The following is a 72,089-nucleotide window of genomic DNA, read 5'->3' on the forward strand; positions in this document are numbered from 1 at the left end:
GCTTGTTAGAAATCCTTACCATGCACACCAACCCACAATGTTTTTCAGAAACCTATCCTACATTGCCACTGCATGTTTCCTGACGTCCCTATGTTGACCACCCCATGGTGCTTTTCTCCAATCTTTATTGCCACGCACTGCCTGTCCTAATTCAGGCCCTCCGATTCACACCACCCCGTGATGTTTTTCTCATTCCTACTAGTGAATGGCCTGCTACAAACCCTTACAATGCGTACCACCACGCGTTGTTTTTCAGAATCCTATCATACATTGCCATTGCATGTTTCCTGACCTCCCCATGCTCACCAACCCGTGGTGCTTTTCTCCATCCCACATTGCCACTCACTGTCTATCATGATTCAGGACCTCTGATTCACACCAGCCCGTGATGTTTTTCTCACTCCTACTACTGTAAAGCCTGTTAGAACCCCTTACAATGCGCAGCACCCGGCAATGTTTTTCAGAAACCTATCCTACATTGCCAATGCATGTTTCCTGATCTCCCCATACTGACCACCCCTAGTGCTTTTCTCCATCCTACATTTCCACTCAATGCCTCCGCTGATTCAGGCCCTCCGATTCACACCACCCCGTTTTATTTTTCTCACTGCTAGTTATGAATGGCCTGTAAGAAACCCTTAAAATGCGCACAACCCCGCGATGTTTTTCAGAATCCTATCCTACATTGCCACTGCATGTTTCCTGACCTCCCCATGCTGACCACCCTGTGGGGCTTTTCTCCATCCTGCATTGCAACTCAATGCCTATCCTAATTCAGGCCCTCCAATTCACACAACTACGTCACGTTTTTTTCACTCCTACTTCTGAATGGCTTGTTAGAAAGCCTTACAAAGTGCACCAACCCACGTTGTTTTTTAGAAACCTATCCTACATTGCCATTGCATGTTTCCTGAGCTCCCCATGCTCACCAACACGTGGTGCTTTTCTCCATTCTACATTGTCAATCACTGTCTATCTTGATTCAGGCCTTCCAATTCACAACACCCCGTGATGTTTTTCTCAGTTCTACTAGTGAATGGCCTGTTAGAAACTTTTACAAAGCGCACCAGCCCGCGTTGTTTTTCAGAAACGTATCCTACATTGCCATTGCATGTTACCTGACCTCCCCATGCTGACCACACCGTGGTGCTTTTCTCCATTTTACGTTGCCACTCACAGCCGATCCTAATTCAGGCCCTCCGATTCACAGCAATCCGTGAAGTTTTTCTCATTCCTACTAGTGAATGGCCTGTTAGAAAGCCTTACAATGCGCACCACCAGGCGATGTCTTTCAGAAACCTATCCTACATTGCCAATGCATGTTTCCTGACTCCCCATGCTGAGCACCCCGTTGGGCTTTTCTCCATCCTACATAGCCACTCACTGCCTATATTAATTCAGGCCCTACGATTCACAGCACCCAGTGATGTTTTTTTCACTCCTACTTGTGAATGGCTTGTTAGAAATCCTTACAATGCGCACCACCCCGTGATGTTTTTCAGAAAACTATCCTACATTGCCAATGCATGTTTCCTGACCTACCCATGATGACCACCCCGTAGTGCTTTTCTCCATCCTACATTGCCACTCACTGCCTATCATAATTCAGGCCCTCCGATTTACAGCACCCCGTGATGTTTTTCTCACTCCTACTAGTGAATGGCCTGTTAGAAACCTTTACAATGCACACCACCCAGCTTTTTTTTCAGAAACCTAACCTACATTGCCACTGCATGTTTCCTGAATCCCCAGGCCCTCCGATTCACACCACCCCGTGATGTTGTTCTCACTCCTACTAGTGAATGGATTGTTAGAAACCCTTACAATGCCCACCACCAGGTGATGTTTATCTGAAACCTATAATACATTGCCACTGCATGTTTCCTTGCCTCCCCATGCTGACAAACCGTGGCTTTTTTCCCCTTCCTACATTGCCACTCACAGCCTATCCTAATTATGCCCCTACAATTCACACCACACGGTGATGCTTTTTTCACTCCTACTTGTGAATGGCTTGTTAGAAATCCTTAAAATGTGCAACAACCCGCGAAGTTTTTTCAGAAAACTATCCTACATTGCCACTGAATGTTTCCTGAGCTCCCCATGCTGACCACCCTGTGGTGCTCTTCTCCATCCTACATTGCAACTCAATGCCTATCCTAATTAAGGCCCTCCGATTCACATCACCCCGTGACGTTTTTTTCACTCCTACTTCTGAATGGCCTGTTAGAAACCCTTACAATGAGCACCACCCCGCGATGTTTTTCAGAAACCTATCCTACATTTCCACTGCATGTTTCCTGACCTTCCCATGCTGAGCACACCGGGGTGCTTTTCTCCATCCTACATTGCCCCTCACTGCCTATCCTAAGTCAAGCCCTCCGATTCACACCACCCCGTGATGTTTTTCTCACTCCTACTAGTGAATGGCCTGCTACATACCCTTACAATGCGCACCACCCCCTGATGCTTTTCAGAAAATCTATCCTACATTGCCATTTCATGTTTCCCGACCTCCCCATGCTCACCAACCCGTGGTGCTTTTCTCCATCATAAATTGCAACTCACTGTCTATCTTGATTCAGGCCTTCCAATTCACACCACACCGTGATGTTTTTCTCACTTCTAATAGGGATAGGCCTGTTAGAAACCCTTACAATGCGCACCACCCCGCGATGTTTTTCAGAAACTTATCCTACATTTCTTTTTCTTTTTTTTTTTTTTTTTTTTGTCTTTTTCATTTTTATCGGTACTGGGGATCGAACTCATGACCGCCTGCTTGCAAGGCAGGTGCTTATGCCGCTGAGCTAAACCCCCAGCCCCTCTTATCCTACATTTCCACTGCATGTTTTCTGACCTCCCCATGCTGACCACCCCGTGGTTCTTTTCTCCATCCTACATTGCCACTCACTGCCTATCATAATTCAGGCCCTCGGATTCACACCACCCCGTGATGTTTTTCTCACTCCTACGAGTGAATGGCCTGTCAGAAACCCTTACAATGCGCACCACCCGGCGATGTTTTTCAGAAACCTATCCTACAATGCCAATGCATGTTTCCTGACCTCCCCATGCTGACCACCCCATAGTGCTTTTTTCCATCCTACATAGACACTCACTGCCTATATTACCCATGAAGATTTTCTCACTCCTATTAGTGAATGGCCTGCTACAAACCCTTACAATGCGTACCACCACGCGTTGTTTTTCAGAAACCTATCCTGCATTGCCACTCCATGTTTCCTGACCTACCCATGCTCATCAACCCATGGTACTTTTCTCCATCCTACATTGCCACTCACTGCCTATCATAATTCAGGCCCTCGGATTTACAGCACCCTGTGATGTTGTTCTCACTCCTACTAGTGAATGGATTGTTAGAAACACTTACAATGCCCACCACCAGGTGACGTTTATCTGAAACCTATTCTACATTGCCACTGCATGTTTCCTTGCCTCCCCAGGCTGACAAACCGTGGTTTTTTTCTCCATCCTACATTGCCACTCACAGCCTATCCTAATTATGCCCCTACAATTCACACCACACCATGATGCTTTTTTCACTCCTACTTGTGAATGGCTTGTTAGAAATCCTTAAAATGTGCAACAACCCGCGATGTTTTTTCAGAAAACTATCCTACATTGCCACTGCATGTTTCCTTAGCTCCCCATGCTGACCACCCTGTGGTGCTCTTCTCCATCCTACATTGCAACTCAATGCCTATCCTAATTCAGGCCCTCCGATTCACATCTCCCCGTGATGTTTTTTTACTCCTACTTCTGAATGGCCTGTTAGAAACCCTTACAATGCGCAATACCCCGCGATGTTTTTCAGAAACGTATCCTACATTTCCACTGCATGTTTCCTGACCTTCCCATGCTGAGCACACCGGGGTGCTTTTCTCCATCCTACATTGCCCCTCACAGCCTATTCTAAGTCAAGCCCTCCGATTCACACCAACACGTGATGTTTTTCTCACTCCTACTAGTGAATGGCCTGCTACATACCCTTACAATGCGCACCACCCCTGATGCTTTTCAAAAAAACTATCCTACATTGCCATTTCATGTTTCCCGACCTCCCCATGCTCACCAACCCGTGGTGCTTTTCTCCATCATAAATTGCCACTCACTGTCTATCTTGATTCAGGCCTTCCAATTCACACCACACCGTGATGTTTTTCTCACTTCTAATAGGGATAGGCCTGTTAGAAACCCTTACAATGCGCACCACCCGGCGATGTTTTTCAGAAACCTATCCTACAATGCCAATGCATGTTTCCTGACCTCCCCATGCGGACCACCCCGTAGTGCTTTTTTCCATCATACATAGACACTCACTGCCTATATTACCCATGAAGATTTTCTCACTCCTACTAGTGAATGGCCTGCTACAAACCCTTACAATGCGTACCACCACGCATTGTTTTTCAGAAACATATCCTACATTGCCACTGCATGTTTCCTGACCTCCCCATGCTCATCAACCCATGGTGCTTTTCTCCATCCCACATTGCCACTCACTGCCTATCATAATTCAGGCCCTCGGATTTACAGCACCCCGTGATGTTTTTCTCACTCCTACTAGTGAATGGCCTGTTAGAAACCCTTACAATGCGCACCACCCTGATTTTTTTTCAGAAACCTGTCCTACATTGCCACTGCATGTTTCCTGAATCCCCAGGCTGACCACCCCGTGGTGCTTTTCTGCATCCTACATAGCCATTCACTGCCTATATTAATTCAGACCCTACGATTCACACCACCCCGTGATGTTTTTTTCACTCCTACTTGTGAATGGCTTGTTAGAAACCCTTACAATGCGCACCACCCCCTTTTTTTTTTCAGAAACCTATCCTACATTGCCACTGGATGTTTCCTCACGTCCCCATGCTGAACACCTTGTGGTGCTTTTCTCCGTCCTACATTGCCACTCAATGCCTATCCTAATTCAGGCCCTCCCATTCACACGACCCCGTGATGATTTTCTCACACCTACTAGTGAATGGCGTGCTACAAACCTTAACAATGCGCACCATTCCGCGATGTTTTTCAGAAGCCTATCCTACATTTCCACAGCATGTTTCCTGACCTACCTATGCTCACCATGAGGTGGTGCTTTTCTGCATCCTACATTGCCACTCACTGCCTATCCTGATTCAGGTCTTCCAATTCACAACACCCCGTGATGTATTTCTCACTCCTACTAGTTAATGGCCTCTTAGAAACCCTTACAATGCGCACCACCCCACAAAGTTTTTCAGACACCGATACTACATTGCTACTACATGTTTCCTGACCTCCCCATGCTGACCACCCGGTGGTGCTTTTCTCCTTCCTACGTTGCCCCTCACTGCCTAACCTAATTGAGAACATCTGATTCACACCACCCCGTGATGTTTTTCTCACTCCTACTAGTGAATGGCGTATTAGAAATGCTTACAATGCGCACCACACCTTGATGTTTTTCAGAAACCTATCCTACTTTGCCACTGCATGTTTCCTGACCTCCCCATGCTGACCACCCTGTGGTGTTTTTCTCCATCCTACATGGGAACTCAATGCCTATCCTAATTCAGGCCCTCCTATACACACCCCCCCCGTGACGTTTTTTTTCATTTCTACTTCTGAATGCCTTGTTAGAAAGCCTTACAAAGCGCACCACCCCGCGATGTTTTCCAGAAACATATCCTACATTGCCACTTCATGTTTCCTGACCTCCCCATGTTGACAACCCCATGGTGCTTTTCTCCAATCTTTATTGTCACGCACTGCCCGTCCTAATTCAGGCCCTCCGATTCACACCACCCCGTGATGTTTTTCTCACTCCTACTAGTGAATGGCCTGCTACAAACCCTTACAATGCGCACCACACCGCATTGTTTTTCAGAAATCTGTCCTACATTGCCACTGCACGTTTCCAACTTCCCCATGTTGACCAATCTTTCGTGCTTTTCTCCATCCTACATTGCCACTCACTGCCGATCCTAATTCAGGCCCTCTGATTCATACAAACCCGTGATGTTTTTCTCACTCCTACAAGTGCATGGCCTATTAGATACACTTACAATGCGCACCCTGCTTTTATTTTAAGAAACCTATCCTACATTGCCACTGCATGTTTCCTCACCTCCCTATGCTGACCACCCTATGGTGTTTTCTCCATCCTACATTGCCACTCAATGCCGATCCTAATTCAGGCCCTCCGATTCACACCACCCCGTGAAGTTGTTCTCACTCCTACTAGTGAATGGATTGTTAGAAACACTTACAATGCGCACCATCCAGGGATGTTTATCAGAAACCTATTCTACATTGCCACTGCATGTTTCCTTGCCTACCCATGCTGACAAACCCATGGTTTTTTCTCCATCCTACATTGCCACTCACAGCCTATCCTAATTCAGCCCCTACGATTCACAACACCCCGTAATATTTTTCTCACTTCTACTAGTGAATGGTCTGTAAGAAACCCTTACAATGCGCACCACCCGCGATGTTTTTCAGAAACCTATCCTACATTGCCACTGCATGTTTCCTGACCTCCCCATGCTGACCACACCGTTGTGCTTTTCTCCATTTTACGTTGCCACTCACTGCCTATCCTAATTCAGGCCTTACGAATCACACCACTCCGTGAAATTTTTCTCATTCCTACTAGTGAATGGCCTGTTACAAAGCCTTACAATGCGCACCACCCCGCGATGTTTTTCAGAAACCCATCCTACATTGCCACTGCATGTTTCCTGACTCCCCATGCTCACCACCCCGTGGTGCTTTTCTCCATCCTACATAGCCACTCACTGCCTATATTAATTCAGGCCCTAGGATTCACACCACCCAGTGATTTTTTTTTCACTCCTACTTGTGAATGGCTTGTTAGAAATCCTTACAATGCGCACCACCCTGTGATGTTTTTCAGAAAACTATCCTACATTGCCAATGCATGTTTCCTGACCTCCCCATGATGACCTCCCCGTGGTGCTTTTCTCCATCCCACTTTGCTCCTCACTGCCTATTCTAATTCAGGCCCTCTGATTCACACCACCCCATGATGTTTTTCTCACTCCTACAAGTGAATGGCCTGTTAGAAACCCTTACAATGCCACCACGCCGCGCTATTTTTCAGAAACCTATCCTACATTGCCACTGCATGTTTCCTACCTCCCCATGCAGACCACCCCGTTGTGCTTTTCTCCATCCTACATTGCCACTCAATGCCTCTCCTGATTCAGGCCCTCTGATTCACACCACCTCGTTATATTTTTCTCACTCCTACTAGTGATTGGCCTGTTAGAAACCCTTACAATGCGCACCACCCCTCGATGTTTTTCAGAAACCTATCCTACATAGCCACTGCATGTTTCCTGACCTCCCCATGCTGACCACACCGTGGTGCTTTCCTCCATTTTACGTTGCCACACACTGCCTATCCTAATTCAGGTCCTCCAATTCACACCACCCCGTGATGTTTTTCTCATTCCTACTAGTGAAAGGCCTGTTAGACAGCCTTACAATGCGCACAACCCGGCGATGTTTTTCAGAAACCTATCCTACATTGCCAATGCATGTTTCCTGACTGCCCATGCTGACCACCCCGTGGTGCTTTTCTCCATCCTACATAGCCACTCACTTCCTATATTAATTCAGGCCCTAAGATTCACGCCACCCCGTGATGTTTTTTTCACTCCTACTTGTGAATGGCTTATTAGAAACCCTTACAATGTGCACCACCCCGCTTTTTTTTTCAGAAACCTATCCTACATTGCCACTTGATGTTTCCTCACCTCCCCATGATGAACACCTTGTGGTGCTTTTCTCTGTCCTACATTGCCACTCAATTCCTATATTAATTCAGACCCTCCGATTCACACCACCCCGTGATGTTGTTCTCACTCCTACTAGTGAATGGCCTGTTAGAAACACTTACAATGCGCACCACCCTGCGGTGTTTATCATTAACCTATTCTACATTGCCACTGCATGTTTCCTTGCCTCCCCATGCTGACATACCGTGGTGCTTTTCTCCAATCTTCATTGCCACGCACTGCCTATCCTAATTCAGGCCCTCGGATTCACACAACCCCGTGATGATTTTCTCACTCCTACTAGTGAATGGCCTGCTACAAACCCTTACAATACGTACCACCATGCGTTGTTTTTCAGAAACCTATCCTACATTGCCATTGCATGTTTCCTGACCTACACATGCTGACCACCCCTGGTGCTTTTCACCATCCTACATTGCCACTTACTGCCTATCCTGTTTCAGCCCCTCCGATTCACACCACACCATCATGTATTTCCCACTCCTACTAGTGAATGGCCTGTTAGAGAGCCTTACAATGTGCACCACCCAGCGATGTTTTTCAGAAACCTTTCCTACGTTGCCACTGCATGTTTCCTGAACTCCCCATGTTGACCACCCCGTGGTGCTTTTCTCCATTCTTCATTGCCACTCACTGCCTATCCTAATTCAGACACTCTGATTCACATCAGCCCCTGATGTTTTTCTCACTCCTACTAGTGCATGGCCTGTTAGATACCCTTACAATGCGCACCACCCTGTTTTTTTTTTCAGAAACCTATCCTACATTGCCATTGCATGTTTCCTCACCTCCCTATGCTCACCACCCTGTGGTGCTTTTCTCCATCTTACATTGCCACTCAATGTGTATCCTAACTCAGGCCCTCCGATTCACACCACCGCGGTGATGTTGTTCTCACTCCTACTAGTGAATGGATTGTTAGAAACCCTTACAATGCGCAACACCCAACGATGTTTATCAGAAACCTGTTCTACATTGCCACTGCATGTTTCCTTGCCTCCCCATGCTGACAAACCCGTGGTTTTTTTCTCCATCCTACATTGCCACTCACAGCCTATCCTAATTCAGCCACTACGATTCACACCACACGGTGATGTATTTTTAACTCCTACTTGTGAATGGCTTGTTAGAAATCCTTAAAAGGCGCACCACCCCGCGATGTTTTTCAGAAACCTATCCTACGTTGCCACTGAATGTTTCCTGACCTCCTCATGTTGACCACCCTGTGGTTCTTTTCTCCATTTTCATTGCCACGCACTGCCTATCCTAATTCAGGCCCTAGCATTCACACCACCCCGTGTTGTTTTTTTCACTCCTACTTGGGAATGGCTTGTTAGAAATTCTTATAATGCGCACCACCCCATTATGTTTTTCAGAAACCTATCCTACATTGCCACAGCATGTTTCCTGACCTCCCCATGCTCACCATGCGGTGGTGCTTTTCTCCATCCTACATTGCCACTCACTGCCTATCCTGATTCAGGTCTTCCAAATCACACCACCCCGTGATGTGTTTCTCACTCCTACTAGAGAATGGCCTGTTAGAAACCCTTACAATGCGCACCACACCGCGATGTTTTACTGACACCGATACAACAATGCCACTGCATGTTTCCTGACCTTCCCATGCTGACCATCCCGTGGTGCTTTTCTCCTTCCTACGTTGCCCCTCACTGCCTATCCTAATTCAGAACATCTGATTCACACCACCCCGTGATTTTTTTCTCACTCCTACTAGTGAATGTCGTGTTAGAAACCCTTACAATGCGCACCATCCCTTGTTGTTTTTCAGAAAACAATCCTACATTGCCACTGCATGTTTCCTGACCTCCCCATGCTGACCACCCTGTGGTGCTTTTCTCCATCCTACATTGCCACTCAATGCCTATCCTAATTCAGGCCCTCCGATTCACACCACCCCGTGATGTTGTTCTCACTCCTACTAGGGAATGGATTGTTAGAAACCCTTACAATGCGCACCATCCAGGGATGTTTATCAGAAACCTATTCTACATTGCCACTGCATGATTCCTTGCCTCCCTATGCTGACAAACCCATGGTTTTTTCTCCATCCTACATTGCCACTCACAGCCTATCCTAAATCAGCCCCTACGATTCACACCACCCCGTAATATTTTTCTCACTCCTACTAGTGAATGGTCTGTAAGAAACCCTTACAATGCGCACCACCCGCGATGTTTTTCAGAATCCTATCCTACATTGCCACTGCATGTTTCCTGACTTCCCCACGCTGACCACACCGTTGTGCTTTTCTCCATTTTACGTTGCCACTAACTGCCTATCCTAATTCAGGCCTTCCGAATCACACCACTCCGTGAAATTTTTCTCATTCCTACTAGTGAATTTCCTGTTAGAAAGCCTTCCAATGCGCACCACCCGGCGATGTCTTTAAGAAACCTATCCTACACTGCAAATGCATGTTTCCTGACTCCCCATGCTGACCACCCCGTGGTGCTTTTCTCCATCCTACATAGCCACTCACTGCCTATATTAATTCAGGCCCTAGGATTCACACCACCCAGTGATGTTTTTTTCACTCCTACTTGTGAATGGCTTGTTAGAAATCCTTACAATGCGCACCACCCCGTGATGTTTTTCAGAAAACTATCCTACATTGCCAATGCATGTTTCCTTACCTCCCCATGATGACCACCCCGTGGTGCTTTTCTCCATCCCACAATGCTCCTCACTGCCTATCCTAATTCAGGCCCTCTGATTCACACCACCCCGTGATGTTTTTCTCACTCCTACTAGTGAATGGCCTGTTAGAAACCCTTACAATGCCCACCAACCCAGCGATGTCTTTCAGAAACCTATCCTACATTGCCACTGCATGTTTCCTGACCTCCCCAAGCTCAACAACCCGTGGTGCTTTTCTCCATCCTACATTGCCACTCACTGTCTATCTTGATTCAGGCCCTAAGATTCACACCACACCGTGATGTATTTCTCACTCCTACTAGTGAATGGCCTGTTAGAAAGCCTTACAATGCGCACCACACCGCGTTGTTTTTCAGAAACCGGTCCTACATTGCCGCTGCATGTTTCCTGACCTCCCCATGTTGACCAATCCATCGTGCTTTTCTCCATCCTACATTGCCACTCACTGCCTATCCTAATTCATGCCCTCTGATTCACACCACCTCTTGATGTTTTTCTCACTTCTACTAGTGCATGGCCTGTTAGAAACCCTTACAATGCGCACCACCCTGCTTTTATTTTCAGAAACCTATCCTACATTGCCACTGCATGTTTCCTCACCTCCCTATGCTGACCACCCTGTGGTGCTTTACTCAATCCTACATTGCCACTCAATGCCTATCCTAATTCAGGCCCTCCGATTGACACCACCCCGTGATGTTGTTCTCACTCCTACTAGTGAATGGATTGTTAGAAACCCTTACAATGTGCACCACCAAGCGATGTTTATCTGAAACCTATTCTACATTGGCCCTGCATGTTTCCTTGCCTCCCCATGCTGACAAATCCGTGGTTTTGTGCTCCATCCTACATGCCACTCACAGCCTATCCTAATTCTGCCCCTGTAATTCACACTACACCGTGATGATTTTTTCACTCCTACTTGTGAATGGCTTGTTAGAAATCCTTAAAATGCGCACCACCCCGTGATGTTTTTGAGAAAACTATCCTACATTGCCACTGCATGTTTCCTGACCTCCCCATGTTGACCACCCCATGGTACTTTTCTCCAATCTTTATTGCCACGCACTGCCTGTCCTAATTCAGGCCCTCCGATTGACACCACCTCGTATTATTTTTCTCACTCCTACTAGTGTATGACATGTTAGAAACCCTTACAATGCACACCACCCAGCGATGTTTTTCAGAAACCTATCCTACGTTGCCACTGCATGTTTCCTGACCTCCCCATGCTGACCACCCTGTGGTGCTTTTCTCCATCCTGCATTGCAACTCAATGCCTATCCTAATTCAGGCCCTCCGATTTACACCACTCCGTGACGTTTTTTTCACTGCTATTTCTGAATGGCTTGTTAGAAAGCCTTACAAAGCGCACCAACCCATGATGCTTTTCAAAAACCTATCCTACATTTCCAATGCATGTTTCCTGACTCCCCATGCTGACCACCCCGTGGTGCTTTTCTCCATCCTACATAGCCACTCACTTCCTATATTAATTCAGGCCCTAAGATTCACGCCACCCCGTGATGTTTTTTTCACTCCTACTTGTGAATGGCTTATTAGAAACCCTTACAATGTGCACCACCCCGCTTTTTTTTTCAGAAACCTATCCTACATTGCCACTTGATGTTTCCTCACCTCCCCATGATGAACACCTTGTGGTGCTTTTCTCTGTCCTACATTGCCACTCAATGCCTATATTAATTCAGACCCTCCGATTCACACCACCCCGTGATGTTGTTCTCACTCCTACTAGTGAATGGCCTGTTAGAAACACTTACAATGCGCACCACCCTGCGGTGTTTATCATTAACCTATTCTACATTGCCACTGCATGTTTCCTTGCCTCCCCATGCTGACATATCGTAGTGCTTTTCTCCAATCTTCATTGCCACGCACTGCCTATCCTAATTCAGGCCCTCGGATTCACACAACCACGTGATGATTTTCTCACTCCTACTAGTGAATGGCCTGCTACAAACCCTTACAATACGTACCACCATGTGTTGTTTTTCAGAAACCTATCCTACATTGCCATTGCATGTTTCCTGACCTACACATGCTGACCACCCCTGGTGCTTTTCACCATCCTACATTGCCACTTACTGCCTATCCTGTTTCAGCCCCTCCGATTCACACCACACCATCATGTATTTCTCACTCCTACTAGTGAATGGCCTGTTAGAGAGCCTTACAATGTGCACCACCCAGCGATGTTTTTCAGAAACCTTTCCTACGTTGCCACTGCATGTTTCCTGAACTCCCCATGTTGACCACCCCGTGGTGCTTTTCTCCATTCTTCATTGCCACTCACTGCCTATCCTAATTCAGACACTCTGATTCACATCAGCCCCTGCTGTTTTTCTCACTCCTACTAGTGCATGGCCTGTTAGATACCCTTACAATGCGCACCACCCTGTTTTTTTTTTTCAGAAACCTATCCTACCTTGCCACTGCATGTTTCCTCACCTCCCTATGCTCACCACCCTGTGGTGCTTTTCTCCATCTTACATTGCCACTCAATGTGTATCCTAACTCAGGCCCTCCGATTCACACCACCGCGGTGATGTTGTTCTCACTCCTACTAGTGAATGGATTGTTAGAAACCCTTACAATGTGCAACACCCAACGATGTTTATCAGAAACCTGTTCTACATTGCCACTGCATGTTTCCTTGCCTCCCCATGCTGACAAACCCGTGGTTTTTTTCTCCATCCTACATTGCCACTCACAGCCTATCCTAATTCAGCCCCTACGATTCACACCACACGGTGATGTATTTTTAACTCCTACTTGTGAATGGCTTGTTAGAAATCCTTAAAAGGCGCACCACCCCGCGATGTTTTTCAGAAACCTATCCTACGTTGCCACTGAATGTTTCCTGACCTCCTCATGTTGACCACCCTGTGGTTCTTTTCTCCATTTTCATTGCCACGCACTGCCTATCCTAATTCAGGCCCTAGCATTCACACCACCCCGTGTTGTTTTTTTCACTCCTACTTGGGAATGGCTTGTTAGAAATTCTTATAATGCGCACCACCCCATTATGTTTTTCAGAAACCTATCCTACATTGCCACAGCATGTTTCCTGACCTCCCCATGCTCACCATGCGGTGGTGCTTTTCTCCATCCTACATTGCCACTCACTCCCTATCCTGATTCAGGTCTTCCAAATCACACCACCCCGTGATGTGTTTCTCACTCCTACTAAAGAATGGCCTGTTAGAAACCCTTACAATGCGCACCACACCGCGATGTTTTACTGACACCGATACAACAATGCCACTGCATGTTTCCTGACCTTCCCATGCTGACCATCCCGTGGTGCTTTTCTCCTTCCTACGTTGCCCGTCACTGCCTATCCTAATTCAGAACATCTGATTCACACCACCTCGTGATTTTTTTCTCACTCCTACTAGTGAATGTCGTGTTAGAAACCCTTACAATGCGCACCATCCCTTGATGTTTTTCAGAAAACAATCCTACATTGCCACTGCATGTTTCCTGACCTCCCCATGCTGACCACCCTGTGGTGCTTTTCTCCATCCTACATTGCCACTCAATGCCTATCCTAATTCAGGCCCTCCGATTCACACCACCCCGTGATGTTGTTCTCACTCCTACTAGGGAATGGATTGTTAGAAACCCTTACAATGCGCACCATCCAGGGATGTTTATCAGAAACCTATTCTACATTGCCACTGCATGATTCCTTGCCTCCCTATGCTGACAAACCCATGGTTTTTTCTCCATCCTACATTGCCACTCACAGCCTATCCTAAATCAGCCCCTACGATTCACACCACCCCGTAATATTTTTCTCACTCCTACTAGTGAATGGTCTGTAAGAAACCCTTACAATGCGCACCACCCGCGATGTTTTTCAGAATCCTATCCTACATTGCCACTGCATGTTTCCTGACTTCCCCATGCTGACCACACCGTTGTGCTTTTCTCCATTTTACGTTGCCACTAACTGCCTATCCTAATTCAGGCCTTCCGAATCACACCACTCCGTGAAATTTTTCTCATTCCTACTAGTGAATTTCCTGTTAGAAAGCCTTACAATGCGCACCACCCGGCGATGTCTTTAAGAAACCTATCCTACACTGCAAATGCATGTTTCCTGACTCCCCATGCTGACCACCCCGTGGTGCTTTTCTCCATCCTACATAGCCACTCACTGCCTATATTAATTCAGGCCCTAGGATTCACACCACCCAGTGATGTTTTTTTCACTTCTACTTGTGAATGGCTTGTTAGATATCCTTACAATGCGCACCACCCCGTGATGTTTTTCAGAAAACTATCCTACATTGCCAATGCATGTTTCCTTACCTCCCCATGATGACCACCCCGTGGTGCTTTTCTCCATCCCACAATGCTCCTCACTGCCTATCCTAATTCAGGCCCTCTGATTCACACCACCCCGTGATGTTTTTCTCACTCCTACTAGTGAATGGCCTGTTAGAAACCCTTACAATGCCCACCAACCCAGCGATGTCTTTCAGAAACCTATCCTACATTGCCACTGCATGTTTCCTGACCTCCCCAAGCTCAACAACCCGTGGTGCTTTTCTCCATCCTACATTGCCACTCACTGTCTATCTTGATTCAGGCCCTAAGATTCACACCACACCGTGATGTATTTCTCACTCCTACTAGTGAATGGCCTGTTAGAAAGCCTTACAATGCGCACCACGCCGCGTTGTTTTTCAGAAACCGGTCCTACATTGCCGCTGCATGTTTCCTGACCTCCCCATGTTGACCAATCCATCGTGCTTTTCTCCATCCTACATTGCCACTCACTGCCTATCCTAATTCATGCCCTCTGATTCACACCACCTCTTGATGTTTTTCTCACTTCTACTAGTGCATGGCCTGTTAGAAACCCTTACAATGCGCACCACCCTGCTTTTATTTTCAGAAACCTATCCTACATTGCCACTGCATGTTTCCTCACCTCCCTATGCTGACCACCCTGTGGTGCTTTTCTCAATCCTACATTGCCACTCAATGCCTATCCTAATTCAGGCCCTCCGATTGACACCACCCCGTGATGTTGTTCTCACTCCTACTAGTGAATGGATTGTTAGAAACCCTTACAATGTGCACCACCAAGCGATGTTTATCTGAAACCTATTCTACATTGGCCCTGCATGTTTCCTTGCCTCCCCATGCTGACAAATCCGTGGTTTTTTGCTCCATCCTACATGCCACTCACAGCCTATCCTAATTCTGCCCCTGTAATTCACACTACACCGTGATGATTTTTTCACTCCTACTTGTGAATGGCTTGTTAGAAATCCTTAAAATGCGCACCACCCCGTGATGTTTTTGAGAAAACTATCCTACATTGCCACTGCATGTTTCCTGACCTCCCCATGTTGACCACCCCATGGTACTTTTCTCCAATCTTTATTGCCACGCACTGCCTGTCCTAATTCAGGCCCTCCGATTGACACCACCTCGTATTATTTTTCTCACTCCTACTAGTGTATGACCTGTTAGAAACCCTTACAATGCACACCACCCAGCGATGTTTTTCAGAAACCTATCCTACGTTGCCACTGCATGTTTCCTGACCTCCCCATGCTGACCACCCTGTGGTGCTTTTCTCCATCCTGCATTGCAACTCAATGCCTATCCTAATTCAGGCCCTCCGATTTACACCACTCCGTGACGTTTTTTTCACTGCTATTTCTGAATGGCTTGTTAGAAAGCCTTACAAAGCGCACCAACCCATGATGCTTTTCAAAAACCTATCCTACATTTCCAATGCATGTTTCCTGACTCCCCATGCTGACCACCCCGTGGTGCTTTTCTCCATCCTACATAGCCACTCACTTCCTATATTAATTCAGGCCCTAAGATTCACGCCACCCCGTGATGTTTTTTTCACTCCTACTTGTGAATGGCTTATTAGAAACCCTTACAATTTGCACCACCTCGCTTTTTTTTTCAGAAACCTATCCTACATTGCCACTTGATGTTTCCTCACCTCCCCATGATGAACACCTTGTGGTGCTTTTCTCTGTCTAACATTGCCACTCAATGCCTATCCTAATTCAGACCCTCCGATTCACACCACCCCGTGATGTTGTTCTCATTCCTACTAGTGAATGGCCTGTTAGAAACACTTACAATGCGCACCACCCTGCGATGTTTATCATTAACCTATTCTACATTGCCACTGCATGTTTCCTTGCCTCGCCATGCTGACATACCATGGTGCTTTTCTCCAATCTTCATTGCCACGCACTGCCTATCCTAATTCAGGTGCTCTGATTCACACAACCCCGTGATAATTTTCTCACTCCTACTAGTGAATGGCCTGCTACAAACCCTTACAATGCGTACCACCCTGCGTTGTTTTTCAGAAACCTATCCTACATTGCCATTGCATGTTTCCTGACCTACCCATGCTGACCACCCCTGGTGCTTTTCACCATCCTACATTGCCGCACACTGTCTATCTTTATTCAGGCTTTCCAATTCACACCACCCCGTGATGTATTTCTCACTCCTACTAGTGAATGGCCTGTTAGAAAACCTTACAATGCGCACCACCCCGCGATATTTTTCAGAAAATTTTCCTACATTTCCACTGCATGTTTCCTGACCACCCCATGATGACCACCCCGCGGTGCTTTTCTCCATCCTACATAGCCACTCACTGCCTATTCTGATTCAGGCCCTACGACTCACACCACCCCGTGATGTTTTTTTCACTCGTACCTGTGAATGGCTTGTTAGAAATCCTTACAATGCGCACCACCCCGTGATGTTTTTCAGAAAACTATCCTACCTTGCCAATGCATGTTTGTGACCTCCCCATGATGACCACCCCGAGGTGCTTTTCTCCATCCTTCATTGCCACTCACTGCCTATCCTAATTCAGGCCCTCCGATTCACACCACCCCGTGATGTTTTTTTCACTCCTACTAGTGAATGGCCTGTTAGAAACACTTACAATGCACACCACCCCGCTTTTTTTTTTTCAGAAACCTATCCTACATTGCCACTGCATGATTCCTCACCTCCCCATGCTCACCACATTGTGGTGCTTTTCTCCATGCTACATTGCCAATCAATGCCTATCCTAATTCAGGCCCTCCAATTCACACCACCCTGTGATGTTGTTCTCACTCCTACTAGTGAATGGCCTGTTAGAAACCCTTACAATGCGCACCAACCATTGATGTTTATCACAAACCTATTCTACATTGCCACTGCATGTTTCCTTGCCTCCCCATGCTGACAAACCCGTGGTGCTTTTCTCCATCCTACATTGCAACACACAGCCTATCCTAATTCAGGCCCTCTGATTCACACCATCCCGTGATGTATTTTTCACTCCTACTTGTGAATGGCTTGTTAGAAATTCTCATAATGCGCACCACCCCGCGATGTTTTTCAGAAACCTATCCTACATTGCTAATGCATGTTTCCTGACCTCCCCATGTTGACCACCCCGTGGTGCTTTTCTCCAATCTTCATTGCCACGCACTGCCTATCCTAATTCAGGCCCTCCGATTCACAACACCCCGTGATGTTTTTTTCACTTCTACTAATGATGGCCTGTTAGAAACCCTTACAATGCTCACCACACGTGATGATTTTCAGAAACCTATCCTACATTTACACTGCATGTTTCCTGACCTCCCCGTGCTGACCACCCCGTGGTGCTTTTCTCCATCTTACATTGCCACTCACTGCCTATCATAATTTAGGCCCTCCAATAAACACCACCCCGTTATATTTTTCTCACTCTTACTAGTGAATGGCCTGTAGAAACCCTTACAATGCGCACCACCCCGTGATGTTTTTCAGAAACCTATTCTACATTGCCACTGCATGTTTCCTCACCTCCCCATGATGACCACCCCGTCGTGCTTTTCTCCATCTTACGTTGCCACTCACTGCCTATCCTAATTGAGGCCCTCCGATTCATACCACCCCGTGATGTTTTTCTCACTCCTACTAGTGAATGGCCTGTTAGTAATCCTTAAAATGCGCACCACCGGGGGATGTTTTTCAGAAACCTATCCTACATTGCCAATGCATGTTTCCTGTCCTCCACATGCTGACCACCCTGTGGTGCTTTTCTTCATCCTGCATTGCAACTCAATGCCTATCCTTATTCAGGCCCTCAGATTCACAACACACCATGATGTATTTTTCACTCCTGCTAGTGAATGGCCTGTTAGAAAGCCTTACAATGCACACCAGTCCGCGTTGTTTTTCAGAAACCTGTCCTACATTGCCACTGCATGTTTCCTGACCTCCCCATGTTGACCAATCCGTAGTGCTTTTCTCCATCCTACATTGCCACTCATTGCCTATCCTAATTCAGGCCCTCCGATTCACACCACCCCGTGATGTTTTTCTCACTCCTACTAGTGCATGAGCTGTTAGAAACCCTTACAATGCGCACCACCCTGCTTTTATATTCAGAAAGCTATCCTACATTGACACTGCATGTTTCCTTGCCTCCCCATGCTGACAAACCCGTGGTTTTTTTTTCTCCAACCTACATTGCCACTCTCCGCCTATCCTAATTCAGCCCCTACGATTAACAACACACCGTGATGTGTTTTTCACTCCTACTTGTGAATGGCTTGTTAGAAATCCTTAAAATGCGCACCACCCGGCGATGTTTTACAGAAAACTATCCTACATTGCCACTGCATGTTTCCTGACCTCCCCATGCTGACCACCCTTTGGTGCTGTTCTCCATCCTACATTGCAACTCAATGCCTATCCTAATTCAGGCCCTCCGATTCACACCAACCCGTGATGTTTTTTTCACTCCTACTCGTGAATGGCCTGCTAGACACCCTTACAATGCGCACCACCCTGCGATGTTTTTCAGAAAAACTATCCTACATTGCCATTGCATGTTTATTGACCTCCTCATGCTGACCACCCCGTGGTGCTTTTCTCCATCCTACATTGCCACTCACTGCCTTTCATAATTCAGGTCCTCCGATTCACACCACCCCGGGATGTTTTTCTCATTCCTACTAGTGAATGGATTGTTAGAAACCCTTACAATGCGCACCACCCAGCGATGTTTATCTGAAACCTATTCTACATTGCCACTGCATGTTTCCTTGCCTCCCCATGCTGACAAACCCGTGTGTTTTTTCTCCATCCTACATTGGCCCTCACAGCTTAACCAAATTTAGCCCCTACAATTCACACCACACCGTGATGTTTTTTTTCACTCCTACTTGTGAATGGCTTGTTACAAATCCTTAAAACGCGCACCACCCCGCGATGTTTTTCAGAAAACTATCCTACATTGCCACTGCATATTTCCATACCTCCCCATGCTGACCACCCTGTGGTGCTTTTCTCCATCCTGCATTGCAACTCAATGCCTGTCCTAATTCAGACACTCCGATTAACAACATCCCGTGACATTTTTTTACTCCTACTTCTGAAAGGCTTGTTAGAAAGCCTTACTATGCACACCAACCCACGATGTTTTTCAGAAACCTATCCTAAATTGCCACTGCATGTTACCTGACCCCCCATGTTGACCACACCGTGGTGCTTTTCTCCATTCTTCATTGCCACTCTTTCCCTATCCTAATTCACGATCTCCGATGCACACCACCCCGTGATGTTTTTCTCACTCCTACTGTTGAAAGGCCTGCTACAGACCCTTACAATGCGCACCACCCCGCGATGTTTTTCTGAAAAACTATCCTACATTGCCATTGCATGTTTCCAGACCTCCCCAATTCACCAACCCGTGGTGCTTTTCTCCATCCTACATTGCCACTCACTGCCTATAATAATTAAGGCCCTCCGATTCACACCACCCCGTGATGTTTTTCTCAATCCTACTAGTGAATGGCCTGTTAGAAACCCTTACAATGCCCACCAACCCAGCGATGTCTTTCAGAAACCTATCCTACATTGCCACTGCATGTTTCCTGACCTCCCCAAGCTCAACAACCCGTGGTGCTTTTCTCCATCCTACATTGCCACTCACTGCCTATCCTAATTCATGCCCTCCGATTCACACCATCTCTTGATGTTTTTCTCACTTCTACTAGTGCATGGCCTGTTAGAAACCCTTACAATGCGCACCACCCTGCTTTTATTTTCAGAAACCTATCCTACATTGCCACTGCATGTTTCCTCACCTCCGTATGCTGACCACCCTGTGGTGCTTTTCTCAATCCTACATTGCCACTCTATGCCTATCCTAATTCAGGCCCTCCGATTGACACCACCCCGTGATGTTGTTCTCACTCCTACTAGTGAATGGATTGTTAGAAACCCTTACAATGTGCACCACCAGGCGATGTTTATCTGAAACCTATTCTACATTGCCACTGCATGTTTCCTTGCCTCCCCATGCTGACAAATCCGTGGTTTTTTGCTCCATCCTACATGCCACTCACAGCCTATTCTAATTCTGCCCCTGAAATTCACACCACACCATGATGTTTTTTTCACTCCTACTTGTGAATGGCTTGTTAGAAATCCTTAAAATGCGCACCACCCCGTGATGTTTTTCAGAAAACTATCCTACATTGCCACTGCATGTTTCCTGACCTCCCCATGCTGACCACCCTGTGGTGCTTTTCTCCATCCTGCATTGCAACTCAACGCCTATCCTAATTCAGGCCCTCCGATTTACACCACCCCTTGACGTTTTTTTCACTCCTATTTCTGAATGGCTTGTTAGAAAGCCTTACAAAGCGCACCAACCCATGATGTTTTTCAAAAACCTATCCTACATTGCCACTGCATGTTTCCTGACCTCCCCATGTTTACCACCCTGTGGGGCTTTTCTCCATTCTTCATTGCCACTCACTGCCTATACTAATTCATGCCCTCTGATTCACACCACTCCGTGATGTTTTTCTCACTCCTACTAGTGAATGGCCTGCTACAAACCCTTACAATGGGCACCACCCCGCGATATTTTTCAGAAAATCTATCCTACATTGCCATTGCATCTTTCCTGACCTCCCGATGGTGACCACCCGGTGGTGCTTTTCTCCATCCTACATTGCCACTCAATGCCTTTATTGATTCAGGCCCTCTGATTCACACCACCCCGTTATATTTTTCTCACTCCTACTAGTGAATGGCCTGTTAGAAACCCTTACAATGCGCACCACTCTGTGATGTTTTTCAGAAACGTATCCTACATTGCCACTGCATGTTTCCTGACCTCCCCATGCTGACCACACCGTGATGCTTTTCTCCATTTTACGTTGCCACTCACAGCCGATCCTAATTCAGGCCCTCCGATTCACACCACCCCGTGATGTTTTTCTCATTCCTACTAGTGAATGGCCTGTTAGAAAGCCTTACAATGCGCACCACCTGGCGATGTTTTTCAGAAACGTATCCTACATTTCCAATGCATGTTTCCTGACTCCCCATGCTGACCACCCCGTGGTGCTTTTCTCCATCCTACATTGCAACTCACAGCCGATCCTAATTCAGGCCCTCCGATTCACACCACACCATGATGTATTTCTCACTCCTACTAGTGAATGGCCTGTTAGAAAGCCTTACAATGTGCACCACCCCGCGACGTTTTTCAGAAATGTATCTTACATTTCCACGGCATGTTTCCTGACCTCCCCATGCTGACCACCCCGTGGTGCTTTTCTCCATTCTACGTTGCCTCTCACAGCCTATGCTAATTCACGCCCTCCGATTCACACCACCCCGTGTTGTTTTTTTCACTCCTACTTGTGAATGGCTTGTTATAAACCCTTACAATGCTAACCACCATGCTTATATTTTCAGAAACATTTCCTACAGTGCCACTGCCTGTTTCCACCCCTCCCTATGCTGACCACACTGTGGTGCTTTTCTCCATCCAACATTGCCACTCAATGCCTATCCAAATTCAGGCCCTCCGATTCATACCACCCCGTGATGTTGTTCTCACTCCTACTAGTGAATGGATTGTTAGAAAGCCTTACAATGCGCACCACCCAGCGATGTTTATCAGAAACCTATTCTACATTGCCACTGCATGTTTCCTTGTCTCCCCATGCTGACAAACCCGTGGTTTTTTTATCCATCCTGCATTGCCACTCACAGCCTATACTAATTCAGCCCCTAAGATTCACACCACACCTTGATATTTTTTTCACTCATACTTGTGAATGGGTTGTTAGAAATGCTTAAAATGGGCACCACCCCACGATGTTTTTGAGAAAACTATCCTACATTGCCACTGCATGTTTCCTGACCTCCCCATGCTGACCACCCTGTGGTGGTTTTGTCCATCCTACATTGCAACTCAATGCCTATCCTAATTCAGTCCCTCCGATTCACACCACCCCGTGACGTTTTTTTCACTCCTACTTCTGAATGGCCTGTTAGAAACCCTTACAATGCGAACCACCCGCGATGTTTTTCAGAAACGTATCCTACATTTCCACTGCATGTTTCCTGACCTGCCCATGCTGACAACCCCGTGGTGCTTTTCTCCATCCTACATTGCCTCTCACAGCCTATCATAATTTAGGCCCTCGGATTCACACCACCTCGTGATGTTTTTCACACTACTATTAGTGAATGGCCTGTTAGAAACCCTTACAATGCCACCACGCAGCGATGTTTTTCAGAAACCTATCCTACATTGCCACTGCATGTTTCCTGACCTCCCCATGCTGACCACCCCGTTGTGCTTTTCTCCATCTTACATTGCCACTCAATGCCTCTCCTGATTCAGGCCCTCCGATTCACACCACCCTGTTATATTTTTCTCACTCCTACTAGCGATTGGCCCGTTAGAAACCCTTACAATGCGCACCACCCCTCGATGTTTTTCAGAAACCTATCCTACGTAGCCAGTGCATGTTTCCTGACCTCCCCATGCTGACCACACCGTGGTGCTTTCCTCCATTTTACGTTGCCACACACTGCCTATCCTAATTCAGATCCTCCAATTCACACCACCCCGTGATGTTTTCTCATTCCTACTAGTGAAAGGCCTGTTAGAAAGCCTTACAATGCGCACAACCCGGCGATGATTTTAAGAAACCTATCCTACATTGCCAACGCATGTTTCCTGACTGCCCATGCTGACCACCCCGTGGTGCTTTTCTCCATCCTACATAGCCACTCACTTCCTATATTAATTCAGGCCCTAAGATTCACGCCACCCCGTGATGTTTTTTTCACTCCTACTTGTGAATGGCTTATTAGAAACCCTTACAATGTGCACCACCACGCATTTTTTTTCAGAAACCTATCCTACATTGCCACTTGATGTTTCCTCACCTCCCCATGATGAACACCTTGTGGTGCTTTTCTCTGTCCTACATTGCCACTCAATGCCTATCCTAATTCAGACCCTCCGATTCACACCACCCCGTGATGTTGTTCTCACTCCTACTAGTGAATGGCCAGTTAGAAACACTTACAATGCGCACCACCCTGCGATGTTTATCATTAACCTATTCTACATTGCCACTGCATGTTTCCTTGCCTCCCCATGCTGACATACCGTGGTGCTTTTCTCCAATCTTCATTGCCACGCACTGCCTATCCTAATTCAGGCCCTCTGATTCACACAACCCCGTGATGATTTTCTCACTCCTACTAGTGAATGGCCTGCTACAAACCCTTACAATGCGTACCACCCTGCGTTGTTTTTCAGAATCCTATCCTACATTGCCATTGCATGTTTCCTGACCTACTCATGCTGACCACCCCTGGTGCTTTTCACCATCCTACATTGCCACTTACTGCCTATCCTGTTTCAGCCCCTCCGATTCACACCACACCATCATGTATTTCTCACTCCTACTAGTGAATGGCCTGTTAGAGAGCCTTACAATGTGCACCACCCAGCGATGTTTATCAGAAACCTGTCCTACGTTGCCACTGCATGTTTCCTGAACTCCCCATGTTGACCACCCCGTGGTGCTTTACTCCATTCTTCATTGCCACTCACTGCCTATCCTAATTCAGACACTCTGATTCACACCAGCCCCTGATGTTTTTCTCACTCCTACTAGTGCATGGCCTGTTAGATACCCTTACAATGCGCACCACCCTGGTTTTTTTTTTTCAGAATCCTATCCTACATTGCCACTGCATGTTTCCTCACCTCCCTATGCTGACCACCCTGTTGTGCTTTTCTCCATCTTACATTGCCACTCAATGTGTATCCTAACTCAGGCCCTCCGATTCACACCACCCTGTGATGTTGTTCTCACTCCTACTAGTGAATGGATTGTTAGAAACCCTTACAATGCGCAACACCCAACGATGTTTATCAGAAACCTGTTCGACATTGCCACTGCATGTTTCCTTTCCTTCCCATGCTGACAATCCCATGGTTTTTTTCTCCATCCTACATTGCCACTCACAGCCTACCCTAATTCAGCCCCTACGATTCACACCACACGGTGATGTATTTTTCACTCCTACTTGTGAATGGCTTGTTAGAAATCCTTAAAAGGTGCACCACCCCGCGATGTTTTTCAGAAACCTATCCTACGTTGCCACTGAATGTTTCCTGACCTCCTCATGTTGACCACCCTGTGGATCTTTTCTCCATTTTCATTGCCACGCACTGCCTATCTTAATTCAGGCCCTAGCATTCACACCACCCCGTGTTGTTTTTTTCACTCCTACTTGGGAATGGCTTGTTAGAAATTCTTATAATGCGCACCACCCCATTATGTTTTTCAGAAACCTATCCTACATTGCCACAGCATGTTTCCTGACCTCCCCATGCTCACCATGCGGTGGTGCTTTTCTCCATCCTACATTGCCACTCACTGCCTATCCTGATAAAGGTCTTCCAATTCACACCACCCCGTGATGTGTTTCTCACTCCTACTAGTGAATGGCCTGTTAGAATCCCTTACAATGCGCACCACCGCGCTTTTTTTTTTTTCAGAAACCTATCCTACATTGCCACTGCATGATACCTCACCTCCCCATGCTCACCACCTTGTGGTGCTTTTCTCCATCCTACATTGCCAATCAATGCCTATCCTAATTCAGGCCCTCCAACTCACACCACCCCGTGATGTTGTTCTCACTCCTACTAGTGAATAGCCTGTTAGAAACCCTTACAATGCGCACCAACCATTGATGTTTATCAGAAACCTATTCTACATTGCCACTGCATGTTTCCTTTCCTCCCCATGCTGACAAACCCGTGGTGCTTTTCTCCATCCTACATTGCCACACACAGCCTATGCTAATTCAGGCCCTCTGATTCACACCACCCCGTGATGTTTTTTTCACTCCTAGTTATGAATGGCCTGTTAGAAACCCTTACAATGCACACCACCGCGCGATGTTTTTCAGAAATCTATCCTACATTGCCACTTCATGTTTCATGACCTCCCAATGCTGACCACACCGTGGTGCTTTTCTCCATTTTACTTTGCCACTCACTGCCTATCCTAATTCAGGTCCTCCAATTCACAGCACCCCGTGATGTTTTCTCATTCCTACTAGTGAAAGGCCTGTTAGAAAGCCTTACAATGCACACAACCCGGCGATGATTTTCAGAAACCTATCCTACATTGCCAACGCATGTTTCCTGACTGCCCATGCTGACCACCCCGTGGTGCTTTTCTCCATCCTACATAGCCACTCACTTCCTATATTAATTCAGGCCCTAAGATTCAAGCCACCCCGTGATGTTTTTTTCACTCCTACTTGTGAATGTCTTATTAGAAACCCTTACAATGTGCACCACCACGCATTTTTTTTCAGAAACCTATCCTACATTGCCACTTGATGTTTCCTCACCTCCCCATGATGAACACCTTGTGGTGCTTTTCTCTGTCCTACATTGCCACTCAATGCCTATCCTAATTCAGACCCTCCGATTCACACCACCCCGTGATGTTGTTCTCACTCCTACTAGTGAATGGCCAGTTAGAAACACTTACAATGCGCACCACCCTGTGATGTTTATCATTAACCTATTCTACATTGCCACTGCATGTTTCCTTGCCTCCCCATGCTGACATACCGTGGTGCTTTTCTCCAATCTTCATTGCCACGCACTGCCTATCCTAATTCAGGCCCTCTGATTCACACAACCCCGTGATGATTTTCTCACTCCTACTAGTGAATGGCCTGCTACAAACCCTTACAATGCGTACCACCCTGCGTTGTTTTTCAGAAACCTATCCTACATTGCCATTGCATGTTTCCTGACCTACTCATGCTGACCACCCCTGGTGCTTTTCACCATCCTACATTGCCACTTACTGCCTATCCTGTTTCAGCCCCTCCGATTCACACCACACCATCATGTATTTCTCACTCCTACTATTGAATGGCCTGTTAGAGAGCCTTACAATGTGCACCACCCAGCGATGTTTTTCAGAAACCTGTCCTACGTTGCCACTGCATGTTTCCTGAACTCCGCATGTTGACCACCCCGTGGTGCTTTACTCCATTCTTCATTGCCACTCACTGCCTATCCTAATTCAGACACTCTGATTCACACCAGCCCCTGATGTTTTTCTCACTCCTACTAGTGCATGGCCTGTTAGATACCCTTACAATGCGCACCACCCTGGTTTTTTTTTTTCAGAAACCTATCCTACATTGCCACTGCATGTTTCCTCACCTCCCTATGCTGACCACCCTGTTGTGCTTTTCTCCATCTTACATTGCCACTCAATGTGTATCCTAACTCAGGCCCTCCGATTCACACCACCCTGTGATGTTGTTCTCACTCCTACTAGTGAATGGATTGTTAGAAACCCTTACAATGCGCAACACCCAACGATGTTTATCAGAAACCTGTTCTACATTGCCACTGCATGTTTCCTTTCCTTCCCATGCTGACAATCCCGTGGTTTTTTTCTCCATCCTACATTGCCACTCACAGCCTACCCTAATTCAGCCCCTACGATTCACACCACACGGTGATGTATTTTTCACTCCTACTTGTGAATGGCTTGTTAGAAATCCTTAAAAGGCGCACCACCCCGCGATGTTTTTCAGAAACCTATCCTACGTTGCCACTGAATGTTTCCTGACCTCCTCATGTTGACCACCCTGTGGTTCTTTTCTCCATTTTCATTGCCACGCACTGCCTATCTTAATTCAGGCCCTAGCATTCACACCACCCCGTGTTGTTTTTTTCACTCCTACTTGGGAATGGCTTGTTAGAAATTCTTATAATGCGCACCACCCCATTATGTTTTTCAGAAACCTATCCTACATTGCCACAGCATGTTTCCTGACCTCCCCATGCTCACCATGCGGTGGTGCTTTTCTCCATCCTACATTGCCACTCACTGCCTATCCTGATAAAGGTCTTCCAATTCAAACCACCCCGTGATGTGTTTCTCACTCCTACTAGTGAATGGCCTGTTAGAATCCCTTACAATGCGCACCACCGCGCTTTTTTTTTTTTTCAGAAACCTATCCTACATTGCCACTGCATGATTCCTCACCTCCCCATGCTCACCACCTTGTGGTGCTTTTCTCCATCCTACATTGCCAATCAATGCCTATCCTAATTCAGGCCCTCCAATTCACACCACCCCGTGATGTTGTTCTCACTCCTACTAGTGAATAGCCTGTTAGAAACCCTTACAATGCGCACCAACCATTGATGTTTATCAGAAACCTATTCTACATTGCCACTGCATGTTTCCTTTCCTCCCCATGCTGACAAACCCGTGGTGCTTTTCTCCATCCTACATTGCCACACACAGCCTATGCTAATTCAGGCCCTCTGATTCACACCACCCCGTGATGTTTTTTTCACTCCTAGTTATGAATGGCCTGTTAGAAACCCTTACAATGCACACCACCGCGCGATGTTTTTCAGAAATCTATCCTACATTGCCACTTCATGTTTCATGACCTCCCAATGCTGACCACACCGTGGTGCTTTTCTCCATTTTACTTTGCCACTCACTGCCTATCCTAATTCAGGTCCTCCAATTCACAGCACCCCGTGATGTTTTCTCATTCCTACTAGTGAAAGGCCTGTTAGAAAGCCTTACAATGCACACAACCCGGCGATGATTTTCAGAAACCTATCCTACATTGCCAACGCATGTTTCCTGACTGCCCATGCTGACCACCCCGTGGTGCTTTTCTCCATCCTACATAGCCACTCACTTCCTATATTAATTCAGGCCCTAAGATTCAAGCCACCCCGTGATGTTTTTTTCACTCCTACTTGTGAATGTCTTATTAGAAACCCTTACAATGTGCACCACCACGCATTTTTTTTCAGAAACCTATCCTACATTGACACTTGATGTTTCCTCACCTCCCCATGATGAACACCTTGTGGTGCTTTTCTGTGTCCTACATTGCCACTCAATGCCTATCCTAATTCAGACCCTCCGATTCACACCACCCCGTGATGTTGTTCTCACTCCTACTAGTGAATGGCCAGTTAGAAACACTTACAATGCGCACCACCCTGTGATGTTTATCATTAACCTATTCTACATTGCCACTGCATGTTTCCTTGCCTCCCCATGCTGACATACCGTGGTGCTTTTCTCCAATCTTCATTGCCACGCACTGCCTATCCTAATTCAGGCCCTCTGATTCACACAACCCCGTGATGATTTTCTCACTCCTACTAGTGAATGGCCTGCTACAAACCCTTACAATGCGTACCACCCTGCGTTGTTTTTCAGAAACCTATCCTACATTGCCATTGCATGTTTCCTGACCTACTCATGCTGACCACCCCTGGTGCTTTTCACCATCCTACATTGCCACTTACTGCCTATCCTGTTTCAGCCCCTCCGATTCACACCACACCATCATGTATTTCTCACTCCTACTATTGAATGGCCTGTTAGAGAGCCTTACAATGTGCACCACCCAGCGATGTTTTTCAGAAACCTGTCCTACGTTGCCACTGCATGTTTCCTGAACTCCGCATGTTGACCACCCCGTGGTGCTTTACTCCATTCTTCATTGCCACTCACTGCCTATCCTAATTCAGACACTCTGATTCACACCAGCCCCTGATGTTTTTCTCACTCCTACTAGTGCATGGCCTGTTAGATACCCTTACAATGCGCACCACCCTGGTTTTTTTTTTTCAGAAACCTATCCTACATTGCCACTGCATGTTTCCTCACCTCCCTATGCTGACCACCCTGTTGTGCTTTTCTCCATCTTACATTGCCACTCAATGTGTATCCTAACTCAGGCCCTCCGATTCACACCACCCTGTGATGTTGTTCTCACTCCTACTAGTGAATGGATTGTTAGAAACCCTTACAATGCGCAACACCCAACGATGTTTATCAGAAACCTGTTCGACATTGCCACTGCATGTTTCCTTTCCTTCCCATGCTGACAATCCCATGGTTTTTTTCTCCATCCTACATTGCCACTCACAGCCTACCCTAATTCAGCCCCTACGATTCACACCACACGGTGATGTATTTTTCACTCCTACTTGTGAATGGCTTGTTAGAAATCCTTAAAAGGTGCACCACCCCGCGATGTTTTTCAGAAACCTATCCTACGTTGCCACTGAATGTTTCCTGACCTCCTCATGTTGACCACCCTGTGGATCTTTTCTCCATTTTCATTGCCACGCACTGCCTATCTTAATTCAGGCCCTAGCATTCACACCACCCCGTGTTGTTTTTTTCACTCCTACTTGGGAATGGCTTGTTAGAAATTCTTATAATGCGCACCACCCCATTATGTTTTTCAGAAACCTATCCTACATTGCCACAGCATGTTTCCTGACCTCCCCATGCTCACCATGCGGTGGTGCTTTTCTCCATCCTACATTGCCACTCACTGCCTATCCTGATAAAGGTCTTCCAATTCACACCACCCCGTGATGTGTTTCTCACTCCTACTAGTGAATGGCCTGTTAGAATCCCTTACAATGCGCACCACCGCGCTTTTTTTTTTTTCAGAAACCTATCCTACATTGCCACTGCATGATACCTCACCTCCCCATGCTCACCACCTTGTGGTGCTTTTCTCCATCCTACATTGCCAATCAATGCCTATCCTAATTCAGGCCCTCCAACTCACACCACCCCGTGATGTTGTTCTCACTCCTACTAGTGAATAGCCTGTTAGAAACCCTTACAATGCGCACCAACCATTGATGTTTATCAGAAACCTATTCTACATTGCCACTGCATGTTTCCTTTCCTCCCCATGCTGACAAACCCGTGGTGCTTTTCTCCATCCTACATTGCCACACACAGCCTATGCTAATTCAGGCCCTCTGATTCACACCACCCCGTGATGTTTTTTTCACTCCTAGTTATGAATGGCCTGTTAGAAACCCTTACAATGCACACCACCGCGCGATGTTTTTCAGAAATCTATCCTACATTGCCACTTCATGTTTCATGACCTCCCAATGCTGACCACACCGTGGTGCTTTTCTCCATTTTACTTTGCCACTCACTGCCTATCCTAATTCAGGTCCTCCAATTCACAGCACCCCGTGATGTTTTCTCATTCCTACTAGTGAAAGGCCTGTTAGAAAGCCTTACAATGCACACAACCCGGCGATGATTTTCAGAAACCTATCCTACATTGCCAACGCATGTTTCCTGACTGCCCATGCTGACCACCCCGTGGTGCTTTTCTCCATCCTACATAGCCACTCACTTCCTATATTAATTCAGGCCCTAAGATTCAAGCCACCCCGTGATGTTTTTTTCACTCCTACTTGTGAATGTCTTATTAGAAACCCTTACAATGTGCACCACCACGCATTTTTTTTCAGAAACCTATCCTACATTGCCACTTGATGTTTCCTCACCTCCCCATGATGAACACCTTGTGGTGCTTTTCTCTGTCCTACATTGCCACTCAATGCCTATCCTAATTCAGACCCTCCGATTCACACCACCCCGTGATGTTGTTCTCACTCCTACTAGTGAATGGCCAGTTAGAAACACTTACAATGCGCACCACCCTGTGATGTTTATCATTAACCTATTCTACATTGCCACTGCATGTTTCCTTGCCTCCCCATGCTGACATACCGTGGTGCTTTTCTCCAATCTTCATTGCCACGCACTGCCTATCCTAATTCAGGCCCTCTGATTCACACAACCCCGTGATGATTTTCTCACTCCTACTAGTGAATGGCCTGCTACAAACCCTTACAATGCGTACCACCCTGCGTTGTTTTTCAGAAACCTATCCTACATTGCCATTGCATGTTTCCTGACCTACTCATGCTGACCACCCCTGGTGCTTTTCACCATCCTACATTGCCACTTACTGCCTATCCTGTTTCAGCCCCTCCGATTCACACCACACCATCATGTATTTCTCACTCCTACTATTGAATGGCCTGTTAGAGAGCCTTACAATGTGCACCACCCAGCGATGTTTTTCAGAAACCTGTCCTACGTTGCCACTGCATGTTTCCTGAACTCCGCATGTTGACCACCCCGTGGTGCTTTACTCCATTCTTCATTGCCACTCACTGCCTATCCTAATTCAGACACTCTGATTCACACCAGCCCCTGATGTTTTTCTCACTCCTACTAGTGCATGGCCTGTTAGATACCCTTACAATGCGCACCACCCTGGTTTTTTTTTTTCAGAAACCTATCCTACATTGCCACTGCATGTTTCCTCACCTCCCTATGCTGACCACCCTGTTGTGCTTTTCTCCATCTTACATTGCCACTCAATGTGTATCCTAACTCAGGCCCTCCGATTCACACCACCCTGTGATGTTGTTCTCACTCCTACTAGTGAATGGATTGTTAGAAACCCTTACAATGCGCAACACCCAACGATGTTTATCAGAAACCTGTTCTACATTGCCACTGCATGTTTCCTTTCCTTCCCATGCTGACAATCCCGTGGTTTTTTTCTCCATCCTACATTGCCACTCACAGCCTACCCTAATTCAGCCCCTACGATTCACACCACACGGTGATGTATTTTTCACTCCTACTTGTGAATGGCTTGTTAGAAATCCTTAAAAGGCGCACCACCCCGCGATGTTTTTCAGAAACCTATCCTACGTTGCCACTGAATGTTTCCTGACCTCCTCATGTTGACCACCCTGTGGTTCTTTTCTCCATTTTCATTGCCACGCACTGCCTATCTTAATTCAGGCCCTAGCATTCACACCACCCCGTGTTGTTTTTTTCACTCCTACTTGGGAATGGCTTGTTAGAAATTCTTATAATGCGCACCACCCCATTATGTTTTTCAGAAACCTATCCTACATTGCCACAGCATGTTTCCTGACCTCCCCATGCTCACCATGCGGTGGTGCTTTTCTCCATCCTACATTGCCACTCACTGCCTATCCTGATAAAGGTCTTCCAATTCAAACCACCCCGTGATGTGTTTCTCACTCCTACTAGTGAATGGCCTGTTAGAATCCCTTACAATGCGCACCACCGCGCTTTTTTTTTTTTTCAGAAACCTATCCTACATTGCCACTGCATGATTCCTCACCTCCCCATGCTCACCACCTTGTGGTGCTTTTCTCCATCCTACATTGCCAATCAATGCCTATCCTAATTCAGGCCCTCCAATTCACACCACCCCGTGATGTTGTTCTCACTCCTACTAGTGAATAGCCTGTTAGAAACCCTTACAATGCGCACCAACCATTGATGTTTATCAGAAACCTATTCTACATTGCCACTGCATGTTTCCTTTCCTCCCCATGCTGACAAACCCGTGGTGCTTTTCTCCATCCTACATTGCCACACACAGCCTATGCTAATTCAGGCCCTCTGATTCACACCACCCCGTGATGTTTTTTTCACTCCTAGTTATGAATGGCCTGTTAGAAACCCTTACAATGCACACCACCGCGCGATGTTTTTCAGAAATCTATCCTACATTGCCACTTCATGTTTCATGACCTCCCAATGCTGACCACACCGTGGTGCTTTTCTCCATTTTACTTTGCCACTCACTGCCTATCCTAATTCAGGTCCTCCAATTCACAGCACCCCGTGATGTTTTCTCATTCCTACTAGTGAAAGGCCTGTTAGAAAGCCTTACAATGCACACAACCCGGCGATGATTTTCAGAAACCTATCCTACATTGCCAACGCATGTTTCCTGACTGCCCATGCTGACCACCCCGTGGTGCTTTTCTCCATCCTACATAGCCACTCACTTCCTATATTAATTCAGGCCCTAAGATTCAAGCCACCCCGTGATGTTTTTTTCACTCCTACTTGTGAATGTCTTATTAGAAACCCTTACAATGTGCACCACCACGCATTTTTTTTCAGAAACCTATCCTACATTGACACTTGATGTTTCCTCACCTCCCCATGATGAACACCTTGTGGTGCTTTTCTGTGTCCTACATTGCCACTCAATGCCTATCCTAATTCAGACCCTCCGATTCACACCACCCCGTGATGTTGTTCTCACTCCTACTAGTGAATGGCCAGTTAGAAACACTTACAATGCGCACCACCCTGTGATGTTTATCATTAACCTATTCTACATTGCCACTGCATGTTTCCTTGCCTCCCCATGCTGACATACCGTGGTGCTTTTCTCCAATCTTCATTGCCACGCACTGCCTATCCTAATTCAGGCCCTCTGATTCACACAACCCCGTGATGATTTTCTCACTCCTACTAGTGAATGGCCTGCTACAAACCCTTACAATGCGTACCACCCTGCGTTGTTTTTCAGAAACCTATCCTACATTGCCATTGCATGTTTCCTGACCTACTCATGCTGACCACCCCTGGTGCTTTTCACCATCCTACATTGCCACTTACTGCCTATCCTGTTTCAGCCCCTCCGATTCACACCACACCATCATGTATTTCTCACTCCTACTATTGAATGGCCTGTTAGAGAGCCTTACAATGTGCACCACCCAGCGATGTTTTTCAGAAACCTGTCCTACGTTGCCACTGCATGTTTCCTGAACTCCGCATGTTGACCACCCCGTGGTGCTTTACTCCATTCTTCATTGCCACTCACTGCCTATCCTAATTCAGACACTCTGATTCACACCAGCCCCTGATGTTTTTCTCACTCCTACTAGTGCATGGCCTGTTAGATACCCTTACAATGCGCACCACCCTGGTTTTTTTTTTTCAGAAACCTATCCTACATTGCCACTGCATGTTTCCTCACCTCCCTATGCTGACCACCCTGTTGTGCTTTTCTCCATCTTACATTGCCACTCAATGTGTATCCTAACTCAGGCCCTCCGATTCACACCACCCTGTGATGTTGTTCTCACTCCTACTAGTGAATGGATTGTTAGAAACCCTTACAATGCGCAACACCCAACGATGTTTATCAGAAACCTGTTCTACATTGCCACTGCATGTTTCCTTTCCTTCCCATGCTGACAATCCCGTGGTTTTTTTCTCCATCCTACATTGCCACTCACAGCCTACCCTAATTCAGCCCCTACGATTCACACCACACGGTGATGTATTTTTCACTCCTACTTGTGAATGGCTTGTTAGAAATCCTTAAAAGGCGCACCACCCCGCGATGTTTTTCAGAAACCTATCCTACGTTGCCACTGAATGTTTCCTGACCTCCTCATGTTGACCACCCTGTGGTTCTTTTCTCCATTTTCATTGCCACGCACTGCCTATCTTAATTCAGGCCCTAGCATTCACACCACCCCGTGTTGTTTTTTTCACTCCTACTTGGGAATGGCTTGTTAGAAATTCTTATAATGCGCACCACCCCATTATGTTTTTCAGAAACCTATCCTACATTGCCACAGCATGTTTCCTGACCTCCCCATGCTCACCATGCGGTGGTGCTTTTCTCCATCCTACATTGCCACTCACTGCCTATCCTGATAAAGGTCTTCCAATTCAAACCACCCCGTGATGTGTTTCTCACTCCTACTAGTGAATGGCCTGTTAGAATCCCTTACAATGCGCACCACCGCGCTTTTTTTTTTTTTCAGAAACCTATCCTACATTGCCACTGCATGATTCCTCACCTCCCCATGCTCACCACCTTGTGGTGCTTTTCTCCATCCTACATTGCCAATCAATGCCTATCCTAATTCAGGCCCTCCAATTCACACCACCCCGTGATGTTGTTCTCACTCCTACTAGTGAATAGCCTGTTAGAAACCCTTACAATGCGCACCAACCATTGATGTTTATCAGAAACCTATTCTACATTGCCACTGCATGTTTCCTTTCCTCCCCATGCTGACAAACCCGTGGTGCTTTTCTCCATCCTACATTGCCACACACAGCCTATGCTAATTCAGGCCCTCTGATTCACACCACCCCGTGATGTTTTTTTCACTCCTAGTTATGAATGGCCTGTTAGAAACCCTTACAATGCACACCACCGCGCGATGTTTTTCAGAAATCTATCCTACATTGCCACTTCATGTTTCATGACCTCCCAATGCTGACCACACCGTGGTGCTTTTCTCCATTTTACTTTGCCACTCACTGCCTATCCTAATTCAGGTCCTCCAATTCACAGCACCCCGTGATGTTTTCTCATTCCTACTAGTGAAAGGCCTGTTAGAAAGCCTTACAATGCACACAACCCGGCGATGATTTTCAGAAACCTATCCTACATTGCCAACGCATGTTTCCTGACTGCCCATGCTGACCACCCCGTGGTGCTTTTCTCCATCCTACATAGCCACTCACTTCCTATATTAATTCAGGCCCTAAGATTCAAGCCACCCCGTGATGTTTTTTTCACTCCTACTTGTGAATGTCTTATTAGAAACCCTTACAATGTGCACCACCACGCATTTTTTTTCAGAAACCTATCCTACATTGCCACTTGATGTTTCCTCACCTCCCCATGATGAACACCTTGTGGTGCTTTTCTCTGTCCTACATTGCCACTCAATGCCTATCCTAATTCAGACCCTCCGATTCACACCACCCCGTGATGTTGTTCTCACTCCTACTAGTGAATGGCCAGTTAGAAACACTTACAATGCGCACCACCCTGTGATGTTTATCATTAACCTATTCTACATTGCCACTGCATGTTTCCTTGCCTCCCCATGCTGACATACCGTGGTGCTTTTCTCCAATCTTCATTGCCACGCACTGCCTATCCTAATTCAGGCCCTCTGATTCACACAACCCCGTGATGATTTTCTCACTCCTACTAGTGAATGGCCTGCTACAAACCCTTACAATGCGTACCACCCTGCGTTGTTTTTCAGAAACCTATCCTACATTGCCATTGCATGTTTCCTGACCTACTCATGCTGACCACCCCTGGTGCTTTTCACCATCCTACATTGCCACTTACTGCCTATCCTGTTTCAGCCCCTCCGATTCACACCACACCATCATGTATTTCTCACTCCTACTATTGAATGGCCTGTTAGAGAGCCTTACAATGTGCACCACCCAGCGATGTTTTTCAGAAACCTGTCCTACGTTGCCACTGCATGTTTCCTGAACTCCGCATGTTGACCACCCCGTGGTGCTTTACTCCATTCTTCATTGCCACTCACTGCCTATCCTAATTCAGACACTCTGATTCACACCAGCCCCTGATGTTTTTCTCACTCCTACTAGTGCATGGCCTGTTAGATACCCTTACAATGCGCACCACCCTGGTTTTTTTTTTTCAGAAACCTATCCTACATTGCCACTGCATGTTTCCTCACCTCCCTATGCTGACCACCCTGTTGTGCTTTTCTCCATCTTACATTGCCACTCAATGTGTATCCTAACTCAGGCCCTCCGATTCACACCACCCTGTGATGTTGTTCTCACTCCTACTAGTGAATGGATTGTTAGAAACCCTTACAATGCGCAACACCCAACGATGTTTATCAGAAACCTGTTCTACATTGCCACTGCATGTTTCCTTTCCTTCCCATGCTGACAATCCCGTGGTTTTTTTCTCCATCCTACATTGCCACTCACAGCCTACCCTAATTCAGCCCCTACGATTCACACCACACGGTGATGTATTTTTCACTCCTACTTGTGAATGGCTTGTTAGAAATCCTTAAAAGGCGCACCACCCCGCGATGTTTTTCAGAAACCTATCCTACGTTGCCACTGAATGTTTCCTGACCTCCTCATGTTGACCACCCTGTGGTTCTTTTCTCCATTTTCATTGCCACGCACTGCCTATCTTAATTCAGGCCCTAGCATTCACACCACCCCGTGTTGTTTTTTTCACTCCTACTTGGGAATGGCTTGTTAGAAATTCTTATAATGCGCACCACCCCATTATGTTTTTCAGAAACCTATCCTACATTGCCACAGCATGTTTCCTGACCTCCCCATGCTCACCATGCGGTGGTGCTTTTCTCCATCCTACATTGCCACTCACTGCCTATCCTGATAAAGGTCTTCCAATTCAAACCACCCCGTGATGTGTTTCTCACTCCTACTAGTGAATGGCCTGTTAGAATCCCTTACAATGCGCACCACCGCGCTTTTTTTTTTTCAGAAACCTATCCTACATTGCCACTGCATGATTCCTCACCTCCCCATGCTCACCACCTTGTGGTGCTTTTCTCCATCCTACATTGCCAATCAATGCCTATCCTAATTCAGGCCCTCCAATTCACACCACCCCGTGATGTTGTTCTCACTCCTACTAGTGAATAGCCTGTTAGAAACCCTTACAATGCGCACCAACCATTGATGTTTATCAGAAACCTATTCTACATTGCCACTGCATGTTTCCTTTCCTCCCCATGCTGACAAACCCGTGGTGCTTTTCTCCATCCTACATTGCCACACACAGCCTATGCTAATTCAGGCCCTCTGATTCACACCACCCCGTGATGTTTTTTTCACTCCTAGTTATGAATGGCCTGTTAGAAACCCTTACAATGCACACCACCGCGCGATGTTTTTCAGAAATCTATCCTACATTGCCACTTCATGTTTCATGACCTCCCAATGCTGACCACACCGTGGTGCTTTTCTCCATTTTACTTTGCCACTCACTGCCTATCCTAATTCAGGTCCTCCAATTCACAGCACCCCGTGATGTTTTCTCATTCCTACTAGTGAAAGGCCTGTTAGAAAGCCTTACAATGCACACAACCCGGCGATGATTTTCAGAAACCTATCCTACATTGCCAACGCATGTTTCCTGACTGCCCATGCTGACCACCCCGTGGTGCTTTTCTCCATCCTACATAGCCACTCACTTCCTATATTAATTCAGGCCCTAAGATTCAAGCCACCCCGTGATGTTTTTTTCACTCCTACTTGTGAATGTCTTATTAGAAACCCTTACAATGTGCACCACCACGCATTTTTTTTCAGAAACCTATCCTACATTGCCACTTGATGTTTCCTCACCTCCCCATGATGAACACCTTGTGGTGCTTTTCTCTGTCCTACATTGCCACTCAATGCCTATCCTAATTCAGACCCTCCGATTCACACCACCCCGTGATGTTGTTCTCACTCCTACTAGTGAATGGCCAGTTAGAAACACTTACAATGCGCACCACCCTGTGATGTTTATCATTAACCTATTCTACATTGCCACTGCATGTTTCCTTGCCTCCCCATGCTGACATACCGTGGTGCTTTTCTCCAATCTTCATTGCCACGCACTGCCTATCCTAATTCAGGCCCTCTGATTCACACAACCCCGTGATGATTTTCTCACTCCTACTAGTGAATGGCCTGCTACAAACCCTTACAATGCGTACCACCCTGCGTTGTTTTTCAGAAACCTATCCTACATTGCCATTGCATGTTTCCTGACCTACTCATGCTGACCACCCCTGGTGCTTTTCACCATCCTACATTGCCACTTACTGCCTATCCTGTTTCAGCCCCTCCGATTCACACCACACCATCATGTATTTCTCACTCCTACTATTGAATGGCCTGTTAGAGAGCCTTACAATGTGCACCACCCAGCGATGTTTTTCAGAAACCTGTCCTACGTTGCCACTGCATGTTTCCTGAACTCCGCATGTTGACCACCCCGTGGTGCTTTACTCCATTCTTCATTGCCACTCACTGCCTATCCTAATTCAGACACTCTGATTCACACCAGCCCCTGATGTTTTTCTCACTCCTACTAGTGCATGGCCTGTTAGATACCCTTACAATGCGCACCACCCTGGTTTTTTTTTTTCAGAAACCTATCCTACATTGCCACTGCATGTTTCCTCACCTCCCTATGCTGACCACCCTGTTGTGCTTTTCTCCATCTTACATTGCCACTCAATGTGTATCCTAACTCAGGCCCTCCGATTCACACCACCCTGTGATGTTGTTCTCACTCCTACTAGTGAATGGATTGTTAGAAACCCTTACAATGCGCAACACCCAACGATGTTTATCAGAAACCTGTTCTACATTGCCACTGCATGTTTCCTTTCCTTCCCATGCTGACAATCCCGTGGTTTTTTTCTCCATCCTACATTGCCACTCACAGCCTACCCTAATTCAGCCCCTACGATTCACACCACACGGTGATGTATTTTTCACTCCTACTTGTGAATGGCTTGTTAGAAATCCTTAAAAGGCGCACCACCCCGCGATGTTTTTCAGAAACCTATCCTACGTTGCCACTGAATGTTTCCTGACCTCCTCATGTTGACCACCCTGTGGTTCTTTTCTCCATTTTCATTGCCACGCACTGCCTATCTTAATTCAGGCCCTAGCATTCACACCACCCCGTGTTGTTTTTTTCACTCCTACTTGGGAATGGCTTGTTAGAAATTCTTATAATGCGCACCACCCCATTATGTTTTTCAGAAACCTATCCTACATTGCCACAGCATGTTTCCTGACCTCCCCATGCTCACCATGCGGTGGTGCTTTTCTCCATCCTACATTGCCACTCACTGCCTATCCTGATAAAGGTCTTCCAATTCAAACCACCCCGTGATGTGTTTCTCACTCCTACTAGTGAATGGCCTGTTAGAATCCCTTACAATGCGCACCACCGCGCTTTTTTTTTTTTCAGAAACCTATCCTACATTGCCACTGCATGATTCCTCACCTCCCCATGCTCACCACCTTGTGGTGCTTTTCTCCATCCTACATTGCCAATCAATGCCTATCCTAATTCAGGCCCTCCAATTCACACCACCCCGTGATGTTGTTCTCACTCCTACTAGTGAATAGCCTGTTAGAAACCCTTACAATGCGCACCAACCATTGAAGTTTATCAGAAACCTATTCTACATTGCCACTGCATGTTTCCTTGCCTCCCCATGCTGACAAACCCGTGGTGCTTTTCTCCATCCTACATTGCCACACACAGCCTATGCTAATTCAGGCCCTCTGATTCACACCACCCCGTGATGTTTTTTTCACTCCTAGTTATGAATGGCCTGTTAGAAACCCTTACAATGCACACCACCGCGCGATGTTTTTCAGAAATCTATCCTACATTGCCACTTCATGTTTCATGACCTCCCAATGCTGACCACACCGTGGTGCTTTTCTCCATTTTACTTTGCCACTCACTGCCTATCCTAATTCAGATCCTCCAATTCACAGCACCCCGTGATGTTTTCTCATTCCTACTAGTGAAAGGCCTGTTAGAAAGCCTTACAATGCGCACAACCCGGCGATGATTTTCAGAAACCTATCCTACATTGCCAACGCATGTTTCCTGACTGCCCATGCTGACCACCCCGTGGTGCTTTTCTCCATCCTACATAGCCACTCACTTCCAATATTAATTCAGGCCCTAAGATTCACGCCACCCCGTGATGTTTTTTTCACCCCTACTTGTGAATGGCTTATTAGAAACCCTTACAATGTGCACCACCACGCATTTTTTTTCAGAAACCTATCCTACATTGCCACTTCATGTTTCCTCACCTCCCCATGATGAACACCTTGGGTGCTTTTCTCTGTCCTACATTGCCACTCAATGCCTATCCTAATTCAGACCCTCCGATTCACACCAGCCCGTGATGTTGTTCTCACTCCTACTAGTGAATGGCCAGTTAGAAACACTTACAATGCGCACCACCCTGCGATGTTTATCATTAACCTATTCTACATTGCCACTGCATGTTTCCTTGCCTCCCCATGCTGACATACCGTGGTGCTTTTCTCCAATCTTCATTGCCACGCACTGCCTATCCTAATTCAGGCCCTCTGATTCACACAACCCCGTGATGATTTTCTCACTCCTACTAGTGAATGGCCTGCTACAAACCCTTACAATGCATACCACCCTGCGTTGTTTTTCAGAAACCTATCCTACATTGCCATTGCATGTTTCCTGACCTACTCATGCTGACCACCCCTGGTGCTTTTCACCATCCTACATTGCCACTTACTGCCTATCCTGTTTCAGCCCCTCCGATTCACACCACACCATGATGTATTTCTCACTCCTACTAGTGAATGGCCTGTTAGAGAGCCTTACAATGTGCACCACCCAGCGATGTTTTTCAGAAACCTGTCCTACGTTGCCACTGCATATTTCCTGAACTCCCCATGTTGACCACCCCGTGGTGCTTTACTCCATTCTTCATTGCCACTCACTGCCTATCCTAATTCAGACACTCTGATTCACACCAGCCCCTGATGTTTGTCTCACTCCTACTAGTGCATGGCCTGTTAGATACCATTACAATGAGCACCACCCTGTTTTTTTTTTTTCAGAAACCTATCCTACATTGCCACTGCATGTTTCCTCACCTCCCTATGCTGACCACCCTGTTGTGCTTTTCTCCATCTTACATTGCCACTCAATGTGTATCCTAATTCAGGCCCTCCGATTCACACCACCCCGTGATGTTTTTCTCACTCCTACTAGTGAGTGTCCTGTTAGAAACCCTTACAATGTGCACCACCCCGCTTTTTTTTTTTTCAGAAACTCATCCTACATTGCCACTGGATGTTTCTTCACCTCCCCATGCCGAACACCTTGTGGTGCTTTTCTCCGTCCTACATTGCCACTCAGTGCCTATCCTATTTCAGGCCCACCGATTCACACCACCCCGTGATGTTGTTCTCATTTCTACTAGTGAAGGGCCTGTTAGAAACACTTACAATGCGCACCACACTGCGATGTTTATCAGAAACCTATTCTACATTGCCACTGCATGTTTCCTTGCCTCCCCATGCTGACAAACCCGTGGTGCTTTTTTCCATCCTACGTTGCCACTCACCACCTATCCTAATTCAGGCCCTCTGATTCACACCATCCCGTGATGTTTTTTTCACTCCTACTTGTGAATGGCTTGTTAGAAATTCTCATAATGCACACCACCCCGCGATGTTTTTCAGAAACCTATCCTACATTGCTAATGCATGTTTCCTGACCTCCCCATGTTGACCACCCCGTGGTGCTTTTCTCCAATCTTCATTGCCACGCACTGCCTATCCTAATTCAGGCCCTCCGATTCACAACACCCCGTGATGTTTTTCTCACTTCTACTAGTGATGGCTTGTTAGAAACCCTTACAATGCGCACCACCCGTGATGATTTTCAGAAACCTATCCTACATTTACACTGCATGTTTCCTGACCTCCCCGTGCTGACCACCCCCTGGTGCTTTTCTCCATCTTACATTGCCACTCACTTCCTATCATAATTTAGCCCCTCCAATAAACACCACCCCGTTATATTTTTCTCACTCCTACTAGTGAATGGCCTGTAGAAACCCTTACAATGCGCACCACCCCGTGATGTTTTTCAGAAACCTATTCTACATTGCCACTGCATGTTTCCTCACCTCCCCATGATGACCACCCCGTTGTGCTTTTCTCCAACCTACATTGCCGCTCACTGCCTATCCTAAATCAGGCCCTCCGATTCACACCACCCCGTGATGTTTTTCTCAATCCTACTAGTGAATGGCCTGTTAGAAACCCTTACAATGCGCACCACCCAGCAATGTTTTTCAGAAACCTCTCCTACATTGCCACTGCATGTTTCCTGACCTCCCCATACTGACCACACCGTGGTGCTTTTCTCCATTTTACGTTGCCACTCACTGCCTTTCCTAATTCAGGCCCTCCGATTCACACCACCCCGTGATGTTTTTCTCATTCCTACTAGTGAATGGATTGTTAGAAACCCTTACAATGCGCATCACCAAGCGATGTTTATCTGAAACCTGTTCTACATTGCCACTGCATGTTTCCTTGCCTCCCCATGCTGACAAACCCGTGTATTTTTTCTACATCCTACATTGGCACTCACAGCTTATCCAAATTCAGCCCCTACAATTCACACCACACCGTGATGTTTTTTCACTCCTACTTGTGAATGGCTTGTTACAAATAATTAAAATGCGCACCACCCCGCGATGTTTTTCAGAAAACTATCCTACATTGCCACTGCATATTTCCATACCTCCCCATGCTGACCACCCTGTGGTGCTTTTCTCCATCCTGCATTGCAACTCAATGCCTGTCCTAATTCAGACACTCCGATTCACAACATCCCGTGACTTTTTTTTACTCCTACTTCTGAATGGCTTGTTAGAAAGCCTTACTATGTGCAACAACCCACGATGTTTTTCAGAAACTTATCCTAAATTGCCACTGCATGTTACCTGACCCCCATGTTGACCAACCCGTGGTGCTTTTCTCCATTCTTCATTGCCACTCTTTCCCTATCCTAATTCACGATCTCCGATGCACACCACCCCGTGATGTTTTTCTCACTCCTACTGGTGAAAGGCCTGCTACAGACCCTTACAAAGCGCACCACACCGCGATGTTTTTCTGAAAAACTATCCTACATTGAAATTGCATGTTTCATGACCTCCCCAACTCACCAACCCGTGGTGCTTTTCTCCATCCTACATTGCCACTCACTGCCTATAATAATTCAGGCCCTCCGATTCACACCACCCCGTGATGTTTTTCTCAATCCTACTAGTGAATGGCCTGTTAGTAACCCTTACAATGCGCACCATCCGGCGATGTTTTTCAGATACCTATCCTACATTGCCAATGCATGTTTCCTGACCTCCACATGCTGACCAACCTGTGGTGCTTTTCTTCATCCTGCATTGCAACTCAATGCCTATCCTTATTCGGGCCCTCAGATTCACACCACACCATGATGTATTTCTCACTCCTGTTAGTGAATGGCCTGTTAGAAAGCCTTACAATGCACACCAGTCCGCGTTGTTTTTCAGAAACCTGTCCTACATTGCCACTGCATTTTTCCTGACCTCCCCAAGTTGACCAATCTGTAGTGCTTTTCTCCATCCTACATTGCCACTCACTGCCTATCCTAATTCAGGACCTCCGATTCACACCACCCCGTGATGTTTTTCTCACTCCTACTAGTGCATGGCCTGTTAGAAACCCTTACAATGCGCACCACCCTGCGACGTTTTTCAGAAAATCTATCCTACATTGCCATTGCATGTTTCCTGACCTCCCCATGCTGACCACCCCGTGGTGCTTTTCTCCATCCTACATTGCCGCTCACTGCCTATCCTAAATCAGGCCCTCCGATTCACACCACCCCGTGATGTTTTTCTCAATCCTACTAGTGAATGGCCTGTTAGAAACCATTACAATGCGCACCACCCAGCAATGTTTTTCAGAAACCTCTCCTACATTGCCACTGCATGTTTCCTGACCTCCCCATACTGACCACACCGTGGTGCTTTTCTCCATTTTACGTTGCCACTCACTGCCTTTCCTAATTCAGGCCCTACGATTCACACCACCCCGTGATGTTTTTCTCATTCCTACTAGTGAATGGATTGTTAGAAACCCTTACAATGCGCACCACCCAACGATGTTTATCAGAAACCTATTCTACATTGCCACTGCATGTTTCCTTGCCTCACCATGCTTACAAACCCGTGGTTTTTTTCTCCATCCTACATTGCCACTCACAGACTTTGTTAATTCAGCCCCTATGATGCACATCATACCGTTATGTTTTTTTCACTCCTACTTGTGAATGGCTTGTTAGGAATCCTTAAAATGAGCACCACGCCGCGAAGTTTTTCAGAAAACTATCCTACATTGCCACTGCATGTTTCCTGACCTCCCCATGCTGACCACCGTGTGGTGCTCTTCTCCACCCTACATTTCAACTCAATGCCTATCCTAATTCAGGCCCTCCGATTCACACCACCCCGTGATGTTTTTCTCTCTCCTACTGGTGAATGGCCTGTTAGAATGCCTTACAATGCGCACCACCTGTTGATGTTTTTCAGAAACCTATCCTACATTGCCACGGCATGTTTCCTGACCTCCCCATGCTGACCACCCCGTGGTGCTTTTCTCGATCCTACATTTCCACTCACTGCCTATCCTAACTCAGAATATCTGATTCACACCACCCGTGATGTTTTTCTCACTCCTACTAGTGAATGGCCTGTTAGAAACCCTTACAATGCACACCACCCCGTGATGTTTTTCAGAAAACTATCCTACATTGCCACTGCATGTTTCCTTACCTGTCCATGATGACCACCCCGTGGTGTTTTTCTCCATCCTACTTTGCCACTCACTGCCTATCCTGATTCAGGCCCTCCGATTCGCACTAGCCCGTGATGTTTTTCTCACTCCTACTAGTGCATGGCCTGTTAGATGCCCTTAAAATGCGCACCACCCTGCTTTTTTTTCAGAAACCTATCCTACATTGCCACTGCATGTTTCCTCACCTCCCTATCCTGACCACCCTGCGGTGCTTTTCTCCATCCTACATTGCCACTCAATGTCTATCCTAATTCAGGCCCTCCGATTCACACCACCCCGTGATGTTGTTCTCACTCCTACTAGTGAATGGATTGTTAGAAACCCTTACAATGCGCACCACCCAGTGATGTTGATCAGAAACCTATTCTACATTGCCACTGCATGTTTCCTTGCTTCACCATGCTGACAAACCCGTGGTTTTTTTCTTCAACCTACATTGCCACTCACAGCCTATCCTAATTCAGCCTCTACGATTCGCACCACACGGTGATGTATTTTTCTCTCCTACATGTGAATGGCTTGTTAGAAATCCTTAAAATGCGCACCACCCCGCGATGTTTTTCAGAAACCTATCCTACGTTGCCACTGAATATTTCCTGACCTCCTCATGTTGACCACCCTGTGGTTCTTTTCTCCATTCTTCATTGACACTCACTGTCTATCCTAATTCAGGCCCTAGCATTCACACCACCCCGTGATGTTTTTCTCACTCCTACTAGTGAATGGCCAGCTACAAACCCTTACAATGCGCACCATCCTGCGATGTTTTTCAGAAACATAACCTACATTGCCACAGCATGTTTCCTGACCTCCCCATGCTCACCATGCGGTGGTGCTTTTTTCATCCTACATTGCCACTCACTGCCTATCCTGATTCAGAACATCTGATTCACACCACCCAGTGCTGTTTTTCTCACTCCTACTAGTGAATGGCGTGTTAGAAACTCTTATAATGTGCACCACCCCTTGATGTTTTTCAGAAAACAATCCTACATTGCCACTGCATGTTTCCTGACCTCCCCATGCTGATCACACTGTGGTGCTTTTCTCCATCCTACATTGCAACTCAATGCCTATCCTAATTCAGGCCCTCCGATTCACACCATCCCATGATGTTTTTCTCACTCCTACTAGAGAATGGCCTGCTACAAACCCTTACAATGCGCAGCACCCCGCGATGTTTTTCAGAAACCTATCCTACATTGCCACTGCATGTTTCCTGACCTCCTCATGTTGACCACCCTGTGGTGCTTTTCTCCATTCTACATTGCCACTCACTGCCTATCCTAATTCAGGCCCTCCGATTCCCACCACCTAGCGATGATTTTCTCACTCCTACTAGTGAATGTCCTGGTACAAACCCTTACAATGCGCACCACCCCGCGATGTTTTTCAGAAACCTGTCCTACATTGCCATTGCATGTTTCCTGACCTCCCCATGCTCACCAACCCGTTGTGCTTTTCTCCATCCTACATTGCCACTCACTGTGTATCTTGATTCAGGCCTTCCAATTCACACCACACAGTGATGTTTTTCTCACTTCTTCTAGTGAATGGCCTGTTAGAAACCCTTTCAATGCGCACCACCCCGCGATGTTTTTCAGAAACCTATCCTACATTTCCACTGCATGTTTCCTGACCTCCCCATGCTGACCACCCCGTGGTGCTTTTCCACATCCTACATTGCCACTCACTGCCTATCATAATTGAGGTCCTCCGATTCACACCACCACGTTATATTTTTCTCACATCTACTAGAGAATGGCCTGTAGAAACCCTTACAATGCGCACCACCCATCGAAGTTTTTCCGAAAACTATCCTACTTTTCCACTGCATGTTTCCTGACCTCCGCATGTTGACCACCCCGTGGTGCTTGTCTCCATCCTACATTGCCACTCACTGCCTATCCTAATACAGGCCCTCCGATTCACACCACCCTGTGATGTTGTTCTCACTCCTACTAGTGAATGGATTGTTAGAAACCCTTACAATGCGCACCACCCAGCGATGTTTATCAGAAACCTATTCTACATTGCCACTGCATGCTTCCTTGCCTCCCCATGCTGAGAAACCCGTGGTTTTTTTCTCCATCATACATTGCCACACACAGCCTATCCTAATTCTGCCCCTACGATTCACACCACACCGTGTTGTATTTTTCACTCCTACTTGTGAATGGCTTGTTAGAAATCTTTAAAATGCGCACCACCCCACGATGTTTTTCAGAAACCTATCCTACATTGCCACTGCATGTTTCCTGACATCCCATCCTGAACACCCCGTGGTGCTTTTCTCGATCCTACATTGCCCCTCACTGTCTATCCTGATTCAGGCCCTCAGACTCACACCACCCCGTGACGATTTTCTCACTCCTACTAGTGAAAGGCCTGTTAGAAACCCTTACAATGCGCACCACCCCGCGATGTTTTTCAGAAACCTATCCTACATTGTCAAAGCATGTTTCCTGAGCTCCCCATGCTGACCACCCCGTGGTGCCTTTCTCCATACTACATTGCCAATCAATGCCTATCCTGATTTAGTCCCTCGGATTTACACCACCCTGTTATATTTTTCTCACTCCTACTAGTGAATGGCCTGTTAGAAACATTTACAATGCGCACCACCCCAAGGTATTTTTCAGAAACCTATCCTACATTGCCACTGCATGTTTACTGACCTCCACATGCTGACCATCACGTGGTGCTTTTATCCATCCTACATTGCTACTCACTGCCTATCCTTATTTAGGCCCTCCGATTCACTCCACCCCAATATGTTTTTCTCACTGCTATTAGTGAATGGCCTGCTAGATGGCCTTACAATGCGCACCACCCTGTGATGTTTTGCAGAAACCTGTCCTACATTGCCATGGCATGTTTCCTGACTTCCGCATGCTGACCACCCCGTAGTGCTTTTCTCCATCGTACATTGCCACTCACTGCCTATCCTAATTCAGAACATCTGATTCAAACTACCCCGTGTTGTTTTTCTCACTCCTACTAGGGAATGGCCTGCTACAAACCATTACAATGCGCTTCACCCCACAATGATTTTCAGAAAAACTATGCTACATTGCCATTGTATGTTTCCTGTCCTCCCCATGCTGACCAACCGGTGGTGCCTTTCTCCATCCTACATTGCCACTCAATGCCTATCCTGATTCAGGCCCTCGGATTTACACCACCCTGTTATATTTTTCTCACTCCTACTAGTGAATGGCCTGTTAGAAAGAGTTACAATGCGCACCACCCCGCGATGTTTTTTAGAAACATGTCCTACATTGCCACTGCATGTTTCCTGAACTCCCCATGTTGACCACCCCGTGGTGCTTGTCTCCAGCCTACATTGCCACTCACTGCCTATCCTAATACAGGCCCTCCGATTCACACCACCCTGTGATGTTGTTCTCACTCCTACTAGTGAATGGATTGTTAGAAACCCTTACAATGCGCACCACCCAGCGATGTTTATCAGAAACCTATTCTACATTGCCACTGCATGCTTCCTTGCCTCCCCATGCTGAGAAACCCGTGGTTTTTTTCTCCATCCTACATTGCCACTCACAGCCTATCCTAATTCTGCCCCTACGATTCACACCACACCCTGTTGTATTTTTCACTCCTACTTGTGAATGGCTTGTTAGAAATCCTTAAAATGCGCACCACCCCGCGATGTTTTTCAGAAACCTATCCTACATTGCCACTGCATGTTTCCTGACCTCCTCATGTTGACCACCCTGTGGTGCTTTTCTCCATTCTTCATTGCCACTCACTGCCTATCCTAATTCAGGCCCTCCGATTCACACCACCTAGCGATGATTTTCTCACTCCTACTAGTGAATGTCCTGCTACAAACCCTTACATTGCGCACCACCCCGCGATGTTTTTCACACACCTATCCTACATTGCCCCTGCATGTTTCCTGACATCCCATCCTGACCACCCCGTGGTGCTTTTCTCGATCCTACATTGCCCCTCACTGTCTATCCTGATTCAGGCCCTCAGACTCACACCACCCCGTGCTGTTTTTCTCACTCCTACTAGTGAATGGCGTGTTAGAAACCCTTATAATGTGCACCACCCCTTGATGTTTTTCAGAAAACAATCCTACATTGCCACTGCATGTTTCCTGACCTCCCCATGCTGATCACACTGTGGTGCTTTTCTCCATCCTACATTGCAACTCAATGCCTATCCTAATTCATGCCCTCCGATTCACACCATCCCGTGATGTTTTTCTCACTCCTACTAGAGAATGGCCTGCTACAAACCCTTACAATGCGCAGCACCCCGCGATGTTTTTCAGAAAAATTATCCTACATTGCCATTGCATGTTTCCTGACCTCCCCATGCTCAGCAACCCGTTGTGCTTTTCTCCATCCTACATTGCCACTCACTGTCTATCTTGATTCAGGCCTTCCAATTCACACCACACAGTGATGTTTTTCTCACTTCTTCTAGTGAATGGCCTGTTAGAAACCCTTTCAATGCGCACCACCCCGCGATGTTTTTCAGAAACCTATCCTACATTTCCACTGCATGTTTCCTGACCTCCCCATGCTGACCACCCCGTGGTGCTTTTCCCCATCCTACATTGCCACTCACTGCCTATCATAATTGAGGTCCTCCGATTCACACCACCACGTTATATTTTTCTCACATCTACTAGAGAATGGCCTGTAGAAACCCTTACAATGCGCACCACCCATCGAAGTTTTTCCGAAAACTATCCTACTTTTCCACTGCATGTTTCCTGACCTCCGCATGTTGACCACCCCGTGGTGCTTGTCTCCATCCTACATTGCCACTCACTGCCTAACCTAATACAGGCCCTCCGATTCACACCACCCTGTGATGTTGTTCTCACTCCTACTAGTGAATGGATTGTTAGAAACCCTTACAATGCGCACCACCCAGCGATGTTTATCAGAAACCTATTCTACATTGCCACTGCATGCTTCCTTGCCTCCCCATGCTGAGAAACCCGTGGTTTTTCTCTCCATCCTACATTGCCACTCACAGCCTATCCTAATTCTGCCCCTACGATTCACACCACACCGTGTTGTATTTTTCACCCCTACTTGTGAATGGCTTGTTAGAAATCCTTAAAATGCGCACCACTCCGCGATGTTTTTCAGAAACCTATCCTACATTGCCACTGCATGTTTCCTGACCTCCTCATGTTGACCACCCTGTGGTGCTTTTCTCCATTCTTCATTGCCACTCACTGCCTATCCTAATTCAGGCCCTCCGATTCACAAAACCTAGCGATGATTTTCTCTCTCCTACTAGTGAATGTCCTGCTACAAACCCTTACAATGCGCACCACCCCGCGATGTTTTTCAGAAACCTATCCTACATTGCCACTGCATGTTTCCTGACATCCCATCCTGACCACCCCGTGGTGCTTTTCTCGATCCTAAATTGCCCCTCACTGTCTATCCTGATTCAGGCCCTCAGACTCACACCACCCCGTGACGATTTTCTCACTCCTACTAGTGAAAGGCCTGTTAGAAACCCTTACAATGCGCACCACCCAGCGATGTTTTTCAGAAACCTATCCTACATTGCCAAGGCATGTTTCCTGAGCTCCCCATGCTGACCACCCCGTGGTGCCTTTCTCCATACTACATTGCCAATCAATGCCTATCCTGATTTAGGCCCTCGGATTTACACCACCCTGTTATATTTTTCTCACTCCTACTAGTGAATGGCCTGTTAGAAACATTTACAATGCGCACCACCCCAAGGTATTTTTCAGAAACCTATCCTACATTGCCACTGCATGTTTACTGACCTCCACATGCTGACCATCACGTGGTACTTTTCTCCATCCTACATTGCTACTCACAGCTATCCATATTCAGGCCCTCCGATTCACTCCACCCCGATATGTTTTTCTCACTGCTATTAGTGAATGGCCTGCTAGATGGCCTTACAATGGGCACCACCCTGTGATGTTTTGCAGAAACCTGTCCTACATTGCCATGGCATGTTTCCTGACCTCCCCATGCTGACCACCCTTTGGTGCTGTTCTCCAGCCTACATTGCCACTCACTGCCTATCCTAATTCAGGCCCTCCGATTCACACCACCCCGTGATGTTTTTCTCAATCCTACTAGTGAATGGCCTGTTAGAAACCATTACAATGCGCACCACCCAGCAATGTTTTTCAGAAACCTCTCCTACATTGCCACTGCATGTTTCCTGACCTCCCCATACTGACCACACCGTGGTGCTTTTCTCCATTTTACGTTGCCACTCACTGCCTTTCCTAATTCAGGCCCTACGATTCACACCACCCCGTGATGTTTTTCTCATTCCTACTAGTGAATGGATTGTTAGAAACCCTTACAATGCGCACCACCCAACGATGTTTATCAGAAACCTATTCTACATTGCCACTGCATGTTTCCTTGCCTCACCATGCTTACAAACCCGTGGTTTTTTTCTCCATCCTACATTGCCACTCACAGACTTTGTTAATTCAGCCCCTATGATGCACATCATACCGTTATGTATTTTTCACTCCTACTTGTGAATGGCTTGTTAGGAATCCTTAAAATGAGCACCACGCCGCGAAGTTTTTCAGAAAACTATCCTACATTGCCACTGCATGTTTCCTGACCTCCCCATGCTGACCACCGTGTGGTGCTCTTCTCCACCCTACATTTCAACTCAATGCCTATCCTAATTCAGGCCCTCCGATTCACACCACCCAGTGATGTTTTTCTCTCTCCTACTGGTGAATGGCCTGTTAGAATGCCTTACAATGCGCACCACCTGTTGATGTTTTTCAGAAACCTATCCTACATTGCCACGGCATGTTTCCTGACCTCCCCATGCTGACCACCCCGTGGTGCTTTTCTCGATCCTACATTTCCACTCACTGCCTATCCTAACTCAGAATATCTGATTCACACCACCCGTGATGTTTTTCTCACTCCTACTAGTGAATGGCCTGTTAGAAACCCTTACAATGCACACCACCCCGTGATGTTTTTCAGAAAACTATCCTACATTGCCACTGCATGTTTCCTTACCTGTCCATGATGACCACCCCGTGGTGTTTTTCTCCATCCTACTTTGCCACTCACTGCCTATCCTGATTCAGGCCCTCCGATTCGCACTAGCCCGTGATGTTTTTCTCACTCCTACTAGTGCATGGCCTGTTAGATGCCCTTAAAATGCGCACCACCCTGCTTTTTTTTCAGAAACCTATCCTACATTGCCACTGCATGTTTCCTCACCTCCCTATCCTGACCACCCTGCGGTGCTTTTCTCCATCCTACATTGCCACTCAATGTCTATCCTAATTCAGGCCCTCCGATTCACACCACCCCGTGATGTTGTTCTCACTCCTACTAGTGAATGGATTGTTAGAAACCCTTACAATGCGCACCACCCAGTGATGTTGATCAGAAACCTATTCTACATTGCCACTGCATGTTTCCTTGCTTCACCATGCTGACAAACCCGTGGTTTTTTTCTTCAACCTACATTGCCACTCACAGCCTATCCTAATTCAGCCTCTACGATTCGCACCACACGGTGATGTATTTTTCTCTCCTACATGTGAATGGCTTGTTAGAAATCCTTAAAATGCGCACCACCCCGCGATGTTTTTCAGAAACCTATCCTACGTTGCCACTGAATATTTCCTGACCTCCTCATGTTGACCACCCTGTGGTTCTTTTCTCCATTCTTCATTGACACTCACTGTCTATCCTAATTCAGGCCCTAGCATTCACACCACCCCGTGATGTTTTTCTCACTCCTACTAGTGAATGGCCAGCTACAAACCCTTACAATGCGCACCATCCTGCGATGTTTTTCAGAAACATAACCTACATTGCCACAGCATGTTTCCTGACCTCCCCATGCTCACCATGCGGTGGTGCTTTTTTCATCCTACATTGCCACTCACTGCCTATCCTGATTAAGAACATCTGATTCACACCACCCAGTGCTGTTTTTCTCACTCCTACTAGTGAATGGCGTGTTAGAAACTCTTATAATGTGCACCACCCCTTGATGTTTTTCAGAAAACAATCCTACATTGCCACTGCATGTTTCCTGACCTCCCCATGCTGATCACACTGTGGTGCTTTTCTCCATCCTACATTGCAACTCAATGCCTATCCTAATTCAGGCCCTCCGATTCACACCATCCCATGATGTTTTTCTCACTCCTACTAGAGAATGGCCTGCTACAAACCCTTACAATGCGCAGCACCCCGCGATGTTTTTCAGAAACCTATCCTACATTGCCACTGCATGTTTCCTGACCTCCTCATGTTGACCACCCTGTGGTGCTTTTCTCCATTCTACATTGCCACTCACTGCCTATCCTAATTCAGGCCCTCCGATTCCCACCACCTAGCGATGATTTTCTCACTCCTACTAGTGAATGTCCTGCTACAAACCCTTACAATGCGCACCACCCCGCGATGTTTTTCAGAAACCTGTCCTACATTGCCATTGCATGTTTCCTGACCTCCCCATGCTCACCAACCCGTTGTGCTTTTCTCCATCCTACATTGCCACTCACTGTCTATCTTGATTCAGGCCTTCCAATTCACACCACACAGTGATGTTTTTCTCACTTCTTCTAGTGAATGGCCTGTTAGAAACCCTTTCAATGCGCACCACCCCGCGATGTTTTTCAGAAACCTATCCTACATTTCCACTGCATGTTTCCTGACCTCCCCATGCTGACCACCCCGTGGTGCTTTTCCACATCCTACATTGCCACTCACTGCCTATCATAATTGAGGTCCTCCGATTCACACCACCACGTTATATTTTTCTCACATCTACTAGAGAATGGCCTGTAGAAACCCTTACAATGCGCACCACCCATCGAAGTTTTTCCGAAAACTATCCTACTTTTCCACTGCATGTTTCCTGACCTCCGCATGTTGACCACCCCGTGGTGCTTGTCTCCATCCTACATTGCCACTCACTGCCTATCCTAATACAGGCCCTCCGATTCACACCACCCTGTGATGTTGTTCTCACTCCTACTAGTGAATGGATTGTTAGAAACCCTTACAATGCGCACCACCCAGCGATGTTTATCAGAAACCTATTCTACATTGCCACTGCATGCTTCCTTGCCTCCCCATGCTGAGAAACCCGTGGTTTTTTTCTCCATCATACATTGCCACACACAGCCTATCCTAATTCTGCCCCTACGATTCACACCACACCGTGTTGTATTTTTCACTCCTACTTGTGAATGGCTTGTTAGAAATCTTTAAAATGCGCACCACCCCACGATGTTTTTCAGAAACCTATCCTACATTGCCACTGCATGTTTCCTGACATCCCATCCTGAACACCCCGTGGTGCTTTTCTCGATCCTACATTGCCCCTCACTGTCTATCCTGATTCAGGCCCTCAGACTCACACCACCCCGTGACGATTTTCTCACTCCTACTAGTGAAAGGCCTGTTAGAAACCCTTACAATGCGCACCACCCCGCGATGTTTTTAAGAAACCTATCCTACATTGCCAAAGCATGTTTCCTGAGCTCCCCATGCTGACCACCCTGTGGTGCCTTTCTCCATACTACATTGCCAATCAATGCCTATCCTGATTTAGTCCCTCGGATTTACACCACCCTGTTATATTTTTCTCACTCCTACTAGTGAATGGCCTGTTAGAAACATTTACAATGCGCACCACCCCAAGGTATTTTTCAGAAACCTATCCTACATTGCCACTGCATGTTTACTGACCTCCACATGCTGACCATCACGTGGTGCTTTTATCCATCCTACATTGCTACTCACTGCCTATCCTTATTTAGGCCCTCCGATTCACTCCACCCCAATATGTTTTTCTCACTGCTATTAGTGAATGGCCTGCTAGATGGCCTTACAATGCGCACCACCCTGTGATGTTTTGCAGAAACCTGTCCTACATTGCCATGGCATGTTTCCTGACTTCCGCATCCTGACCACCCCGTAGTGCTTTTCTCCATCGTACATTGCCACTCACTGCCTATCCTAATTCAGAACATCTGATTCAAACTACCCCGTGTTGTTTTTCTCACTCCTACTAGGGAATGGCCTGCTACAAACCATTACAATGCGCCTCACCCCACAATGATTTTCAGAAAAACTATGCTACATTGCCATTGTATGTTTCCTGTCCTCCCCATGCTGACGAACCGGTGGTGCCTTTCTCCATCCTACATTGCCACTCAATGCCTATCCTGATTCAGGCCCTCAGATTTACACCACCCTGTTATATTTTTCTCACTCCTACTAGTGAATGGCCTGTTAGAAAGCCTTACAATGCGCACCACCCCGCGATGTTTTTTAGAAACATGTCCTACATTGCCACTGCATGTTTCCTGAACTCCCCATGTTGACCACCCCGTGGTGCTTGTCTCCAGCCTGCATTGCCACTCACTGCCTATCCTAATACAGGCCCTCCGATTCACACCACCCTGTGATGTTGTTCTCACTCCTACTAGTGAATGGATTGTTAGAAACCCTTACAATGCGCACCACCCAGCGATGTTTATCAGAAACCTATTCTACATTGCCACTGCATGCTTCCTTGCCTCCCCATGCTGAGAAACCCGTGGTTTTTTTCTCCATCCTACATTGCCACTCACAGCCTATCCTAATTCTGCCCCTACGATTCACACCACACCCTGTTGTATTTTTCACTCCTACTTGTGAATGGCTTGTTAGAAATCCTTAAAATGCACACCACCCCGCGATGTTTTTCAGAAACCTATCCTACATTGCCACTGCATGTTTCCTGACCTCCTCATGTTGACCACCCTGTGGTGCTTTTCTCCATTCTTCATTGCCACTCACTGCCTATCCTAATTCAGGCCCTCCGATTCACACCACCTAGCGATGATTTTCTCACTCCTACTAGTGAATGTCCTGCTACAAACCCTTACATTGCGCACCACCCCGCGATGTTTTTCAGACACCTATCCTACATTGCCACTGCATGTTTCCTGACATCCCATCCTGACCACCCCGTGGTGCTTTTCTCGATCCTACATTGCCCCTCACTGTCTATCCTGATTCAGGCCCTCAGACTCACACCACCCCGTGCTGTTTTTCTCACTCCTACTAGTGAATGGCGTGTTAGAAACCCTTATAATGTGCACCACCCCTTGATGTTTTTCAGAAAACAATCCTACATTGCCACTGCATGTTTCCTGACCTCCCCATGCTGATCACACTGTGGTGCTTTTCTCCATCCTACATTGCAACTCAATGCCTATCCTAATTCAGGCCCTCCGATTCACACCATCCCGTGATGTTTTTCTCACTCCTACTAGAGAATGGCCTGCTACAAACCCTTACAATGCGCAGCACCCCGCGATGTTTTTCAGAAAAATTATCCTACATTGCCATTGCATGTTTCCTGACCTCCCCATGCTCAGCAACCCGTTGTGCTTTTCTCCATCCTACATTGCCACTCACTGTCTATCTTGATTCAGGCCTTCCAATTCACACCACACAGTGATGTTTTTCTCACTTCTACTAGTGAGTGGCCTGTTAGAAACCCTTTCAATGCGCACCACCCCGCGATGTTTTTCAGAATCCTATCCTACATTTCCACTGCATGTTTCCTGACCTCCCCATGCTGACCACCCCGTGGTGCTTTTCCCCATCCTACATTGCCACTCACTGCCTATCATAATTGAGGTCCTCCGATTCACACCACCACGTTATATTTTTCTCACATCTACTAGAGAATGGCCTGTAGAAACCCTTACAATGCGCACCACCCATCGAAGTTTTTCCGAAAACTATCCTACTTTTCCACTGCATGTTTCCTGACCTCCGCATGTTGACCACCCCGTGGTGCTTGTCTCCATCCTACATTGCCACTCACTGCCTATCCTAATACAGGCCCTCCGATTCACACCACCCTGTGATGTTGTTCTCACTCCTACTAGTGAATGGATTGTTAGAAACCCTTACAATGCGCACCACCCAGCGATGTTTATCAGAAACCTATTCTACATTGCCACTGCATGCTTCCTTGCCTCCCCATGCTGAGAAACCCGTGGTTTTTCTCTCCATCCTACATTGCCACTCACAGCCTATCCTAATTCTGCCCCTACGATTCACACCACACCGTGTTGTATTTTTCACCCCTACTTGTGAATGGCTTGTTAGAAATCCTTAAAATGCGCACCACCCCGCGATGTTTTTCAGAAACCTATCCTACATTGCCACTGCATGTTTCCTGACCTCCTCATGTTGACCACCCTGTGGTGGTTTTCTCCATTCTTCATTGCCACTCACTGCCTATCCTAATTCAGGCCCTCCGATTCACAAAACCTAGCGATGATTTTCTCTCTCCTACTAGTGAATGTCCTGCTACAAACCCTTACAATGCGCACCACCCCGCGATGTTTTTCAGAAACCTATCCTACATTGCCACTGCATGTTTCCTGACATCCCATCCTGACCACCCCGTGGTGCTTTTCTCGATCCTACATTGCCCCTCACTGTCTATCCTGATTCAGGCCCTCAGACTCACATCACCCCGTGACGATTTTCTCACTCCTACTAGTGAAAGGCCTGTTAGAAACCCTTACAATGCGCACCACCCAGCGATGTTTTTCAGAAACCTATCCTACATTGCCAAAGCATGTTTCCTGAGCTCCCCATGCTGACCACCCCGTGGTGCCTTCTCCATACTACATTGCCAATCAATGCCTATCCTGATTTACGCCCTCGGATTTACACCACCCTGTTATATTTTTCTCACTCCTACTAGTGAATGGCCTGTTAGAAACATTTAAAATGCGCACCACCCCAAGGTATTTTTCAGAAACCTATCCTACATTGCCACTGCATGTTTACTGACCTCCACATGCTGACCATCACGTGGTACTTTTCTCCATCCTACATTGCTACTCACTGCCTATCCATATTCAGGCCCTCCGATTCACTCCACCCCGATATGTTTTTCTCACTGCTATTAGTGAATGGCCTGCTAGATGCCCTTACAATGGGCACCACCCTGTGATGTTTTGCAGAAACCTGTCCTACATTGCCATGGCATGTTTCCTGACTTCCACATGCTGACCACCGCGTAGTGCTTTTCTCCATCGTACATTGCCACTCACTGCCTATCCTAATTCAGAACATCTGATTCAAACTACCCCGTGTTGTTTTTCTCACTCCTACTAGGGAATGGCCTGCTACAAACCATTACAATGCGCTTCACCCCGCAATGTTTTTCAGAAAAACTATCCTACATTGCCATTGTATGTTTCCTGTCCTCCCCATGCTGACCAACCGGTGGTGCCTTTCTCCATCCTACATTGCCACTCAATGCCTATCCTGATTCAGGCCCTCGGATTTACACCACCCTGTTATATTTTTCTCACTCCTACTAGTGAATGGCCTGTTAGAAAGCCTTACAATGCGCACCACCCCGCGATGTTTTTTAGAAACCTGTCCTACATTGCCACTGCATGTTTCCTGAACTCCGCATGTTGACCACCCCGTGGTGCTTTTCTCCATTCTTCATTGCCACTCACTGCCTATCCTAATTCAGGCACTCTGATTCACACCATCCCGTGAAGATTTTCTCATTCCTACTAGTGAATGGCCTGTTAGAACCTCTTACAATGTGCCCCACCCCGCGATGTTTTTCAGAAACCTATCCTACATTGCCACTGCATGTTTCCTGACCTCCTCATGTTGACCACCCTGTGGTTCTTTTCTCCATTCTTCATTGACACTCACTACCTATCCTAATTCAGGCCCTAGCATTCACACCACCCCGTGATGTTTTTCTCACTCCTACTAGTGAATGCCCTGCTACAAACCATTTAATGCACACAATCCTGCGATGTTTTTCAGAAACCTATCCTACATTGCCACAGCATGTTTCCTGACCTCCCCATGCTCACCATGCGCTGGTGCTTTTCTCCATCCTACATTGCCACTCACTGCCTATCCTGATTCAGGCCCTCCGATTCACACCACCCCATGATGTTTTTCTCACTTCTACTAGTGAATGGCCTCTTAGAAACCCTTACAATGCGCACCACCCCGCGATGTTTTTCAGAAACCTATCCTACATTGCCAATGCATGTTTCCTGACCTCCCAAGGCGAACCACCCCGTGGTGCTTTTCCCCATCCTACATTGCCACTCAATGCCTATCATAATTGAGGTCCTCTGATTCACACCACCACGTTATATTTTTCTCACATCTACTAGTGAATGGCCTGTAGAAACCCTTACAATGCGCACCACCCGGCGTTGTTTTTCCGAAACCTAACCTACATTCCCACTGCATGTTTCCTGACCTCCCCATGCTGACCACACCGTGGTGCTTTACTCCATTTTACGTTGCCACTCACTGCCTATGCTAATTCAGGCCCTCTGATTCACACCACCCTGTGATGTTTTTCTCACTCCGACTAGTGAATGGATTGTTAGAAACCTTTGCAATGCGCACTACCCAGCAATGTTTATCAGAAACCTATTCTACATTGCCACTGCATGCTTCCTTGCCTCTCCATGCTGAGAAACCCGTGGTTTTTTTCTCCTTCCTACATTGCCACTCACAGCCTATCCTAATTCCGCCCCTACGATTCACACCACACCGTGTTGTATTTTTCACTCCTACTTGTGAATGGCTTGTTAGAAATCCTTAAAATGCACACCACCCCGCGATGTTTTTCAGAAACCTATCCTACATTGCCACTGCATGTTTCCTGACCTCCTCATGTTGACCACCCTGTGGTGCTTTTCTCCATTCTTCATTGCCACTCACTGCCTATCCTAATTCAGGCCCTCCGATTCACACCACCTAGCGATGATTTTCTCACTCCTACTAGTGAATGTCCTGCTACAAACCCTTACATTGCGCACCACCCCGCGATGTTTTTCAGACACCTATCCTACATTGCCACTGCATGTTTCCTGACATCCCATCCTGACCACCCCGTGGTGCTTTTCTCGATCCTACATTGCCCCTCACTGTCTATCCTGATTCAGGCCCTCAGACTCACACCACCCCGTGCTGTTTTTCTCACTCCTACTAGTGAATGGCGTGTTAGAAACCCTTATAATGTGCACCACCCCTTGATGTTTTTCAGAAAACAATCCTACATTGCCACTGCATGTTTCCTGACCTCCCCATGCTGATCACACTGTGTTGCTTTTCTCCATCCTACATTGCAACTCAATGCCTATCCTAATTCAGGCCCTCCGATTCACACCATCCCGTGATGTTTTTCTCACTCCTACTAGAGAATGGCCTGCTACAAACCCTTACAATGCGCAGCACCCCGCGATGTTTTTCAGAAAAATTATCCTACATTGCCATTGCATGTTTCCTGACCTCCCCATGCTCAGCAACCCGTTGTGCTTTTCTCCATCCTACATTGCCACTCACTGTCTATCTTGATTCAGGCCTCCAATTCACACCACACAGTGATGTTTTTCTCACTTCTACTAGTGAGTGGCCTGTTAGAAACCCTTTCAATGCGCACCACCCCGCGATGTTTTTCAGAATCCTATCCTACATTTCCACTGCATGTTTCCTGACCTCCCCATGCTGACCACCCCGTGGTGCTTTTCCCCATCCTACATTGCCACTCACTGCCTATCATAATTGAGGTCCTCCGATTCACACCACCACGTTATATTTTTCTCACATCTACTAGAGAATGGCCTGTAGAAACCCTTACAATGCGCACCACCCATCGAAGTTTTTCCAAAAACTATCCTACTTTTCCACTGCATGTTTCCTGACCTCCGCATGTTGACCACCCCGTGGTGCTTGTCTCCATCCTACATTGCCACTCACTGCCTATCCTAATACAGGCCCTCCGATTCACACCACCCTGTGATGTTGTTCTCACTCCTACTAGTGAATGGATTGTTAGAAACCCTTACAATGCGCACCACCCAGCGATGTTTATCAGAAACCTATTCTACATTGCCACTGCATGCTTCCTTGCCTCCCCATGCTGAGAAACCCGTGGTTTTTCTCTCCATCCTACATTGCCACTCACAGCCTATCCTAATTCTGCCCCTACGATTCACACCACACCGTGTTGTATTTTTCACCCCTACTTGTGAATGGCTTGTTAGAAATCCTTAAAATGCGCACCACCCCGCGATGTTTTTCAGAAACCTATCCTACATTGCCACTGCATGTTTCCTGACCTCCTCATGTTGACCACCCTGTGGTGCTTTTCTCCATTCTTCATTGCCACTCACTGCCTATCCTAATTCAGGCCCTCCGATTCACAAAACCTAGCGATGATTTTCTCTCTCCTACTAGTGAATGTCCTGCTACAAACCCTTACAATGCGCACCACCCCGCGATCTTTTTCAGAAACCTATCCTACATTGCCACTGCATGTTTCCTGACATCCCATCCTGACCACCCCGTGGTGCTTTTCTCGATCCTACATTGCCCCTCACTGTCTATCCTGATTCAGGCCCTCAGACTCACATCACCCCGTGACGATTTTCTCACTCCTACTAGTGAAAGGCCTGTTAGAAACCCTTACAATGCGCACCACCCAGCGATGTTTTTCAGAAACCTATCCTACATTGCCAAAGCATGTTTCCGGAGCTCCCCATGCTGACCACCCCGTGGTGCCTTTCTCCATACTACATTGCCAATCAATGCCTATCCTGATTTAGGCCCTCGGATTTACACCACCCTGTTATATTTTTCTCACTCCTACTAGTGAATGGCCTGTTAGAAACATTTACAATGCGCACCACCCCAAGGTATTTTTCAGAAACCTATCCTACATTGCCACTGCATGTTTACTGACCTCCACATGCTGACCATCACGTGGTACTTTTCTCCATCCTACATTGCTACTCACTGCCTATCCATATTCAGGCCCTCCGATTCACTCCACCCCGATATGTTTTTCTCACTGCTATTAGTGAATGGCCTGCTAGATGCCCTTACAATGGGCACCACCCTGTGATGTTTTGCAGAAACCTGTCCTACATTGCCATGGCATGTTTCCTGACTTCCACATGCTGACCACCGCGTAGTGCTTTTCTCCATCGTACATTGCCACTCACTGCCTATCCTAATTCAGAACATCTGATTCAAACTACCCCGTGTTGTTTTTCTCACTCCTACTAGGGAATGGCCTGCTACAAACCATTACAATGCGCTTCACCCCGCAATGTTTTTCAGAAAAACTATCCTACATTGCCATTGTATGTTTCCTGTCCTCCCCATGCTGACCAACCGGTGGTGCCTTTCTCCATCCTACATTGCCACTCAATGCCTATCCTGATTCAGGCCCTCGGATTTACACCACCCTGTTATATTTTTCTCACTCCTACTAGTGAATGGCCTGTTAGAAAGCCTTACAATGCGCACCACCCCGCGATGTTTTTTAGAAACCTGTCCTACATTGCCACTGCATGTTTCCTGAACTCCCCATGTTGACCACCCCGTGGTGCTTTTCTCCATTCTTCATTGCCACTCACTGCCTATCCTAATTCAGGCACTCTGATTCACACCATCCCGTGAAGATTTTCTCATTCCTACTAGTGAATGGCCTGTTAGAACCTCTTACAATGTGCCCCACCCCGCGATGTTTTTCAGAATCCTATCCTACATTGCCACTGCATGTTTCCTGACCTCCTCATGTTGACCACCCCGTGGTGCTTTTCTCCATTCTTCATTGCCACTCACTGCCTATCCTGATTCAGGCCCTCCGATTCACACCAACCCGTGATGTTTTTCTCACTTCTACTAGTGAATGGCCTCTTAGAAACCCTTACAATGCGCACCACCCCGCGATGTTTTTCAGAAACCTATCCTACATTGCCAATGCATGTTTCCTGACCTCCCAAGGCGAACCACCCCGTGGTGCTTTTCCCCATCCTACATTGCCACTCAATGCCTATCATAATTGAGGTCCTCTGATTCACACCACCACGTTATATTTTTCTCACATCTACTAGTGAATGGCCTGTAGAAACCCTTACAATGCGCACCACCCGGCGATGTTTTTCCGAAACCTAACCTACATTCCCACTGCATGTTTCCTGACCTCCCCATGCTGACCACACCATGGTGCTTTACTCCATTTTACGTTGCCACTCACTCCCTATGCTAATTCAGGCCCTCTGATTCACACCACCCTGTGATGTTTTTCTCACTCCGACTAGTGAATGGATTGTTAGAAACCTTTGCAATGTGCACTACCCAGCAATGTTTATCAGAAACCTATTCTACATTGCCACTGCATGCTTCCTTGCCTCTCCATGCTGAGAAACCCGTGGTTTTTTTCTCCTTCCTACATTGCCACTCACAGCCTATCCTAATTCCGCCCCTACGATTCACACCACACCGTGTTGTATTTTTCACTCCTACTTGTGAATGGCTTGTTAGAAATCCTTAAAATGCGCAGCAGCCCGCGACGTTTTTCAGAAACCTGTCCTACATTGCCACTGCATGTTTCCTGACCTCTTCATGTTGACCATCCTGTGGTGCTTTTCTCCATTCTTCATTGCCACTCACTGCCTATCCTAATTCAGGCCCTCCGATTCACACCACCTAGCGATGTTTTTCTCACTCCTAATAGTGAATGTCCTGCTACAAACCCTTACAATGCGCACCACCCCGCAATGTTTTTCAGAAACCTATCCTACATTGCCACTGCATGTTTCCTGACATCCCATCCTGACCACCCCGTGGTGCTTTTCTCAATCCTACATTGCCCCTCACTGTCTATCCTGATTCAGGCCCTCATATTCACACCACCCCGTGACGATTTTCTCCCTCCTACTAGTGAAAGGCCTGTTAGAAACCCTTACAATGCACTTCAGCCGGTGATGTTTTTTAGAAACCTATCCTAAATTGCCAAAGCATGTTTCCTGAGCTCCCCATGCTGACCACCCCGTGGTGCCTTTCTCCATCCTACATTGCCAATCAATGCCTATCCTGATTCAGGCCCTCGGATTTACACCACCCTATTATATTTTTCTCACTCCTACTAGTGAATGGCCTGTTAGAAACATTTACAATGCGCACCACCCCAAGATATTTTTCACAAACCTATCCTACATTGCCACTGCATGTTTCGTTGCCTCCCCATGCTGACAAACCCGTGGTCCTTTTCCCCAATCTTCATTGCCACACACTGCCTATCCTAATTCAGGCCCTCGGATTCACACCACCCCGTGATGTTTTTCTCACTCCTACTAGTGAACGGCCTGCTACAAACCCTTACAATGCGTACCACCCAGCATTGTTTTCCAGAAACCTATCCTACTTTGCCATTGCATGTTTCCTGACCTCCCCATGCTGACCAACCCTGGTGCTTTTCACCATCCTACATTGCCACTTACTGCCTATCCTGTTTCAGCCCCTCCGATTCACACCACATCCATGATGTATTTCTCACTCCTACTAGTGAATGGCCTGTTAGAAAGCCTTACAATGCGCACCTCCCCGCGATGTTTTTCAGAAACCTGTCCTACAGTGCCACTGCATGTTTCCTGAACTCCCCATGTTGACCACCCCGTGGTGCTTTTTTCCATTCTTCATTGCCACTCACTGCCTATCCTAATTCAGGTACTCTGATTCACACCACTCCGTGAAGTTTTTCTCATTCCTACTAGTGAATGGCCTGTAAGAAACCCTTACAATGCGCACCACACCACGATGTTTTTCAGACACCGATACTACATTGCCACTGCATGTTACCTGACCTCCTCATGATGAACACACCGTGGTGCTTTTGTCCATTTTACGTTGCCACTCACCGCCTATCCTAATTCAGGCCCTCCGATTCACACCACCCCGTGATGTTTTTCTCACTCCTACTAGTGAATGCCCTGTTAGAATGCCTTACAATGCGCACCACCCTGCTTTTTTTTCAGAAACCTATCCTACATTGCCACTGCATGTTTCCTCACCTCCCTATGCTGACCACCCTGACGTGCTTTTCTCCATTCTACATTGCCACTCAATGTCTATCCTAATTCAGGCCCTCCGATTCACACCACCCCGTGATGTTTTTCTCACTCCTACTAGTGAATGGATTGTTAGAAACCCTTACAATGTGCACCACCCAGCGATGTTGATCAGAAACCTATTCTACATTGCCACTGCATGTTTCCTTGCCTCCCCATGCTGACAAACCTGTGGCTTTTTTCTCCATCCTACGTTGCCACTCACAGCCTATCCTAATTCAGCCCCTATGATTCACACCACACGGTGATGTATTTTTCTCTCCTACTTGTGAATGGCTTGTTAGAAATCCTTAAAATGCGCACCACCCCGGGATGTTTTTCAGAAACCTATCCTACGTTGCCACTGAATGTTTCCTGACCTCCTCATGTTGACCACCCTGTGGTTCTTTTCTCCATTCTTCATTGACACTCACTGCCTATCCTAATTCAGGCCCTAGCATTCACACCACCCCGTGATGTTTTTCTCACTCCTACTAGTAAATGGCCAGCTACAAACCCTTACAATGCGCACCATCCTGAGATGTTTTTCAGAAACCTATCCTACACTGCCACAGCATGTTTCCTGACCTCCCCATGCTCACCATGCGGTGGTGCTTTTCTCCATCCTACATTGCCACTCACTGCCTATCCTGATTCAGGTCTTCCAATTCACACCACCCCGTGATGTATTTCTCACTCCTACTACTTAATGGCCTGTTAGAAACCCTTACAATGCGCACCACACTGCGATGTTTTTCAGACAAAGATACTACATTGCCATTGCATGTTTCCTGACCTCCCCATGATCACCAAGCCGTTGTGCTTTTCTCCATCCTACATTGCCACTCACTGTGAATCTTGATTCAGGCCTTCCAATTCACACCACCCAGTGATGTTTTTCTCACTTCTACTAGTTAATGGCCTGTTAGAAACCCTCTCAATGCGCACCAAACCGCGATGTTTTTTAGAAACCTATCCTACATTGCCACTGCATGTTTCCTGACATCCCATCCTGACTACCCCGTGGTGCTTTTCTCGATCCTACATTGCCTCTCACTGTCTATCCTGATTCAGGCCCTCAGATTCACACCACCCGTGACGATTTTCTCACTCCTACTAGTGAAAGGCCTGTTAGAAACCCTTACAATGCGCACCAGCCGGTGATGTTTTTCAGAAACCTATCCTACATTTCCAAAGCATGTTTCCTGAGCTCCTCATGCTGACCACCCCGTGGTGCCTTTCTCCATCCTACATTGCCAATCAATGCCTATCCTGATTCAGGCCCTCGGATTTACACCACCCTGTTATATTTTTCTCACTCCTACTAGTGAATGGCCTGTTAGAAACATTTACAATGCGCACCACCACGAGATATTTTTCAGAAACCTATGCTACATTGCCACTGCATGTTTCCTTGCCTCCCCATGCTGACAAACCCGTGGTGCTTTTCCCCAATTTCATTGCCACGCACTGCCTATCCTAATTCAGGCCATCGGATTCACACCACCCCGTGATGTTTTTCTCACTCCTACTAGTGAATGGCCTGCTACAAACCCTTACAATGCGTACCACCCAGCGTTGTTTTCCAGAAACCTATCCTACTTTGCCATTGCATGTTTCCTGACCTCCCCATGCTGACCAACCCTGATGCTTTTCACCATCCTACATTGCCACTTACTGCCTATCCTGTTTCAGCCCCTCCGATTCACACCACATCCATGATGTATTTCTCACTCCTACTAGTGAATGGCCTGTTAGAAAGCCTTACAATGCGCACCTCCCCGGGATGTTTTTCAGAAACCTATCCTACGTTGCCACTGAATGTTTCCTGACCTCCTCATGTTGACCACCCTGTGGTTCTTTTCTCCATTCTTCATTGACACTCACTGCCTATCCTAATTCAGGCCCTAGCATTCACACCACCCCGTGATGTTTTTCTCACTCCTACTAGTAAATGGCCAGCTACAAACCCTTACAATGCGCACCATCCTGAGATGTTTTTCAGAAACCTATCCTACACTGCCACAGCATGTTTCCTGACCTCCCCATGCTCACCATGCGGTGGTGCTTTTCTCCATCCTACATTGCCACTCACTGCCTATCCTGATTCAGGTCTTCCAATTCACACCACTCCGTGAAGTTTTTCTCATTCCTACTAGTGAATGGCCTGTAAGAAACCCTTACAATGCGCAACACACCGCGATGTTTTTCAGACACCGATACTACATTGCCACTGCATGTTACCTGACCTCCTCATGATGACCACACCGTGGTGCTTTTGTCCATTTTACGTTGCCACTCACCGCCTATCCTAATTCAGGCCCTCCGATTCACACCACCCCGTGATGTTTTTCTCACTTCTACTAGTGAATGGCCTGTTAGAATGCCTGACAATGCGCACCACCTGTCGATGTTTTCAGAAACCTATCCTACATTGCCACTGCATGTTTCCTGACCTCCCCATGCTGACCACCCCGTGGTGCTTTTCTCGATCCTACATTTCCACTCACTGCCTATCCTAACTCAGAACATCTGATTCACCCCACCCCGTGATGTTTTTCTCACTCCTACTAGTGAATGGCCTGTTAGAATGCCTTAGAATGCGCACCACCTGGAGATGTTTATCAGAAACTTATTCTACATTGCCTCTGCATGCTTCCTTGCCTTGCCATGATGACAAACCCGTGGTTTTTTTCTCCATCCTACATTGCCACTCACAGCCTATACAAATTCAGCCCCTACGATTCACACCACACCGTGTAGTATTTTTCACTCCTACTTGTGAATGGCTTATTTGAAATCCTTAAAATTCATACCACCCCGCGATGTTTTTCAGAATCCTATCCTACATTGCCATTGCATGTTTCCTCACCGCCCCATTCTCACCAAACCGTGGTGCTTTTCTCCATCCTACATTACCACTCACTTTCTATCTTGATTCAGGCCCTCTGATTCACCTGACACCATGATGTATATCTCACTCCTACTAGTGAATGGCCTGCTACAAACCCTTACAATGCGTACCACCCCGCGATGTTTTTCAGAAACCTATCCTACATTGCCACTGCATGTTTCCTGACATCCCCTTCCTGACCACCCAGTGGTGCTTTTCTCCATCCTATATTGCCACTCACTGCCTATCCTGATTTAGGCCCTCCGATTCACACCACCCCGTGATGTTTTTCTCACTTCTACTAGTGAATGGGCTGTTAGAAACCCTTACAATGTGCTCCACCCCGCGATGTTTTTCAGAAACCTATCCTACATTGCCACTGCATGTTTCCTGACATCCCCTTACTGAACACCCTGTGGTGCTTTTCTCAATCCTACATTGCCACTCACGGCCTATCATAATTCAAGTCCTCCAATTCACACCATCCCGTGATGTTTTTCTCACACCTACTAGTGAATGGCCTGTAGAAACCCTTACAGTGCGTACCACCCCGCAATGTTTTTCCGAAACCTATCCTACATTGCCACTGCATGTTTCCTAACCTCCCCATGCTGACCACACCGTGGTGCTTTTGTCCATCCTACATTTCCACTCACTGCCTATCCTAATTCATGCTCTCCGATTCACAACACCCCGTGATGTTGTTCTCACTCCTACTAGTTAATGGCCTGCTACAAACCCTTGCAATGCGCAACACCTCGCGATGTTTTTTAGAAACCTATCCTACATTGCCACTGCATGTTTCCTGAACTCCTCATGTTGACCACCCTGTGGTGCTTTTCTCCATTCTTCATTGCCACTCACTGCCTATCCTAATTCAGGCCCTCCGACTCACACCACCCTGTGATGTTTTTCTCACTCCTAATAGTGAATGGCCTGTTAGAATGCCTTAGAATGCGCACCACCCAGAGATGTTTATCAGAAACCTATTCTACATTGCCTCTGCATGGTTCCTTGCCTCGCCATGCTGACAAACCTGTGGTTTTTTTCTCCATCCTACATTGCCACTCACAGCCTATACTAATTCAGCCCCTACGATTCACACCACACCGTGTAGTATTTTTCACTCCTACTTGTGAATGGCTTATTAGAAATCTTTAAAATGCACAGCACCACGTGATGTTTTCAGAAACCTATCCTACATTGCCATTGCATGTTTCCGGACCGACCCATGCTCACCAAACCGTGGTGCTTTTCTCCATCCTACATTGCCACTCACTGTCTATCTTGGTTCAGGCCCTCGGATTCACAACACACCATGTTGTATTTCTCACTCCTACTAGTGAATGGCCTGTTAGAAACCCTTACAATGCGCACTAACCGCGATGTTTTTCAGAAACCTATCCTACATTGCCACTGCATGTTTCCTGACCTCCCATGCTGACCAACCCGTGGTGCTTTTCTCGATCCTAAATTGCCAATCAGGGCCTATCCTGATTCAGGCCCTCTGATTCACATCACCCCGTGATAACTTTCTCACTCCTACTAGTGAAAGGCCTTTTAGAATCCCTTACAATGAGCACCACCTCGCGATGTTTTTCAGAAACATATCCTATATTTCCACTGCATGTTTCCTGATGTCACCATGCGGACTTCCCCATGGTGCTTTTCTCCATCCTACGTTGCCACTCACAGCCTATCCTAATACAGGCCCTGCGATTCACACCACCCCGTGATGTTTTTTTCACTCCTACTTGTGAATGGCTTGTTAGAAATTTTTATAATGCGCACCACCCCGCGATGTTTTTCAGAAACCTATCCTACATTGCCAATGCATGTTTCCTGAACTCCCCATGCTGACCACCCCGCGGTGCTTTTCTCCATCCTACATTGCCACTCACTGCCTACCCTGATTCAGGCCCTCCGATTCACACTAGCACGTGATGTTTTTATCACTCCTACTAGTGCATGGCTTGTTAGAAACCCTTACAATGCGCACCACCCTGCTTTTTTTTCAGAAACCTATCCTACATTGCCACTGCATGTTTCCTCACCTCCCTATGCTGACCACCCTGCGGTGCTTTTCTCCATCCTACATTGCCACTCAATGTCTATCCTAATTCAGGCCCTCCGATTCACACCACCCCGTGATGTTGTTCTCACTTCTATTAGTGAATGGATTGTTAGAAATCCTTACAATGCGCACCACCCAGCGATGTTGATCAGAAACCTATTCTACATTGCCACTGCATGTTTCCTTGCCTCCCCATGCTGAGAAACCCGTGGTGCCTTTCTCCATCCAACATTGCCAATCAATGCCTATCCTGATTCAGGCCCTCGGATTTACACCACCCTGTTATATTTTTCTCACTCCTACTAGTGAATGGCCTGTTAGAAACATTTACAATGCGCACCACCCCAAGATATTTTTCAGAAACCTATCCTACATTGCCACTGCATGTTTACTGACCTCCACATGCTGACCATCACGTGGTACTATTCTCCATCCTACATTGCCACTCACTGCCTATCCTTATTCAGGCCCTCCGTTTCACTCCACCCCGATATGTTTTTCTCACTGCTATTAGTGAATGGCCTGCTAGATGGCCTTACAATGCGCACCACCCTGTGATGTTTTGCAGAAACCTATCCTACATTGCCATGGCATGTTTCCTGATTTCCGCATGCTGACCACCCGTAGTGCTTTTCTCCATCCTACATAGCCACTCACTGCCTATCCTAATTCAGAACATCTGATTCAAACTACCCCGTGATGTTTTTCTCACTCCTACTAGGGAATGGCCTGCTACAAACCCTTACAATGCGCACTACCCCGAGATGTTTTTCAGAAACCTATCCTACATTGCCACTGCATGTTTCCCTACATCCCATCCTGACCACCCCGTGGTGCTTTTCTCGATTCTAAATTGCCACTCACTGTCTATACTGATTCAGGCCCTCAGATTCACACCACCCCGTGATGATTTTCTCACTCCTACTAGTGAAAGGCCTGTTAGAAACCCTTACAATTCGCACTACCCGCGATGTTTTTCAGAAACCTATCCTACATTGCCACTGCATGTTTCCTGACCTCCCGTCCTGAACACCCCGTGGTGCTTTTCTCCATTCTTCATTGCCACTCACTGCCTATCCTAATTCAGGCCCTCCGATTCACACCACCCCGTGATGTTTTTCTCACTCCTACTAGTGAATGGCCTGCTACAAAACCTTACCATGCGCACCAACCTGCGATACTTTTCAGAAAAACTGTCCTACATTGCCATTGCATGTTTCTTGACCTCCCCATGCTGACCACCCCGTGGTGCCTTTCTCCATCCTACATTGCCACTCAATGCATATCCTGATACAGGCCCTCCGAT

Source organism: Cavia porcellus, unplaced genomic scaffold (assembly GCF_034190915.1).
Source record: "Cavia porcellus strain 051 isolate PalLab524CR breed Dunkin Hartley unplaced genomic scaffold, mCavPor4.1 scaffold_19, whole genome shotgun sequence".
Classification (NCBI taxonomy): domain Eukaryota; kingdom Metazoa; phylum Chordata; class Mammalia; order Rodentia; family Caviidae; genus Cavia; species Cavia porcellus.